The sequence below is a fragment of the Onychomys torridus genome, chromosome 6, assembly GCF_903995425.1.
Source record: "Onychomys torridus chromosome 6, mOncTor1.1, whole genome shotgun sequence".
NCBI classification, from domain to species: domain Eukaryota; kingdom Metazoa; phylum Chordata; class Mammalia; order Rodentia; family Cricetidae; genus Onychomys; species Onychomys torridus.
Window position 1 is genome coordinate 68,095,107 of NC_050448.1, and position 72,089 is coordinate 68,167,195.

The 72,089-nt window shown below is 40.9% G+C and overlaps 3 protein-coding genes across 4 annotated transcripts; all 3 read right to left on the bottom strand.

Moving 5' to 3' along the window:
* Positions 1 to 2,864: 2,864 nt before the first annotated feature.
* On the bottom strand, positions 2,865 to 3,194 carry Sprr1b (small proline rich protein 1B). 2 transcript variants are annotated; one of them, XM_036191458.1, is made up of 2 exons: positions 3,108 to 3,194; positions 2,865 to 3,050 (listed from the first exon to the last, which is right to left on the bottom strand). In XM_036191458.1, exons 1-2 carry the CDS (start codon positions 3,192 to 3,194, stop codon positions 2,865 to 2,867), a joined length of 273 nt encoding a protein of 90 aa, XP_036047351.1. The 2 variants fall into 2 exon arrangements, with proteins under 2 accessions (XP_036047351.1, XP_036047350.1); XM_036191457.1 differs by having other exon boundaries at positions 2,865 to 3,194.
* A 12,280-nt stretch (positions 3,195 to 15,474) lies between these two features.
* Positions 15,475 to 21,387, bottom strand: LOC118586324 (small proline-rich protein 3-like). Its single transcript, XM_036191456.1, has 4 exons — positions 21,198 to 21,387; positions 20,222 to 20,525; positions 16,453 to 16,466; positions 15,475 to 15,677 (listed from the first exon to the last, which is right to left on the bottom strand). The coding sequence occupies exons 1-4, from the start codon at positions 21,385 to 21,387 to the stop codon at positions 15,475 to 15,477; spliced, it is 711 nt and encodes a 236-aa protein (XP_036047349.1).
* A 36,242-nt stretch (positions 21,388 to 57,629) lies between these two features.
* LOC118586342 (cornifin alpha) lies at positions 57,630 to 59,400 on the bottom strand. Its single transcript, XM_036191488.1, has 2 exons — positions 59,357 to 59,400; positions 57,630 to 58,206 (listed from the first exon to the last, which is right to left on the bottom strand). The coding sequence occupies exon 2, from the start codon at positions 58,185 to 58,187 to the stop codon at positions 57,774 to 57,776; it is 414 nt and encodes a 137-aa protein (XP_036047381.1). The 5' UTR covers positions 58,188 to 58,206; positions 59,357 to 59,400; the 3' UTR covers positions 57,630 to 57,773.
* Between the last annotated feature and the right edge of the window lie 12,689 nt (positions 59,401 to 72,089).

The window sequence follows — 72,089 nt, forward strand, 5'->3', positions numbered from 1 at the left end:
TTGCTGCAGAATCTACAGTTAATCTAACTGAGATTTAACTATCTGAGCTTTCTCACAATACCCAACAGAGATACCATCGCCCCCTAAACAGCAGGAAGCAATTCTAAGAACACGACGCCCCTTATCCCTTAGGTTTCATATTTCTCAGGGTTATGGATAATGGTTCTAGGGTTGGGGGTGGAAGAAATGGTTAAACTCAGTACTCTCCTTAAGGAAAGACAATATGTCTCAAAAAAAAAAAAAGGGAAAAGAAGAAATGGAATGGATACATATAAGATATTATGGTAGACTATCATATACATTAGTAAACAAATTTAGTAATATAGCAGCCTTTGCACTGTTATGAATTCTTATATGTTGATACGAATATGAACTTTTTATATTCCTATTTAAGATAATTTGTATATTGATACAAATGCAGAACTATGTTTGTTATATTGTACACATATTTTTACTCTTATTTGAAATATTTGTATATTGATACAAATGTGAATTTATGTCTGTCATACTGTATGTATGTTCTACTTCTGTTTAAGATATTCTGTATACTGATATATATTTAGGATTATTATCATATTGCATATTGCACTATACATTCCTACCTCTGTTAAAGATATTTTGTGTATTGTCACAATTTGAAGTCATTGTCCTTTTACTGTACATTTGCTTACAGACTGTTTGCCTTATTTATAGGAAGCCTTAGTCCTTAGGTTGTTTAGGTAGATGAGACTTACAGAGTTATTGTCACCTATGCTTGTCATCTCTATAATTATGTTAGTTAGGTTATCCAGATTTATAAACACATAGGTCAGATGGACAGGTAATCTTCAAACACTTCATGGACCTAGAGAATATGGCATTTAAATAATTTAGAATTCTGTTGACGTGAGACACAATTGCTCCTGGCAGCGACAATTTGATCCCGAGAGAATGTTGGGCTTCTAAGACATTTCCATTTGGAAGTTTGTCTTCTTGGCACAAAATGGCCTACTGGGCAAAGAACTGCCCTTGCCTCAACTGTTGACAGTACAAATGCTGTCCTTTCTGGACAAGAGGAACACAAGGAAAGCGACCACCATACTTTGCCGAGACAGGGTAAGATGGTCTTTCAGAATTCCTGCTTCTGAAAATGGTCTGTCAGATACTCTAGGCCTATAGCCAATTTGAATGCACCAACGATACTGAGAAACATTAGGTGACTGTCCAGGCTGCTAGCTGTCTCTGTCTACTCTTGCAAGACTCCCGAAAGTTGCTTGCGTCCTTCTCCCATTTCTCAGGTATTATTTTATTCCTTCTCAGGTCTTTGATGAGGTTGGAGATTAACAGTTATAGTTACAACTTAGTATATATACATATATAATATCTTAGATAGAATATATTAAGTATTAGACTCAGGTTCTTTAGGATAGTACACCTTTTGGAATGATCCTTGTAACATGCCACCTACCCATGCCCTAGACTTCCCTGGATTTTATTATGTGTTTTTTTGCTTGATATTGTTTGCACTTATTGTAATTCCAACTTATCTAAGTCATTATCCCTCATTACTCCTGGACAATATTTGATAACCATCTCTTTGTATATAGTCTTGTATTAGGTTAGAACTTTCTTATTTAGACAAAAGGGGGAGATGTAGTGGATAGCCATCCCAGCATTGGCCTGGAAGTTCCAACCCCCATTGAGGCTTCAGTAATGATCACGCCCACAAGGCGGGGCAGAGGAGGGAGCAGAAGACCAAGGATCAAGAGGAGGTCACTCTCTTGGTTCGGGGACGCTGGACGCAGGAGGTAGACCGAGCAGAGTTCTCCAGAGAACACCGCTGGACTGTGCTATACCTTTGCCAGACCCTGCAACCTACCCCTTCATTTGTAAGTTACCCCACAAAATAAACCTCCCTTTTAACTACATGGAGTGGCCTTAATAATTTCACCAATATGTGTGTGTGTATGTGAGCATGTGTGAGTGTGTGTGTATGTGTGTATGTGAGTGTGTGTGTGTGTGTGTGTGTGTGTGTGTGTGTGTGTGTGTGATTGTGTTCTGGATGGTGGTGTGGAATGTGAAGCACATCCCTTTAGGAGGCTCCCTGACAAAAACAGAAGACTGGGATAACAATTGTGGTGGCTGTGAACTTTAGAGTTTGTTGGGGGGAATTTGAATTATGGATATATAAAAGAAATGAGTAAGAAGAGGCAGATTCACTTCTGTTGGAGGATTTCTTGAAGTGAATAGAAACAGCTGAGTATGTTAGAAACCAAGAAGCCTAATTTGGGGACAGCGTACTCAGGATTACATATGTCAGATTCAGCTTGGGCAGGTACTAATTAAACTCCGGAGTGACTCACTGACTTGTAAGAGGAGAATCCTCTTCTTGTCCCAGGTGTCCAACACAAAAACCTCTGGTGGCATTACATAACCTTTGTCTGGCACCCCAGGTATCCTCAGTGGGAAGAACCTCCTACCCACCAGTGCCAGGATTGGATGTTAGTGCCAGGATAGGTGTTAACTGGAGGAAGTCACTGCCCTCCTATGTCTGTGAACAGCTTTTGCTTCATGAAGAAAAGGAAGAAGTCACTGAGTCAGACACCAATATAGTCAGGAGTGGAAGGATTTAATGGGGACATAACACGACTGAATCACTTGTAACTTGGTCCCTCTTCAGAAGAACAATGAGTAGGCAAACTAGCTCAGGAACCAAGTCCTTAGTTGAATTCAGAGTAAATAAGTAAAAAAGCTTTGTAATACTTCATTTTAAGGTATAAATGAGAGGTGGGACTGTGCTGTAAGGGCATAGTATTTCCCCAGAATGGAAATTGGGGCTTGGCATTCATCTGGTGATCAGATCCTCAGGACAGTTTTCGACTATATTACTTTTGCTTTGTCTTCTGTTGGGCTAGTTCTGGAGTGACAGTTGAAGGGCAGGGCTCAGGAGCCTTGGGGTGGCAGGGCTCAGGAGCCTTGGGGTGGCAGGGCTCAGGAGCCTTGGGGTGGCAGGGCTCAGGAGCTTTGGGGTGGCAGGGCTCAGGAGCTTTGGGGTGGCAGGGCTCAGGAGCCTTGGGATGACTGGGCTCAGGAACTTTGATGTCACATGGCTCCTTGATTTGGGAGACACATGGCTCCTGAGGTGGTTGTTTCACTTGCTGCTCATGCAGCTGAGGAGGTCCTGTGCAGGGCTGCTTCTGCTGGTGGGAACTCATACTTCAAAGATGGCTGGGCCTAGAAATAGAATAGATGATTTATGGAGAGAATGACTTCACAAGAAACCACTGGCAATGCCACTTCCAATGTCCAAAGAAGTAGAGGTTCTCCTTTCTCTGTCTACCATAGAGGGTACTTTGCCATGGAGTTACTTAAAGGTCATCTGGTTCTAAACAAGCAGGATCTTTCTGGCTGTTCCCTCTTCCTACCTATTATAGCAACATAGCAAAGGGCTTTATCAGGAATATGAGATTGATGACATTGGCTCATATGGAAATGTGATGGCATGCAGAAATAAAAACAATAAAGTGCTCACAGCCTACTGCTCATCTGCAACAAATAAGATGTTGTCACCTGCAGAATGCCTGTGTCCACTCCAGAATGCCTCACTGTCACATGTGGCTCACACATTCTTTCATCTCAGGTGCTCCTCTCATGCCTGCTTGCTCAGATTTGCCCAACTGTCACAGATCACCTGCTATGCCAGTCTTAGGCATCTTTCTTAGAGTGAGCACTTCAGAAATTTTTCTCACCTTCCCAAACTGCCATAGCACTTGCCCTTGTCTCCTGGCACTGACTCCTCATAGTACTGCCTTTGGTTCGTAGTCTTCTAAATGAGGTGCAGTTTTACAGAGACAATCCTCCTTTGTTAAAATATCTTTTACAGTCTAAAACACCAGATACAGCAAACTCTTAACAAATGTTTTTATTAAAAGGATAAAATTGTCAGCATTAAAACAGTAGATAAAGAAATGACGTCACTAGGAGTGAGAAAGGCTTGAGTTCTTACCCAGACCCAGACCCAGCAAAGATCGATGGGGTACCCCAATTATGACTAAAGTTCCTTCAATTGGGATTACTTTTAAATGCAAGGTTCAAAGGTTGATAATTCAGATCATACATCTGCATTGCAACTATGACTAAATTTCAATAAGAAGACAAAAAAGACACCCTAAATGCAAACGAGGCTCCAGTAAAAAGTCACATAAATGCATAAAGTAAATGGTAAAGTATTCACATAGAGAAGCTTACCTGGTACGCAGAGAACGGGTAGTGTAGTCACTGGGATCTGATGTGGCATCCTCTTCACATTGGCCTTTTATAGAGGGAACAAGCCCTGCCTCAAGGGAATGGGAGCCTTTGGGGCCACTGAATCTTAGCTTACCTGTCAGGCATGATTCATCCTGGGTGCTTCACCCACTTATTGGTTCAGCTTAAGTGATGAAACTAGTAATGTGATTCTTTTCACATGCTGACAATAACGCCATCTGAGCACTAACCCTGAAGAATACTCCCTCCACCCCGCTTCTACGCCCTGGGCTTCAAGTGTGATGTTTGCAGGGAGGATGCTGTGGACTGAAAGAACAAAATTCTGGGAAATCAGGCATCAGAAATCCCATCTTATGGGTGTCATAAGTAGAGCTTCAATTTAGATGAGTTTATTGAGGTGATTAGGATCTATAATGGGTGACAGATAGCCAGTAGGTGTTTCCGGTTCTCCTGAGAGGCAATGGGTATAATGTCATTACTATTCAGGACAACTGAGGCCATAATTTTACTTATCCATTACTTAGTGGACTTAAGCTCCAAAAGGAGATTAAGAAAACATGCAAACAGACAAAACCTCTAAAATGATTTTCTTTTTCTTTTTTAATCTTGAGAGTCCCTTTTCCAAGAAGCGATACAAAAATAAAAGGCACAAGGCTGAGAATCTCTATTAGAGAAGGGGAACCCTGAGCCGGGTGAAGTGAGAAGGCCATAGGACTTCAGGTGCAAAGTGACTTGGTTCTTTTGTTCCAGCCACTTTTTCTATCTAGTGTGGTGAAGACTTGGGCAGATGGTTACAGGGGAGATGGAAACTGGGAAGAGTTCCGTATACTGGTGAGGAGTGGCGAGGTGGGCTTTCATGGTGGTAGACATTTGAAGAGCATGGTCACACACTCTAGGAAGGGCATGCATAGAGTTCAGTGGAGCCTGGCAAGCAGAGCGTCTTTCAAACTCAGCCATGCCTTACATGAAGAAAGGGCTGTGTAAACAGAGGGTTTGGTCTTCAGGAGGAGTTTCTCTCCTCAGCTAGGACAACACTTACCTAACCTGTGAAAACAGTTTCAGCTCACACAGTGTCCACCATTATGTCATAGGCTGCTTCACTTCACTTCCTGTTTCCTCACCGGAAGTCATGATCCACTAGAAAGCCTCTCTTCCTTGCCATACATTATTTGAATAAAATGTATCATTTCTTATGCAAGAAAATCCAAAATAAAAAGAGCTGAGTATAAAAATTAAGGAAAGCATACTAAAATCCTGAAATTTTCTATTGTTTACCATGGAGTTCAATGTAAGCAAACAATATTTGGTAATAAGAGAAAAGCTATTTGAGGCACACAACCAGATTTAGTTGACTCTTCTTTGAAATCTATGTGGAGGGATTCTTTCTTAGATAGAAACTGGGTGTTCTCTGTTCATTTTAGCCCCATCTGTTTGACTTTCTCCATGAAAACTTCAAAATAATGTAAATAGTGTAAAACAAAGTAAGAATATATTACATAATTCCCATGTTGTTTTTTGACTGCATTAAAGAAAATTCCGATTTTTTTAATGTCCATCTACTGTCATATTCCAAACACAGTCGAATTGCTCTCAAACCCCAATATCTCAGACTCAGTGCTGTGGGAGATTGCAACACCAAATGGTGACACATGGAATATCCCAAGACCAAACAGGATCAGGCAATTGTCAAGCCAAATGTGAGGCTTATGAAAGAGTGAGTTACGGAGCTCATTTCAGGTAATGACATGTCCTGGAACCTCCCTCCTGGGGTGTGTACTCCACATTAGTGATGCTCCTTGCAGTTATAGTGGGTTGTGGGAGACAACGAAAAATTTCCAGGGCTCTCTAGCTCTATAAAACACAAGTTCTCCAAGTTTATTCTCTCTAAGAAGTTTTGAGTATCTATAGGACATCAGTTAGTATTCTTGGTACTTGGATGTATAATTGAAAAACAACAAATATAATGAATCATTTGTACTACACATACTAGAGGAGAAGGCAGAAATATATTACAAATAATTTTAAAAAATGACGGACATGAGAACTTTATATTTATGCTATGGAGAAACAACAACAAACAACAACAACAACAACAACAACAAAAAACAAGAAAAAGAATGGCAATGTAAGCCATTAGGAGTGCCAAAGAGATAATAGTATTTGTGAATACTCTTCCAGGAGGTGGTGTTTGGACCGACCCAAGAGAACAGAAGCAATTAGAACATTTGAGGGCAGAATGTTCAAAGTAAGGCATGATCTGAAGCAAATCCTTAATAGGCAATCTAAAGCAAATGCTGGAGCTACCTGGCATGCTGCAGTGTCACAGGGGCTGAGACAGACGCCAGAGCCGAACCTGTCAGCCTACTGCCAGTCATTCTCAGAACACAATGACTCACCTTCCCACAGGTGAGTCTGCTTAAACAGTCCTTAGGAGAGTATGCTAAAGCAATGTCTCTTTAGGAGCCCAGATGTCACCCTCCTTGGACTTTTTGTTTTTGAGAGTGAGAGTTTCTACTTTGTAATGGAAGAGTTACATGTATGAGTGGATTAAACTCACATCTAAAATCATTTTAATACAGTGAGTTTACCTATTGAGGATTCTTTTAGCAACCTTTTAAAGTTTATTTATTCATGTGAAAATAGGACCAGTGAATTACTTAACTTGGAAAACATAGACTTGACCAGGAGTAGCAGGCCATCCTTCAGTGACAGGTTCCTGAGAGAGAGGACCAGGAGATCAGCGGATAAAGGGATAGGAAAGTTTAGAATTAAGAGGTTGGATCTTTGTGAGTTTGAGGCCAGCCTGGTCTACAGAGAGAGATCCATGAAAGGCGCAAAGCTACACAGAGAAAAACTATCTAGAAAAACCAAACCAACCCCCCCAAAAAAGAATTAAGAGGTCTTGCACAAGCTATGTGTTATGACAAGGTAGCTTATTAAGAAATACAACATCTTATACACTATTTCCAGGGCAGAAATAGGACAGTGCCAGCAGAAACTATCATACAATGAGATGAAGTCAGAAGGAAGAAAGTCAAGAAATGTTGCACAAGGGAACACAGGGTATCTCAAGAATACTATAGATGGAGCACATAGTGGCCTTGGGATTAGCAACCTTACCTCAGCATAGTGGAAAGAACTGTTTCTCAGTATCCAAAGTTGTGGCTCACTCAAGACCCTGACCCCAGGATATCACTGGTTCTGACAAGCATATTCCTATTTTAGAGGAGGAATTATGTTCCTTCTCCATACCTGGGGCCTTGGGAGAAACCTTGGATCAGCCCAACCCTCAACATAGAATTATGAATTTTGAATAAAAAACCCTTTCTTTTTAGTGAAGTTATGTTACATATTGTATTATAATTATATTAATGTGTGATGAAAATAGGGGTGCTGGTATGATAGCAACTGAATACTTGGAAACTGAGCAAATATAGCACTTATTAGTAGCTACCTGACACCTATTTTGTTTTCTTGGCTATCAGTTCAATAGAGTCTTCCAGGGTTTGCAATTCAATGTAGTATATAAATCTTAGCTAGAAATAAAAGACAAATGAAAAAGATCAAGAAGATTCATATTGTGAATAATGGCCATTTTACCAAAAGCAATCTAGAGATTCAATGCAATCCCCATCAAAAATCAATCACAATTCTTCATAGAAATCGAAAAACAATCTTCATATAGAAACAAACACACATATACATACACACAACATGATAGCTAAAACAATCTGGAATAATAAAATAACCGTTAGAGGTATCACCATCCCAGATTTTAAATTGTATTATAGAACTATAAAAATAAAAAAGCATGGAATTGGCATAAAAACAGAAACATTGATCAATGGAATAGAAATAAATACCAGACATAATTCAATACATCTACAGATATCTGATTTTTTGATAAAACAATCAAAAATATGCACTGAATGAAAGAAGGGTCATAAGCCCTACTCCCTGCTCCTGCTTGTGAGGAAAGATATGGTTCAGCAGTTAAGAGCACTGACTGACGATCCAGAGGACCTGAATTCAATTCTCAGGCCATCAGGTGTCTGATTACTCCAGGATATAAAAAAACAAAGACCCATGTGACCCTTCTTTAACCCCTTATAAGAAGTCATGTACATGGGCAGGAAGCACCTGCTTCCTTTGTGCCATTTAGCCCTAGGTCATGGGTGAAGCAAATACCAGTACAAAGTGTTCAATATCCTTAACAAAATGTTCACTATCCTTATGGAAATGCAAATTAAGAGTACTTTGAGATTTTAGCTTACCTCAGTCAGAATGGCCAAGATAAATAAAACAAATGACAGCACATGCTGATGGAGATGTAGGGGAAAGGGAACACTTCTTCATTGCTGGTGGAAGTGCAGACTAGCACAGCCACTATGGAAATCATTGTGGAGGTTCCTAAAAAAGTTGAAAATCAATCTATCTCAAGATCCAGCTATGCTACCGGTGGGCATATGCCAAGACTCTACATCTTACTAAAGAGATGCTCATCTATGAACGTTGGGGCTCTACTCATAGTAAACAGCCTAGATGTCCCTCAACTAATGAATAGATAAAGAAAGTGTGATACATTTACACAATGGAATATAATTCATCTGATTAGAAAATGAAATTATTAAATCTTCAGGTGAATGGATAGAACCAGAAACATCATCCTGAGTAAGGTAGTAACTCAGACCCCAAAAGTCAAATATTTTCTCTTTTACATGCATATTAGCTTTTAAGCTTTTGATATGTGTTTCAATCTGAATAATTTCAGAGGTTAGGTAGCTGTAAGGGACCAGGGGGAAAGGGGGGTGACCTTCAAGGAAGAGAAAATAGAATATAGTGTTATGGGGAGAAAAACAAACTAGAATAGGAGGATTAAATGGGGAGAGGGTTGGGAAAGAAAGGTAAGGGGGGGGGTATGGGGTGGGGCAACTAACACTAAAAGCCTTTTGAAAATCCATATGGAAACTTACTACTGTAGAAGCTCCCTAAAATATAGACATTTATGAAAAGAATTTAAACAAAGTCAGCATATAACAGGAGAGACAATGCCTCAAGTATGCATCTTATACTACCAAATAAAAGCTCTTTGTGCCAGGAATGAGTTATATATTTTTGAGTCACTGGCTAAGGGATCCCAGAGACTGGTGCCAATGCTATTGGTTACTCTCCACAGGCTGACTGAAAATAAGGCCCTATTGTTAAAGAAACAGCTTATTTATGTCATTTTACATGTTGTAATTGAGCTGGTGCACAACTAGAAGCTTCATCCCTACTGAGTAGTGTTTATTGTACCTGATCAGAAAAGCAATATTGACACCCAGCTACAAACCCAGGGACCAACAACAGCAATTGTCTGCAAGATACACCAGTTTAATATTGGCACGAATATTACATGAGTAATTGACCATACTTTAATTGGATTTAAGGTACACTCCGTGAAATGGATCCCACACCTGACACTGCTATATGTCATGGGTCTAGAGGAAAACCTAATACTATTATTCTGTTAAGTGAATATAGCAATAAAAAAAACTCTTAATGATACACTGCTGCATATGTAACCATAGATCAATGCATCACTCAGTCCTCACCAGAGAAGCTTCTTGTAATAGATGATAATTAGTAAGAAGACCCACAACTGGATAATGTGTGAAAAGTGAGAGACTTCAGAACACTTAGTCCTAAGTGGGATGTCTTCACCAGTCCCTTCACCTCAAGGCTCAGGGATCTATGTGAAAGAGGAGGCAGAAAGATTTTAATAGCCAGAGGTGGTGGTTGACTCTAAGAAAACAGGGTTTTCTAGATGCATCAGGACTGATGCACATATAAGGTCACAGAGACTATGGCAGCAAGCATGAGACCTGCACAGTTTCAAACTTCATATAATCCTATCACTGAGAAGGAGAAACGGACACAAATTCCCACTCTTAATCAAAGAAGCTATTTGCAATGGATACCTGCTGGGAAGGGGGAAATCAGTTTTCTTCTATGGAGTGTCACTGGTTGTATCCTAGGGCAGGCCTGATGACCAAGAATAGTTGGTCAACACAAAAGAGATTCTTCTTGTTTGTTTGTGACCTTTATGTTTCATTTTGTTTTGTTTTGGTACTTTTTAAAAAATCTTATTGGCATAATTGTTTTCTTTTATCTTTTTCTTTCTTTTTTGAGGGAAACACAGAATATGAAGTTGAGTGAGTAAAAAAAATCTAGCAGGAGTTAGGGAGGAAAAGAATATGATAATAATATGAAAAAATTAATAAAAAGAAAATTATGTCCTGGCCTGGAACTTACCATAATTCCTTTCTATTGTATTGCAGCCAATGTGATGATCCCCTTTTTCCTGCCCACGGCACTCAAGACTTTAAAATAATATATAGTGGCAATACTTTCTTTATGTTTATTTGAAATCAGGAGTTCCCTATATTATACCATCTCCACTTTTTGCTTTTGTTCCACTTTCCTCTAGTATGTCTCAAAATGTTTCCCTTCTAAAAACCTTAGTAATTTTCATCTGAATGTTATCCTTTGTTGTACAGAGCATTTAGTTTCATGCAGTCCCATTTGTCAATTATTATTCTTAATTCCTGTGAGACCAGAGTTCTAGTCAGGGAGCCCTTTCTTGTTGCCTTAAGTTGAAATGTATTCCCTTCTTGAATGGGTGTATTAGGTTTTATGTGAGGTCCTTGATGAACTTGAATTTGAGCTTTCTGTAAACCAAAAGATGAAGTTTTCATTTAGTATCATTTTGGAGTGCAATCTGGTGAAGCTACTGTAGAAATCCGAGTTGACCTGAATGATAACACCTCCTGCCTGCTAAGATTCAGAACACTCCAAATAGGAAGACTGACATCCATGTTGCTATTGTCTCTTTGCATTCAGTTTGAAATTTTCATCCCCCTGGTTTTGTTTTTTTCTATTTCCACATTATGTTCTGACAGTCTGTGTTTCTGTATGTTATTCAAACCTTGTAGGATGTTTATAAAAATACATTTCTCTCATATGCTTTTAAGGAGAAAGGAGAACATTACCTTATTACTGACAGGCAAAAGTTCAGGATCCCTGCTCAGCATTACTTGGCATGTGTGTGGGGCTTTATGCAGCTGCTGGGTGGCAGTAGAGTTACTTCCTGTTGCTCTCTACAGACATAGTATTCCCAGAAGGGCATGGTGAAAGCTCTAGGCCCCCTCTGCCATCACCTCAGTAGGACTGGAATTGAGTCAGTTTACTGTATAGAGGTCAAGTCAAGTTCCCCTTGTCATCCCTGATACAGGAGTTGAGAATTCCCTTATCACCTAGAGAGTATGATAGCCACGGCCTCTTTTAGTGGAGATGGCAGATGGTGAATGTGAATAAGATGGGTAGACATTCTGTTTGAAATATTAGTTTACAAAGTGTTAACATTGGAGTGAACTGGCAGGGTCTCTTTTATATCTGTGTGAGACTAATTATCTCAGTAAAAAAAAATTAATTAAAAGTCAGTAAGAGTAAAGGAAAAATTGATTCCATAGTCAAAACTCTAAAGTGAAGATTCATAGAAAGTCTTTCATAACATTGTCCTATCTTATAACACTTCCTATATGTAACCAATCTTATACAGTTCTATAGGTAACCATGCTAATGGCTTTTGGCATATCTTTCTGTTAGTTCTTTTGACAAGGTATTTTCTGCTTATTTTTATTTTATCCCTTTTATTCATGAAAAAGATATTATTTTAAAATATTACTCTGAACAATTTTTTCTTTAGTAGTTTTCTTTGAGAGCTCTCTGTATATAATGTATATATGTATGTGTATATATAGATGTGTGTATCTGTATATATATGTGTGTGTGTGTACATGTTACACACACACACACACACATCTATATATATATTTGACATCATGGTTTCATTCATAACAAATAATATTGAATGATGTTTTAGAAACATACAATGAAAACATAATAGATGCATTTGATATATATGTGATGATAAGTTAGCAGATATTTCTGTGGCAGACAACATAGTAAATACTTGATACTTGGTGAAAATCTGTAATACTACAGTACTTCAATTCTGTCTTTGTAAGACAAAAATAAAAATAGATATTACGCAAATGAGTGGGTACAGCTGGGTTCCAGTCAGATTTTTGTTATGGACAGTAAAATGTTAACTTTACATGATTTAAACAATAAGAATAATATTCTATTCTTCAACCATTTAAATATCTTTAGCTTGTAAGACACACAGCTTGCAGACCCCCTGTATTACAGAGTTTGTGATTCCCAGCACTGTTCACAGTTTAATGATGAGGTCAGGATGCATCTTATAGTGGTTCATTTGATGCTTCTAAGGATCCATGTCTGTTTCATCCCAGTCTCATCATGGGTGGTGGGGGAGGGCTGTCATCATTTCATGTTAGTGGTCTGCCCTGAATAAAAGTCTTTGTTTTGCTTTTCTAGGATTCTGCTAATCAGTCTAGGTTTTATTTTATTTTATTTTATTTTTTCCAAGTTCTTTCCTAGGGGTCAGCTGGGAAGCAGAATAGCTTGGAATAGATAAGATTTTGAGTCAGATTCCGTACACTGACCAAGTCACTTATTTTTTCCTCAGTCTCTATTTGTTCAGTTATAAAGTGAGTATAATATGACTAATGTTACTCCAGGTTCCTATACATGTATTGATGAAGTACTTTTCAAAACTGCCAGAAAAACAAGATTGAGGAGTAAATGCTGTCTTTTTTGTTTGTTTGTTTGCTTGTTTATTTATTTATTTGTTTGTTTTATCCTAACCAATGTTCCCCTCCATTCTCTCCTCCTAGACCCTCCCCCTCACCTCTATCCACTCCTCCTTTTCCTCTGTTTCTCTTCATAAAAGGGCATGCCTGATACAGATATCAGCTAGCTTTGGTTTATCAAGTTGTAGTGAAATTATGTGCCTTCTCTTCTGTTAAGGCTGGGTGAGGCAATCGGTAGAAGGAAAGGGTCCCAAAGGCAGGCAACAGAGTCAGAGACAACCCCTTCTCCCACTATTAGGAGTTCTATAAGAATACCAAGTTACATAGTTGTAACATATGTAGAGAGGGCCTTGGTCAGTCCCATGCAGGCTCCCTGGTTGTTGGTTCAGTCTCTATGAGCTTCTATGAACCCAGGTTAGTTGATTCTGTGGGTTTTCTTGTGGTGCCCTTGACCCCAGTGGCTCCTACAATCCTTCCTCTCCCTCTCCTGTAGGATTCCCCAAGATCTGTCTAATGTTTAGCTGTGGGTTTCTGCATCTGTTTTTATCAGTTGCTGGGTGAAGCCTCTCTGATGACAGTTGGGCGAGACACCCATCTATGAGTATAGCAGAATATCATTATGAATCGTTTTTCTTTTTGCCAATCATGTTTGGTTCTATCCTAGGTCTCTGGGCTATCCAATCTTTGGGTCCTGGTCCTCAGGAGTGAGCTCCCCTCTCATGGTATTGTCTCTAGCTGGGCCAGGCTTTGATTGGTCACTCCTGTAATTTTGTGCCATCTTTACCTCAGCACATCTTGCAGGCAGCACAAATTGTAGGTTGAAGGTTTGTGACTGGGTTGATGTCCCAATCCCTCCACTGGAAGTCTTGCTTGATTACATGAGATGGCCAGTTCAGGCTCCATATCCCTCATTGCTAGGAGTCTTAGCTAGAGTCACCCTTATAGATTGCTGGAAATTTCCAGTACACTAGGTTTCTAGCTCATCCAGAGATGCCCCCAGATTCCATTTGTCTCTCCCTCCATCTTCTCCCTACTTGATCCCTCCTGTTTTCATTTGCTGTGGAAAAATCCTTCTGTACGCTGTGTGAATATATGTCAGTATGATTGGTTTAATAAACAAGATGACTGGCCAAGAGCTGGACAGAATCAAGTTAGGTGGGAAAACCAAACTGAGAATGAAGGAATGAGGAAGAGCAGAGTTAATAGATACACCAGCCAGCCTCTGAGGAAGCAAGTCGTGTAAAAACCAACCAAACAAAAAACCAAAAAGATGATCAATGTATCAACCTCCATTGGTATTTATTTTGAATATTTTGAGACTGCAAGTGAACAGACCTGCAGGTGGAGTCTTCAATGTCAAAAGTTCCCTTTTCTATTCCTCAAAACCCTCAAGTCCTCCTGTGCCACTGCACACAATCTCTATTCCTCTGAAGGGACTTCTGTCCTTCATTGCTATGATTACAGGACAATCTGCTTATGCAGAGGTCAGTCTTCACTTTCTCCTATTGTCCTATTGCCTCTATAAATCCTTATCTAACAAGGATTTCAGAATGATTGTGACAAATGTTCTAGATATTGAACTTTCCTTTTTCCCTCCAAGGAGATTTCTGTTGAGGTTGTCTGACCTATGCTCTGCTATTTTAAATTGGATTGTGGCCAAGGTAAGAAGGATGAATCTTAGGAGAAAGCATGCTTTATTACTCCTTATGTGTTGGGTGTCTGGAGAAAGGGAGCATTGCCTGAGTTAATGAGGGTAGAATTTGTGTAGTTAATCATGAGGATGTATAGAGATGTGCAGGGAAAGAGCAGGTTGGGATGTATCAGGGCTAAATAAAAGGAAAAATGAGAGAACAAAGAAGAAAGCTGATATTGAAGTGTGTACAGTGAATCTTGACTTCAAGGTGCAGTACTGAGTGTGAGAGGTAGTGGCTTAGAGCAGAGAAAACGCTTAGGTATGGCTCAGTCAAGTGCAGAAGAAGGAAGGACCTTGTTCATAATAGTTTCCTGAAGTAACAGGTTTTGAGTCCCAGTAAACAATGCCCAAACACTCTTCCATGGGAGCCTCTTAGGTGTCCTCACAGCCTCTTGGGAGTACACTGTGACAGTTTATGCTAATGAGATGACATCTGTACCAATGTACCAAGGATATACCCTTATCAGCATGTAGGTCTTGACTCACAAAGGGAGGCAAAGGAGGGGGAAAGATTCAGCATGTATCACACAGAGGCAAGAGTGGCATTAAAAGCAATTTAATGGGTCAAAGCAGGAAACATGCATTTTTTCCCCCATAAAGAATCCCATAGATGAACAAAGACCATTCAAGGCACTGAGGCCTTCTGCTTAACTCAGAGGCTCTTGAGGGTGTGGGGAAAGACATAATGGCATGCATTTTTAGGGTACAATAGAGAATGTGACAAACTACTGTCTCTAGACAATAGGGAAAGAAACAGACAGGAAGGCGTTCAGCAGCAGGTGGTTGGCTCTTCAAGGGCCTGGCTGACTATGGACTGTGTTACTTCTTCTTAGTCTTCTGCTTAGCCAATTCTGGAGAGACATTGGTGGGGTACACCTCAGTAACCTTGGACTGGCAGGGCTCTGGTACCTTCGAATATCCCTGACCAGGTACCTTGGTATAGCCCTGATCAGGGACCTTGGTAGAGTTGGGCTCTGAGGCATTCACAGAGCCAGGTTCAGGGACATTGGTAGTTCTTCTTTCTTCTAGGTAGAGTACAGTGGATGAAATAAAAACTGACTTAGTCCTTGGCAAAAAAGAATCTCAAATGAGAAATTGCCTCTTTCAGACAGGTCTGTGAGATTATCTACAGTACATTTTCTTGTTTGTGAATTGATGTGGAGGGGCAGTCTACTGTGGGTGGTACCATTCTTAGGTACTTTGGCCTTGGCTGTGTAAGAAATGTGGTACTCCCATCTGGACCAGAGGTGAGTGCCTGGGGTTATAGCCAGAGAAGCAACTGCCCCTGGGTCCCACCAATGGACACAGCCCATCCCCAGAGGACCTTACCAACTTGGCCCCAGTTTCCGGCCAATTGGCGGGCCCTGCGGGAAGGCTCCCCTTTTCCAAGACTGCAGGCAGACACTGCAGTCTCCACACCCTGCCCCCCACACCCATTTGCCTGAGACCCCAGCCACTTCCTGAGACTCAGAGACCAATCCCCATCTCCTGTCCGTCCTGGAACTCCCATCTGGACCAGAGCTCCTGTCCACCCCGGAACTCCCATCTGGACCAGAGGAGACCCCAGCCACTTCCTGAGAATCAGAGACCAGCCCACAGCTTCCATCCTGCCCTGGAACTCCCATCTGGACCAGAGACCAGAAGAACTCCCATCTGGACAAGAGGAGCTCCCATCTGGAAAAAATAAGGAGACCCCAGGGACTTCCTGAGACTCACAGTCCAGTCCCCCAGTTCCTATCCAGCCAGCACTTTCATCTGGACCAGTGATCCCTTCTGGCCCAGAGCTTCCATCTGGACCAGAGAGAGGCTCCCTAAATCTGTCAACTCTTATATAGAAGAAATCAAAAATAAAATAGAGGCACAAACAAAAAATGGGAAGAATGCTATAAAAAACTAGAGGAAAGGACAATTAAAGCAGAAGAAAACAATAAGTCCCTGAAAGAAAATCATGAAAAAGCAAGGGAAACAGTCCAAGACCTGAAAAGGGAAATAGAAAAAATGAAGAAGACACTAGTAGAAGGAAGGCTGGAAATAGAAAATCTGAGTAAACAAACAGGAACTTCAGATGCAAGTATAACCAACAGAATGCAAGAGATGGAAGAGAGGATCTCTGGTGTTGAACACATCAAAACAGTTATCCACCATGATCAAGTAGGCTTCATCCCAGGGATGTAAGGGTGGTTCAACATACAAAAGTCTGTCAATGTAATACACCATATAAACAAATTCAAGGAAAAAAAAAAACACATGATCATCTCACTAGATGCAGAAAAGGCATTTGACAAAATAAAACACCCCTTCATGATAAAGGTCTTGGAGTGAACAGGAATACAGGGAACATACCTAAACATAGTAAAGGCAATCTACAGCAAGCCAACAGCCAACATCAAATTAAGTGGAGAGAAACTCAAAGCAATACCACTAAAATCAGGAACAAGGCAAGGCTGTTCTCCCCATACTTATTCAATATAGTACTTGAAGTTCTAGCCACAGCTATAAGACAACATAAGGTGATTAAGGGGATACAAATTGGAAAGGAAGAAGTCAAGCTTTCTCTATTTGCAGATGACATGATAGTATACATGAGTGACCCCAAAAATCCAACCAACGAACTGATACAGCAACATAGCAGGATACAAGATCAACTCAAAAAAATCAGTAGCCCTCCTATATACAATAGACAAACAGGCTGAGAAGGAAATCAGAGATCCATCACCCTTTACAATAGCCACAAATGATATAAAATACCTTGGGGTTACTCTAACTAAGCATGTGAAGGACCTATATGACAAGAACTTTAAGTCCCTGAAAAAAGAAATTAAAGAAGATGTCAGAAAATGGAAAGATCTCCCATGCTCATGGATAGGCAGGATTAACATAGTAAAAATGGCGATCTTACCAAAAGCAATCTACAGATTCAATCCAATCCCCATCAAATTACCAACACAATTCTTCACAGATCTGGAATGAATAATACTCAACTTCGTATGGAAAAACAAAAAACCAGGATAGCCAAAAGAATCCTGTACAATAAAACAACCTCTGGAGGTATCACAATCCCAGATTTCAAACTCTACTATAGAGCTACCATAATAAAAACAGTTTGGTACTGGCATAAAAACCAACATGTGGACCAAGGAATCAAATTGAAGACCCTGACATTAACCCACACACCTATGAACATATAATTTTTGACAAAGAAGCCAAAAATGTACAATGGGAAAAAGAAAGCATCTTCATCAAATGGTGCTGGCATCACTGGATGTCAATGTGTAGAAGGCTGCAAATAGATCTATATCTTTCACCAGGCACAAAACTTAAATCCAAGTGGATCAAAGACCTCAACATAAATCCAGTTACTCTGAACCTGATAGAAGAGAAAGTAGGAAGTACTCTTGAACACATTGGCACCAGAGATCACTTTCTAAATATAACACCAGTAGCACAGACACTGAGAGAAACAATAAATCAATGGGACCTGTTGAAAATGAGAAGCTTTTGTAGAGCAAAGGACATGGTGAACAAGACAAAGCGACAGCCTACAGAATGGGAAAATGTCTTCACCAACCCCACATCTGACAGAGGGCTGATATCCAGAATATATAAAGAACTCAAGAAATTAGACATCAAAATACCCAACAGTCCAATTAAGAAATAGGCTATAGTACTAAACAGAGAATTCTCAACAGAGGAAGTTCAAATGGCTGAAAGACATTTAAGGAATTGCTCAACATCCCTAATTATCCAGGAAATGCAAATCAAAATGACTCTGAGATACCACCTTACACCTGTCAGAATGGCTAAGATCAAAAGCATAGAAGACAGCTTATGCTGGAGAGGATGTGGAGCAAGGGGAACTCTCCTCCACTGCTGGTGGGAATGCAAGCTTGTACAGCCACTTTGGAAATCAATATGGTGCTTCCTTAGAAAATTGGGAATCCATCTCTCCCAAGACCCAGCTATAGCACTCTTGGGCATATACCCAAGGAATGCTCAATCATACCACAAGGGCATTTGCTCAGCTATGTTCATATCAGCATTGTTTGTAATAGCCAGAACCTGGAAATAACCTAGATGCCCTTCAACTGAAGAATGGATAAAGAAAATATGGTACATATGCACAATGGAGTACTACTCAGCAGAGAAAAACAAAGACATCATGAGGTTTGCAGGCAAATGGATGGATCTAGAAAAAATCATCCTGAGTGAGGTAACCCAGACTCAGAAGGACAAGCATGGTATGTACTCACTCATAGGAGGATACTAGATGTAAAACAAAGATTACTAGACTGCTACACAACTCCAGGGAGGCTACCTAGAAAACAGGACCCTAGGAAAGACACAGGGATCACCCAATGACAGAGAAATGGATGAGATCTCCATGAACAAACAACCTGGACAACAGTGGGAATAATGAAAGACAAGGTTTGAGGGAAAGAATGCTTAGGGGAGCTGGAGATCCCAGCTGGATCAAGAACAGAAAGGGAGAACAAGGAATAACAGACCATGATAAATGAAGACCACATGAGAACAGGAATAGGCAGAGTGCTAGAGAGGTCCCCTGAAATCCACAATGATACATCCTTTGTAGACTGCTGGCAATGGTCGAGAGAAAGCCTGATCTGACCTAGTCTGGTGATCAGATGGCCAAGCACCCTAACAGTCGAGCTGGAACTCTCATTCAATAACTGATGGAAGTGGATGCAGAGATCCTCAGCCAGGCCCCAGGTAGAGCTCCAGGTGTCCAATTGTTGAGAAAGAGGAGGTACTGTAAGAGCGTGAATTGTTGAGACCAAGATTGGAAAAAGCACATGGACAAATAACCAAATGAATGAAAGCACATGAATTATGAACCAAAGGCTGTGGAGCCCCCAGCTGGATCAGGCCCTCTGGATAAGTGAGACAATTGAATAGCTTGAACTATTTGGGAGGCACCCAGGCTGTGGGACTGGGACCTGTCCTTAGTGCATGAGCTGGCTGTTTAGAACCTTGGGCTTACACAAGGACACTTTGCTCAATCTGGAAGGAGGGGACTGGACCTGCCTAAATTGAATCCACCAGGCTTAAATGAATCCCGAGGGTAGACTTGGCCCTGGAGGAGATGGGAATGGAGGGGAGGCAATGAGGGGAAGGTGGGGATGGGGGCGGAAGGGGGGAGTACAGGGGAACCCATGGCTGATGTGTAAAGTTAAAACACAAATATAATAAAAATAATAAAAAAGAAAAAAGCTCTTTAATAATAGTATACAACTGGTTCTGGCTAATGAACAAAAGGGAACTGGCCTCAAACAGAATGTAGCTCAAATATATCTTATCTTTATGCATCCCACATATACTGTCAGCCTTAAGTCTCCTTCTGGTAGTGGTTTTAGGTTACATTTCAAATGATATAAACAGGGACAGGAGATTGAGAGTCTGGCTGCCAGGGTAGATGGGAGATTCACCCAACAAAGATATTGCCAGAATTAACTTAATTAAACCAGTGTTTGTCTTTTCTAAATGACTGTTACCCAGGGTCATCTTGTCAGAATTATGTTTTTCCTGATAAGAGCACAGAAATTTCTACGGGATGTTGGTAGTGTCTGGCCCAGGAATTGTGGTATAATCTGGCTCACGGATGTTGGTAGATCCTGGCCCAGGAATTGTGGTATAATCTGGCTCACGGATGTTGGTAGAGCCTGGCCCAGGAATTGTGGTATAATCCGGCTCAGGGATGTTGGTAGATCCTGGCCCAGGAATTGTGGTATAATCCGGCTCAGGGATGTTGGTAGAACCTGGCCCAGGAATTGTGGTATAATCTGGCTCACGGACGTTGGTAGAGCCTGGCCCAGGCATTGTGGTATAATCTGGCTCACGGACGTTGGTAGAACCTGGCCCAAGTATTGTGGTATAATCTGGCTCACGGATGTTGGTAGAGCCTGGCCCAGGAATTGTGGTAAAATCTGGCTCAGGGATGTTGGTAGAACCTGGCCCAAGGATTGTGGTATAATCTGGCTCACGGATGTTGGTAGAGCCTGGCCCAGGCATTGTGGTATAATCTGGCTCACGGATGTTGGTAGAACCTGGCCCAGGCATTGTGGTATAATCTGGCTCACGGATGTTGGTAGAGCCTGGCCCAGGCATTGTGGTATAATCTGGCTCACGGATGTTGGTAGAACCTGGCCCAAGTATTGTGGTATAATCTGGCTCACGGATGTTGGTAGAGCCTGGCCCAGGCATTGTGGTATAATCTGGCTCAGGGATGTTGGTAGAACCTGGCCCAGGCATTGTGGTAAAATCTGGCTCACGGATGTTGGTGGAACCTGGTCCAGGCATTGTGGTAAAATCTGGCTCACGGATGTTGGTGGAACCTGGCCCAGGCATTGTGGTAAAATCTGGCTCAGGGATGTTGGTAGAACCTGGCCCAAGTATTGTGGTATAATCTGGCTCACGGATGTTGGTAGACCCTGGCCCAGGAATTGTGGTATAATCTGGCGCACAGATGTTGGTAGAGCCTGGCCCAGGCATTGTGGTAAAATCTGGCTCACGGATGTTGGTGGAACCTGGTCCAGGCCCTTTGGTTTTGCATGGCTCCAGAATCTTGGTGTTTTCTGGTTGTGGAACATCTGTGCGGCATGGCTCCATGGAGGTTATGGGAACAACTTGTCCTTGTGGTTGACAAGCTTGCTTCACTTGATGCTGTTGAGGCTGAGGAGATGCGACAAAAGGCTGCTTCTGCTGGTAGGAACTCATGCTTCAAAGGATGCTGACCCTAGAAACAGGACAACTGATTGGGTAGTTTTCAGGGAATTGGTAGAATCCTAATTTTTCTTTGCTTTTCTCCTATAAATTAAAGACTCTTCTATTTTTCCTGAGCTGGATGGAAATAATAGCTTGCTTTTATAGCTGTTACTTATTTTTAAGGCAAAACATTAAGGTGATTTGATCATCTCAGCATAATAAATAAATGGTTATAGTCAATTTCATTTTGAAGCAGACTTCACATTCATCAGAGTTACAGATCTCAGAGAACATTCACTCCTCTGGCTGGCAGTTGGTAACTACTTGTCTGGAAGATAGATAGTTACAGGCAGTTTGCTTTGTAACTGAGCTCATAAGCAGGAAAGGGGGCAGCTTCCAGCTGCAAATTATTCATTAGGTAAGGCTCTATGTTCTAAACCAAAAGAATGGTGAATTTAGGAAGGGGGCAAGCCTTGACCTATGGGAAGAAAAGTCAGGAATTTCTTAAGATGTTGTCTTGTACTAGTCCAGCACTGTGGACACCTTGGTCTTCTCTCTCTGTTGGCATCCCTCTCTGCAGAATGGTACATTAAAAACTGCCTCCTCAAAAGGTCTTCACCAACCCCACAACTGACAGAGGGCTGATATCCAGAATATATAAAGATCTCAAGAAATTAGACATCAAAATACCCAACAGTCCAATTAAGAAATAGGCTATAGTACTAAACAGAGAATTCTCAACAGAGGAAGTTCAAGGCTGAAAGACATTTAAGGAATTGCTCAACACCCCTAATTATCCGGGAAATGCAAATCACAACGACTCTGAGATACCACCTTACACCTGTCAGAATGGCTAAGATCAAAAACACAGAAGACAGCTTATGCTGGAGAGGATGTGGAGCAAGGGGAACTCTCCTCCACTGCTGGTGGGAATGCAAGCTTGTACAGCCACTTTGGAAATCAATGTGGCACTTCCTTAGAAAATTGGGAATCCATCTCCCCCAAGACCCAGCTATAGCACTCTTGGGCATACACCCAAGGAGCGCTCAATCATACCACAAGGGCATTTGCTCAGCTATGTTCGTATCAGCTTTGTTTGTAATAGTCAGAACCTGGAAACAACCTAGATGCCCTTCAACTGAAGAATGGATAAAGAATATATGGTACATATACACAATGGAGTACTACTCAGCAGAGAAAAACAAAGACATCATGAGGTTTTCAGGCAAATGGATGGATCTAGAAAACATCATCCTGAGTGAGGTAACCCAGACTCAGAAGGACAAGCATGGTATGTACTCACTGATAGGAGGATACTAGATGTAAAACAAAGATGACTAGACTGCTATACAACTCCAGGGAGACTACCTAGAAAACGGGACCCTAGGAAGGACACAGGGATCACCCAATGACAGAGAAATGGATGAGATCTCCATGAACAACCTGGACGACAGTGGGAGTAATGAAGTTCAAGATTTGAAGAAGAAAAGAAAGCTTAGGGTAGCAGGATATCCCAGCTGGATCAAGAACAGAAAGGGAGAACAAGGAATAACAGACCATGATAAATGAAGACCACATGAGAACAGGAATAGGCAGAGTGCTCGAGAGGTCCCCAGAAATCCACAATGATATATCCTCTGTAGACTGCTGGCAATGGTTTAGAGAAAACCTGATCTGACCTAGTCTGATGATCAGATGACTAAATACCCTAACAGTGATCTTGGAACTCTCATCCAATAACTGATGGAAGTGGATGCAGAGATCCTCAGCCAGGCCCCAGGTGGAGCTCCAGGTGTCCAACTGTGGAGAAAGAGGAGGGACTACAAGAGTGTGAATTGTTGAGACCAAGATTGGAAAAGCACAGGGACAAATAGCCAATCAAATGGAAGCACATGAATTATGAACCAACGGCTGAGGAGCCCCCCAGCTAGATCAGGCCCTCTGGATAAGTGAGACAATTGATTAGCTTGATCTGTTTGGGAGGCACCCAGTCTGTGGGACCAGGACCTGTCCTTAGTGCATGAGCTGGCTGTTTGGAACCTTGGGCTTACACAGGGACACATGCTCAGTCTGGAAGGAGGGGACAGGACCTGCCTGTACTGAATCCACCAGGTTTAAATGAATCCCCAGGGGTGTCTTGGTCCTGGAGGAGATGGGAATGGAGGGGAGGGGCTGGGGGGTAGGTGGGGGTGGGGGCAGGAGGGGGAAGGACAGGGGAACCCATGGGTCATGTATAAAATTAAAACACATAATTATAAAGAAATAAATTTTTAAGAAAAACTGCTTCCTCTTCACTAGTCTCTTTAATTTGTTATTTTGTTTCTTTACATCTGTGTGAGCAGAACCCTTTTTTCAACTTTTTTTCTCCTTGGTGTGTTTTTTTTTTTAACCTGTGTACAGACCATGAACAGAATAGAAGGACTCAAACCATCAGTAAGCTCCTAGGGCTCCTGTGAACCTCTAGGTGTTCAAAAATTTCAGAGAATAGTAGCACAAAAACGTCTAGAGTGAAACTCTCATAGGAAGGCTCCTTGTGAACCTCCCCTCTTGCTTGAAAGGTTCACATTTGAGCCCCAATTCATACTTTCCTTCTACATTTGTTTATTATGAGTTCTCACTGCACTGCTGCTTGCTCATACAGGCTCCCCCATCATGGCTTCCCACCCCAGGTCTCTGCCAGCCTCCATGTCTTCTTCCTTCATTTGTCCTAGCAAGAATCTGACTCTTCCATTTCCAGTAAACCCTGTATTATATTCATGGTGGATTATAGGTTCATGGAGCAAAGAAGATTTTTAAGATTTGAGCATCCAAATGCATAGAGCAGTGCCTTTGATGATGAAAATTGTCAATAAGATTAGAAGACACTGAAGTGCCTGGCCATCTTTTCTTATCCATAACTTTCTGTTAGCCTAATGCTGCTCTTTACAGGCCCCCTTTCTGATCCTTATATTGCAACTGTAATTTGAAAGGTAAATGAAAACATTTGCAGTGAAAATAAAGTGGACAAATATTTATGTTGTCAAGCATTCTCAACCAAGGTCAGTATCACAGAGTGACTATTAGAAAGTTCAAAGTGGAGCGTCTTACCTCAGATGATGAAGCTGTCTGGGTTCTTGGATCTGTTGAGAGATCTCTAGACAGCTGTATTTTTATACAGAAAATAAGCCCTTCCTTAAGGAAGTGGATTTTTGGAGTTGCTCTGCCCTCATTCCAACTTTTGTGAATGAAAATCTGTGGCTTAACATTGTATTCATGCTTACTGTCTGATGGTGAGGTCACTGACTCCACTGTCCACCCTTATGGCGTGGCTGCTATGATGGGGATCAGGCTTCTTGGGAGGTGATGTATTAAGTCAAAAGGAAGTGCTAGATGCCTTGGGTCAGAAACAACCCTATCCACTAATCCAGTTCAACTTTTCAGAATTTGGAGTAGATGTAGAGGTATTTCTAGTTCTTCTGGAAGTTCATAGGGAAATGGCAATGAAGAACTATATATCAGTGAAGTCATACTGGTGATGGGAAATAGGAGGCTAAAGGTATGAGAGTTTTAGAAATTAGTTCTTTTCACTGTGGAGGGAGCCCTTCAAGCGACAGGCTGACTTTTAAAAATTTTAAATTGAAAACTTCTAATTACCCAATAATAATATGCATCTTCAAAACAAAGTGATGTTTTGCTTCATGCAAATTTTGCATAAAAATCAAACCAAGGTTATTAGTATATGGAGCACTTTAGACTTTTTATTTCTTCTTCAGGGCAAATACATTCAAAATCCTCTCAGCCATTTTGAAATATGCTATGCATTGAGGTTCACTTATTTACCCCATGGTATCATTAAACACACCCATCCCTACTACTCTTTCCAGCCTCTGATAACCATAATTCTACCTTCAGCTTCCATAAAACCATGCATTTTTAGATCCTGCATATGAGCGAGCAAGCTCATGTAATATTTGTCTTTCCCATTTTACTCACCACAGTGATCATCCATATTGTCACAAATGAAAGGATTCCATCCTTTGTTGTGGTCAAATATGATCCCATTGTGTATGTATTCCCCATTTCCATTATCTATTAATTGCAAATAGGGCTGCAATAAACTTTAGAGTTCAGGAGTTCCCTTAACATATTGATTAATTTCCTAGTGGTGGGATTGCAGGCTTGTAAAGTAATTTTCCTTCCAGCCTTTTCTGTTTCTATAAATAAAAAAGCTGTACTAACTTACATTCCTACCAATAGTGTGCTTTGCTTCCTCTGTATCCTGGCCAGAGTGTGTTGATTTTGCCTTGTTGATAATAGCCACTCTTACCAGGTGATGTACTATGTCCTTGCAGTTTTGATTTGAGTTTCTCTGATGGTTATGGATGCTGAACTTTTTCTTTTTAATGTATCTATTCATATCTTCATTTGAGAAATTCAGTACTTTATCCTATAGTTTTATTGGGTTATTAGGTCATTTCTTTCTATTGAGTGATTTTAGTTCCTTATATAGTATAGATATTACATCCTATCAGATATTCAGTTTAAAAGTATTTTTTCAATTCTGAAGTTATGACTTAGCACCGGTGCTTTTATCCCATAGAAGCTTTTGAGCTTCATTTAATCCCATTTGTCATCTGCGGCTTTTGTCGTCTATGTTCTGTGTGATATCCAAAATTGTTTGCCCAGGGCAATGTCTTGAAGAATTTCCCATGCTTTCTTCCAGTATTTATAACAGTTTTCACCATATATTTAAGTCCTTTAGTCCATTCACAGTTGACCTCTGTAACAGTGAGGGATAGACAGTCTGGTGTAATTCCTCAGCATATGTGACTGTCTACACAGCACCGTTCATCGTTTATTGAGGAGCCTGCCCCTGCAGTGTCATGCTCTGTGCTCCTGTGATCAGTGCAGTTGGTTGTAAATGCATGGGATTTATTTCTGAGCTTTCTACTGTTACATTGGTCAATGAGTATGGGTTTATGCCAGTATTGTGCTGTTTTAGTTTCTGCAGATTTGTAGTGTGTTTTCAAGTCAAATACTGTGATGCCTTCAGTTTAGTTTTCAAGATAGATTTGACTATTTGGGGGACTTCTGTGGTTTCTTACAAATTTCAGGATTTTTGGCTTTCCAATATTTTGATATTTTGGTAGGAATTGCATGTATGTTTTAACATGATAAATGCCTGCAACCCATGAGCATGGACTGTCTTTCCATGTGTTTGTAGCCTCTTAAAGTTCTTCTACAAGTGTTTCATAGTTTCCATTGTAGACATTTTAACCCCATTAAGTTTATTAATAGATATTTTATTATTGAAGGTATTATAAATGGGTTTGTCCTTGAAATTCGTTTTTTATGGAATGTGTGCTATACATATGTAGAAATGTTATGTTAGTTTTATTTTTTATACCATAACAGAATTTTCTATTAGCTTCAGCATTTTTTTGTGACCTCCATTTAGTTGTCTACATATTACCTGCTATGATGTTTTGTCCTTATGTTTCTTATGTCAGTGTAACTCATTTTAGGAGACAATCACATTTCTGGGCCTGCAGGTGTTTTTGAAACCAATAGAACCTCACTGTGCAGTCTACCCTAGATTCTGCTGAGACCAGCATACAATGCCCTGTCTAGGCACACTTTGCTATCAGGGTCTCCAGAAACATGAACTGCTGAACTCAGATGGAGCACTGGACTTTGTTCTGCTGTCTAGTAAAGACCACTGGTTGAGCACCGCAAGTAATTTTAGCTACTGGATAACTGAAATTGTCTCTTATCTGTTGGGCTACTATATTAGTTGCTATTCTCATCACTGAGGCAAAGAACTGAACAGAAACAAAGTAGGGCCGATTTATTTTAGAGGATCTTGCCTCTTAAACCTACCCATTGTAACACTGAAGACACAGAAGCTGGAGATTGTTCTGTTGTGGTGTGCTGTGTTAACATCTCATAGATCAGGATGCAGAGAGCCAAACCAGAAGAGGGGCACACACATGATACTCAGAGTGATCTATCTTTGTGGCCCTATATCTGCCAGCTAGACCCAATGTCCAAAAGGCTCTACAGTCTCTGAAGATAGCCACCTTTTCAGAACCCAGTGTTCAACAAATGAGCCTCTAGGGATATTTCACATTTAAGCCAGTAATAGCTGTGGAATGTGTTTCTTTACCAACAGATGCCACTATTGGAGTCTGGCAGTTAAAAGGAGTTATGGGGGGTGGAGTGGGGGTGGGGTTATGGTTCCATGGCTCAGGATGAATAAGTCAACTGCTATTCGATAAAAGGCGGGGGCAAGTGTTGACTCTTTGGTATAGCAAGAGTAACTCTTGAGTCTTGTTAATATTTAAAACTTAGATTGCTCTGTGTGTAACCTGAAGCTGGAAAAAACCTCTCAGGTAATGGCCTACTAGCTATTAAAATGTATCATGAGGGTCTTTTCCTTCCTTGGGTGGGCCACTGGTTATGGAGTGAGGCCACACCTGGAGACTGACTGGCTATAGAAGAATTCATTTACCACTCCAAGTGTTCTGGGGGTGACCAAATCAGCACTGCAGGTGTGACATGCTCTTAGCTGAAATCTCTTCCTTGGTGGTGTTGCTGAAGGAACGCTGTGCCACCACTAACATCTGCAACTTGTTTTTGTGACTTCTGCCTCCATACTTCATTTCTGCTTTGTACCATGTGTTCTAATCATTCTGTTTATTCCTGCTTTCTGCTTGAGGAGGGACCAGAGTGGGATTTCTATGAATCATCCCAGAATGGTAAGGACGCTGAGTATTTCACCCTAGTCTGAGGGCTCTGAATATTTTTCTCTGCTGAGTTCTTAGACAGAGAAGTGTGACATTCACTACATACCATGTTCACCATGGTTTATAGATGTCACCGAGAGTGGACAGTGAAGATTACCCAGATGACTCATAGGATTAAACAATACTGGAGGTCATCACTGTAATGGTGTCAGCCTTCTCTTATGTGACCCAGAAACAAGAAAGGCTCTGATTCTATGAGCTTATAGTCCACACATTTTCTCTGAACACAGTAGAATGAATCTTTGGTTTCGACTCCACAGTTGCCCTCTATACACAATCTCTTACTAGACACTGCCTTAAAAGCCTGTAGATCCACAAAACTCTATCTTCTCTACTATGTTACCTCCCATGAACCTGATTCTCCCAGCTCAGCCACCATCTGCAGCTCTTTCCATGCATCTTTCAAAGCCATATCTATTCTCACACTCTCTTGTCATGGTTGATGCTAGTCAGTGCACTGTTATTTTTATAAATCCATAGCTTTAGGGAGGAGAGAGGGGTGGGTGGGTGGAGAAATGGAAGGACAAGGAAGAGGAGAAAGGAAGGAAACAATGAAAAGACAACACTCACTACTTTAAGGTAGGCTGTTGGAAATGATTCGCTGTCTTATAAGATAGTTATGGGACGAGCTGAGAAGAAGTTGTATGGATGTTTCAACTGCCTTCTCCACCATCCCTTCTCTCTCTCCTAGTATCCAGCCAGCCATCTCCTTCTGGGCAGTGCCAGGACCACATTACCCACAAACTTCAGTCTTGGATATCAATTAGGTCTCATTGATGGTTCAGTTCAGGTTCTTTCCTCACAAACCACCTCTAAGGAACTTACTCACAGGGAGCTCCAGTCAGATGTGCTGCTCAAGTGGGGCTTTTGCCTCCTTTTCCTCTGTCCTCTATTTCATTTCCCATGAGTTTTCTGGGACCTGTTTGTGAATTGCACTGAGTTTCTTTATGTGCACTTCTCATCTGGTATTCCGTTTGGAAACTGTCTCCTGTGCACCTCATTCTGATTCACAGCTAGTCCTTTCCCATAGTATTTCCTGACTTCATTGTTTTAGAGTTATTTGATGGTGCATTCTGAGATCCTCATGGCTTTGGGAGGCATGTATGGAAACTTGAAGTACAGGGTAGTTAATTCTCAAAGGCCCCAGTTTGCCAGTGGAATTCTGGTTCTGATGGAAAGTATTTTCTGCTATTATCACCAGGGCAACCCCTGAAACACATTTCCTATACATTTTCAGAAGGCTGCTGATCTTCATGGTTCCATTTAATTAGTTTATTTTAATAAAATATTTATATTTTATTTTAGATTTTATACATGCATATGTGTGTACACCTGAGTACTGGTACCCATTGAGGCCAGAGGCATCATATCCTCCTGGGGCTGGAGTTACAGGAGGTCTTAAGAAACTTCACATGGGTGCCAAAAAATCAAGCTCTGGTCCTCTGTAAGAGCAATAAGATCTCTTAAGTTTGGAGCCATCTCTCTAGCCTGCTCTTAACTAATTTTATTCCATCTTATTCCTTCCCTCTCTTAATACATTTGAAACTAATCTATATATGCATAAAACTTGGTTTCAGATTAAGAGTAATCTAGGCTAAGGCTAAGAGTTCCTAAAGTACATTATTTTATTTGGAATGAAGGGGGTGAGCATACGTAAATTTCCAGTGATATAAATCAGTGTTTACTCTAGATTTAGACAAACGTTGCCTGATAGATCAGCATAAATTTTGGAGTTGATCTACAGGTTTCTCTGGAGGCTGTGAAACTAGAATTTCGAGTAGAGTAGAGCACTATGAGTTTCCAGTTGTTGAGTTTATTCATTTTCTGGTATATTTGTCATACACGACAACATTTATGGTGCATGACTGTGAAGAGACACAGATAAAAATCTGCAAAGGAAATGAGTGCAGAGGGTGGAATCCAGAATGATCCAAGTATGAGTTGCCACTTAATGTTCTCCATTGCAATTACATGGACAGCTCTTAATTCTCTTGGCCATAGTGAGTGAAAACTCGTACAGCGTGTTTCCAGGGAAGGTCACTAAGCTTTGGGGTACTTGGTTTCCTTTGAAACTGATTAGATACTCACTCTAAAGCCCTTCTAGAAACCAAATTGATACAACATTGTGGAGGCTTTCAAGTGAACAATAAAAGGCATTCAATACATATCATTAGCACAAACTATATGTGGTAGCCGAGATGCTAAATATGCCCAAAACACTGTTATTAGGCAAGATAGTTAAAATGAATTGAGTTCATCTCCTAGGACTCAGTAATCTCATTAGGATGAATATGTCTGAAATATGGCAGAATCAGTGAGGGCTAAGAATGATTTAAAGAAATAAATATTATACCTTACAGAGCCATAGCAGATGTTTCAAGATTTTCATGCTAATGATCATTTGTTCATGCTTTCCCTGTCTCTTTTTGGAGATAAACTGTTGATTGTCTAAAACTTTCCAATAATATAGCATCCTGAAGACCCTTTAACTAAATTTCCCAATATGTTTGATCATCAGTATTAGTGTTATAATATGCTTTATTTGCATAGGATATCTGACACTAACAATGTCAGTGTCATAATATTTTGTTGCTTGATAATAGAGAACAGTTTTTATCATAGAGCCAATGGAGAATTATACATTTCAACTTTGATTTTATGAATCCTTAATGCCCTTGGTAATATCTAGTGTTATCATATCCAGTTAACATCATGCTAAATGCTGTCAGTAGTTAAATTTAACAAAAGGGAAATAAATAAAAAACTAAAAGTAAAAGAAGAAAATTCACAATGACATGATCTTGAACATGAAATCATTGTAAGTTGGAAGCTTATCTTGGTGGACTTTTGTCCTGAGCTCACCTTTTCCACTGTTCAAGAGAAGTGCAGGCCATTCCTCAATGCCAGTAATTTCCTCTTTAAGCACAAGCCTTGGCTGTAATGTTTGCTTTCTAGTCCTCTTTTCCTCACCAAACTGTATAATTTTTTTCCTGGCCCACTAATACTTTTTCATTGCAGATCCTAGTAAGAGTTGTCAATAACCATTCCACAGGTTCAATGTTATGCTGTCTTAAAATTTCTTCCACCAAAGAAGTCATTCTATTAATTTTTAATTCAGCCTCTGGCAAGTACTTGGGACTCAAGCAGAGGCAGCCAGAATATTTGCCAAAAAAATTAGAAGTATGTTCTCTAGCCCAGTTCCTAAGAATGTCTCCATCTAAAACCTGATAAGTACCATATTTTAAAAACTCCATAACAACCTCAAACAATACCATGGATTTGAGAATAACATTCAAATATGTGAACCTGTAGGGGACATATCTCATGCAAACCACCAAGAATATACACAGTGACTTTTAATTATCCCCTGGTAAGTGACTGCATTAGCTTGGCCGAGTCTGTGATGTTGGACTCCCAATGAGGGAGAAAGAGTAATGATGGAAGAGAGCCTTTTAAATTTCTTGATAGCCACTTCAGCCAGATTGCATGTGACTTTTAATATACAACAATGTTGCCATGTTTTTGTTTATGCTACCATGAATAGAAACGGCCACCAGTGATCTCCAGCGCTCAGGATCCACCATGGAGCCTACAGACTGCCTTAAAGTTGCTCAAAAATCAAAGCTACCTCTCATGACACTGGATGTCATGGATGGATGGTTGTTGTAGTAAGAGCAGAAATAGACTAAAAATCATCAAAACTTAGTGTTTAAGCCTTTAGTGTAGAAGCAGCAGATGTAGACAGACTCCAGAACTGCAAACTACTTTATCACGCATAGTTTACCAATGTAACTGTACACTTTGAAGAGACAGGGCCCTTGTATGCCTCTGAGATCTCCCCCAAATAAGTGTATAGACAATTAGTAAAGCAAGTACTATTTTAAGAATCATTTGTAACTCCCCTTTTTGTTTTTTTTTCCTTTGTCTGTGATTTGAACACACAATTAAAGATATAATGGGAAAGGAGTGGGATGAAATTGTAAATAAATAGTTTTTGTAGGTTACTGAAGTTAAGATGGCGTGAGTCTAGAGTATAATTTCATGATGTTGTATGTAGACCCCATGTCAATTACAAAGGAAATACCTATAGCAGTAGAATACACACAGAAGGGAGTGAGGAAACTATGATGATCTAAGTAAGAACAAGTCAATTAACAAGACATGAATGCAGAAAATAAACTACAAATAGCAAAACCACATACAAAAGAAAAAGTGAGATGACAGAAGTTGGTTCTCTCCTGTGTGCAGTTACTCTGTGAACAGATTGACTTTCTCAACTAACAAAGTGTAAATAGATAAGCACGATGTAACTCTCTGTGTCTAGAGAAGATTCACTTTAGATCCAAAGATTCAAACAGGTTGAAAAGAATGGAAAACATTAACAAAGACTTTTGTGTGGTTCATACAAATAAATTTTAAACATAGACTTGTCAAACAAAATAAGGACAAAATGGGATATTACGTATAAACAACAAGATCTAACACAGGAACAATATGATTCAATGACAAGAATATTATATGCCTGATGCTGGGCCACCATGTATATAAGGCAAAGTCGACAGAATTAAAGAAAGAAATAGACAAGTATATAATAATAGGTGGATATGATGTCATATCTAACTCTCACTTCGGATAAAATTAAAAAGTAAGATAAGGAGACAGAGGACATGAACAAAACAATTAAGTTGATTTAACAGACACATACAGAGCAAATCTATATGATGACAGAATATTTATTGTTCTTAAGTGTATGTGAATGTTTCCTAGAACATAACATATTTTAGACCACAAATTAAATAGTATTTTGTATGTATGTATGTGTGGTGTGTCTATATAGATGTGTTTTCATGTGTGCAGGTATATGTGGAGACCAGATAAAGACTAGAAAACTACAGACATACTAATGAACATTAACATAAATATCCTCAGCAAAGTATGATTAGTAAACATGATTTGATAACATATTCTAAGGACTATATGCCATGACCAAGTAGGATTTGTTTCTAGAATGTAGGGATGAAAATTGATTAATGGAATACACTACATATATTAACAAAGAACAAAACCCAAATAAATTTCCTTTGCACACAAACAAATTGAAAAAAAATCAACATCTTTTCTGGATAAAAACACTTAACAAATTAGGACTAAAAGAAAATTATATCAACATTAATATATGATAATAAAAATATTTTAAGAATCCAGAGTCTTATATGAAAATGCCAGAGCTAGCATGCTACTCAGTAGTCAGTAGTGAAAGTTTGAAAAGGTTTCCTCTGAGATGAGACACAATGCCTGGTTTTGTCATTCCTGTTTAATATACCAGTAGAGATTGTAGTCAAAACATTTAGAGAAAGATATATCATTACCTAAACCAAAAAACAAGAGATAAAGTTAAGTACTAAATCAGAAAAATCAACTGCCCAAACTAAAAGGCCTTGGTCTGCCAGCTATAAGGGTTTGTCTGAAGTCCTTTAACAGAAGGCCGGGATTGGAAGGGGCACTGTGAGCATTCTTAGTAGGGACACATGGACTATACTATTGGACTATGTCTTCATCTGGATCTTTTCTGAACCTAAGAAAATTCTGGATGGATAGGAGATATGTTTCTTCCAGTCTAGCAACATCATCTTTGCTGGCCTCTGAATTTTTAATACTAAAATTAAGTAACTTTATGTAATGGGGGAAGCACAAAGCTATTAAAAATAAAGTAAATATTATCAGAGACAACTTTCATCTTGCTTTGTTTAGTGTCATAATTTTTTGTATAAGCCATATGTATGCACACATTGTTTACATGTTGATGTTTTTCATACATCTTTCTTAAAGCCTGCATTTTTATATGATCTAAGCATTTTCTATGTGATTAAAAATTCTTTCATAATGATCTTTTAAGTAAGTATGTAACATTCTTTTTTGGCAGGTGGTTCCTGTATGACATGTAACCAACCCAGATTCCATTGGCAATAACAGACCTGTATGGCAGCTGTCCCAAGAGATTTTCCAACAAAGTGATGGGTCATTGCCAAACTGGCATAGAGAATGACATCATCTGTTCTGTAGGGAGGTACGTGTTGAGGTAGGTCTGCATCATTGCTTAGTTCAGTGATGAAAGAGTCCAGAGCCCCAAGATGACTCCAGGATTTATCATAGTTAAGTAGTCTGGTTCAGTGTGAGGAAATAGTAAAGTGCAAAGCTATTAATATTATGAATATGGGTGACTCTAAACATCAAAAAGGAGATTTGTCTAGAGGTTATCTTTAATTCTCAATCCTGATATTTTACAGCTTAATTACTTACTGTTCACTGGATTCAAAGTTGATTTTCAGCCTGGGGTGTATCAAATATCCTTATTCTTAAAATCACTGCTAAAGATTTATCCCTGTTTCATTATTTAATTTTGTCTTTTAATAATATTTTTATTAATTCTTTGACAATTCATACATGTATATAATGCATTTTTATCATACTCACTGTGTTTCCCATTCCTCCAACTCCTATCAACTATCCAGAGCATTCCACACCCTTCCTCAACTTCATGTTCTATCTTCTTTCCTTCCATCTATCTATCTATCTATCTATCTATCTATCTATCTATCTATCTATCTATCTCTATCTCTCTATCTATCTATCTATCTATCTATCTATCTATCTATCTATCTATTCATCTTTCTTTTATAATCTACTAAGTCTAATTTGTACTGCTCATACACTCATGGGGTAGCTACAGCCACTGGATCTTGGTCCACCCACCAAAGGCCATACCCTTAAAGAAAACTTAATCTGCCTCCTCAAAAGCCATCAATTGGCCACAGGTCTTCAACTCCGGATGGTGTTTCTGAGCACCCTCCCTTCCATGCTGGAGTGTTTACTGGACTGATCTCCCGCAGGTCTTGGCAGGGACTGTATAATTGCTTTGAGTTCATGGGTGAAGTTGTCCTGAGAGTGTTTCAATCAGGTCTTCAGACAATATTTTTTCCCCATCCTCATGATTTCCCTAAGCCTTGGTGGTGTGACATAGCTGTCCTATTTGTGTCTGAGCATAACACAGACACTCATTCTCTGGGCTTCAGACAGTTATGTTCTGGGTTTATTTCAGCTTACAACTCTAAGGTCACACTCCATTCCTGAAGGAAGTCAAGTCAAGAACTCAAGGTAGGAACTAAAGCAGAAGACTATGGAGGAATGCCGATTTCTGGCTGCTTTTCCTAGCTTGCTCAGCCTGCTTTCTTACACAATTCAAGACCACCTGCCTAGGGGCAACACCTCCCACAGTGGGCTAGGCCTTTTCACACCAACCATTAATCAAGAACATGTCCCGCAGGCTTGGCTATAGGCCAGTCTTGTGTAGACATTTTCTCAACTAAGAGTCCCTCTTCCTAGACATGTCTACATTTGCATCAAGGTGACAAAGACCAGCACATCAACAATATATCCCTTTGTGAATGTGTGTGGGTCTGTATGTTTTGGAGTATCTGAAAGTTAAAATGAAAGAAGGAAAGCAGACTATAATGACTATGAAACTGTATTTCATTTGTTTTTACATACACAAGAACTTGTAGACGGGATACTGGAACACTAGTGACTTGAAGCAGGAATGATGGAGCAGAACAAGAGGAGAGTTGTGTTTTAACATGCCTGTTGAGGTGACAGGCTCAGAATTCCATTGTACAATCATCTTTCTGATATCCAGGGAACCTCCTCTCAACGTGCATCCATGGAAACTCATGGTTACTATTGAGATGACACCTATACCAACCCTAATCAGTCACAAAGGGAGGCAAAGAAATGAGTAAGATTCAGCAAATGTCACCCAGTGATAAGAGTGGAGTTAAAAGTAATTTCAAGGACAAAATAGAAAACATACATTTCTTCCTTTAGAGAATCACTCTTCACATGAACTTTGAGTAATTGAAGAGTGCCCAAGGTCCAAGATCTCCTGCCTAATTCAGAGGGTGTAGGGAAGGGTATCATAAGACATATTTTTAGGATACAAATCAATAGTGTGGTTCAGTGTCACAACAGTTGGGTACATGGTCTCCATACAAAAGAGACACAGAAACAGATAGGAAGAGAGTGTTCAGCAGCTGGTGGTTGGCTTGCTGGGAGTCTGCATTTAGATTGCATTATGTTTACTCAGTTATCCACTGCAGTGGACCTGAATTGTCTGTTGTAAGTGATACCTCAGGAAGCCTGGTATATATCTTATTGTGGGCATCAATATATCCTGGCTCAGGGACATTGGCAGAGCATGGTCCAGGGACTATGGTACAGCCTAGCTCAAGGATATCGATAGAACATGGACCATGGAGTATGGTCCAGCCTGGCTCAGTAACCACAGCATAAGCCTGGCTCAGGAACCTTGGTGTAGGTGGGCTCTGAGACATCCATGTAGCCAGGTTCATGGATATCAGTAGAGCATGGCTCAGGAACCATGGTATAACCTGGGTCAGGGATATTGGTAGAGCATGACTAGGAACTACAGTATAGGCTAGCGTATGGCCCCCTAACATTTTACACAGAAAATCATTTCTAAGAAAGTGAGATTTTCATTTTGACAGCTCCTACTTTAACAATGAAAATCTCTGGCTTAACTTTTTCTTTGTTTCTTTGTTTCTTTCTCTCTGTTTCTTCCTCTCTTTGTTTCTTTCTCTCTTTCTTTCTCTCTCTCTCTCTTCCTTCCTTCCTTCCTTTCTTCCTTCCTTTCCTCTTTCTATCTATCTTTCTTTCTTTTTTTGTGTACTTACTCTCTGACTGTGATATCACCTGGGTGTATTCTCTGTCAACTCCTTGTGAGGTGTTTGTTACTGACAATGGATTTCTTGGGGAGGATGGGGGCAATGGATTAAAACAGGAGGAAGTTTTTTTGGTTTCTGGGACCAGAAAGTCAGCTTCTTGGCCAGGTCCCTAATCTTTAGCTCAGAATAATCCAACTGGGCCTCTTGAAAATTGGTGTGAAATGGGGGGTGGGGTGGGTCTGGTTCTTTCAGAGGACACAGGAAATGGAGAATGAGTGATTCATCTGAGTTCCTCCTGCTCAGAGGATCTGGGCCTGGGGAACCAGCTAAAGTGAAAATTTCCCCCTTAGCCAGTGGTCAATATTATCTGAATAGATTTGTAGATCTGTGAAAGTGGGGCGTGCAAGATATTGGGAAACAATGAAGGGAGGAGAGAAGAAGGGAGTAGGAAAAGAAAGAAAGAGGAAGAATAAGGAATAGGAAGAGGATGAGGAGAGAGGGAGGATGCCAAATCAATGAGAGCCATAGGGATACATTTGGGAATGAGTAATTCTGTGATACACCTTATGGTATGAGCTAGGAAGAAGGTGAAGTTTCATCAGGAGCACATGCTTCCATTGCCTTCCCTTGGCATGTACTTCTCTTTCTGCTGGCATTTGACTAGTTGTTTCCCTCTGGGGTAATACCAGGGCCACACCACACCTAAGTTTATGGTATTACATTAGCTCTGCTTTAGAGTTGGGTCACGGTTCCTTTCTCGTCATACACCTCTCAGGAACATAGTTATGGAAGCTCTGGCCAGATCTCTGCTCCTCTAGAGATTCTGCTTTATGCTCACCTGTCCTCCACTGACCCATTTGTGAATGGTATTGGCTCCCTCAGTGGCTCTGATGACCTGATACTCATCTTGGAAGTATGTCTTTTTCATGTCCCCCTTAGATGATAGATATTTGTTCTAGAAGAAGCTCCTTTTCACATTTCTTTCCCTTAGATAGCCTCCTCACTCTGTTCTCTGAGTGATTCTTTCTTTCCCCAGCCAAAGCCTTTTTGCCATAAACAGTTTGAGTTAATTTTACCCCAACCCTGTTGCTTATGTTTGTTTGTTTGTCAATAAGTGTCTAAGGCAGTTTTTACTGATCTGAGAAACTCCCTTTCTTCCTTGGCAATGTTGACTATGCCCAGGGATCTGGCCTCAGTTGCAGAGAAGATAATTCTGACAGCTTTTGAGAGCACATCCCACATCCTCAGCCATTCTAGTTTTTCCTATTGGTTCTTTTCTCAGAAGATGGGAAATACTTTTCTTCCAACTTCATTGTCCCAGGACTTTCTTGAGACCTGTTTTTGGAACCTTTTCATCACTCTCTAAATGTCCTGGATCCTGCTCTCACACCTATCATTGATGGAGAGACCATTTCTACCCATTTCTCAGGACTTTTTTTTTCCTGACTCAGGTTCTCTGATATCATGGTATTATCCGTCTGTGAAAAATCTATAACACATTTTGATGTGAAAGCATTTTTGATGATCCAGTGGTCTCAGTTAGTTTATGGAGGGCATGGAATTATAAACAAGGCTCCTCTCTTCATCTCGAGAGATCATATTTCTAAAACATAATTTTTTTGCTCTCTCAGAAAATCCTGAGACTCAAGTTCTAGCTGTCCGTGGAGGCTGACTGCTTAGTAACGTTCTTTTTAAATCCTCAATTTGGGATGCTTGGTTAAATTCACCTTTGTCTAATATTCTTTCTTTCTATGCTTTTGTTCCCAGAGAGACTAACTTGCTCATAAGACTAATCACTGGTCATAAGAATCTTTGTTTATAGCATGCTATGAAACACACACTCCATCTGAGATGCAGAGACAAAAAGATGTTGCTAAGGATGGGCATCAATGCCCAGGTGTAAGGGAGACAGCAGCAGCAAGAGGGAGACCAGAGATTCCAGTGAGAGCAGGGGGCAATGACATTGACATTTGAGTAAAATGAAGATACACTCTGCTTGAAAGGCATAAAATGCAGAAAAAAAGCCATGGTCATGAGTTTGTGTGGACCTATTTGAACCCCACAAAATGACAGTACAACCCAGAGAAGTTAAACATAGCTTACAGGCTGTGGTCCAAAGATAGTCCAACAAGAAAGCTTCCTACATATATCCATTGGGACTGGGCTCCACAACCCTGTATTTGGGTTATGATTTTTTCTGTAATAGTCTTCATCAGTTGCAAAGACAAGTTTCATTGATGAGGGGATTTTGTATAATAATTAAGGGTTCAGCCTTAAATGTATACAATTCCAGGGGTCCAGGAGAGACAGTACCATGAACACAGGAATGAATCCAGTTGCTTGGAGCTCTTTTGTATAATTCATTTATTCATCTGCCACCATCGTTCAGTCACCAGTTCAACTCTCAGATCTCCTTTCCTTGGTTCCTTTTTTCTTCCCTCCCTTCTCCCAGGACTCTACATACTATCCCAAGCAGTAACACCTTATGTTTTATATACAGTACAAGACTATAGAGGTCCCTGCTAGAGCTTCCTGGCAATTTTATTTGCATCCCAAAGTGGGAGAGATAAGAGTGGAGTCAGTTAGTAGATGAAATAAATCAGAAAAGGAATTCATGTGTTAGAAATAGATCCTTACCGTGGTTAGGTGAAGGCATTATGAGTCTGCCATAAATGTGTTCAACTGTAAACTTACAGGTGATAGCGTAGGGAAGGACTGTAGGTCACTAAAAGCTAAAACTGTCACTTTTTTTCCTCTGCCTTCAGTTTCCTGACAGCGCAGGGAAGAGTACTGATAGCTAGTCAATCTGCATCACAGCTTGAAACGCCTGGTAAGAGGAAAGCCCTTTTTGATCTAAGAGGTTCTCTGGGGAGTGAGAGAGAGGGGGAGGCCTTGATTTGCACAAGAAACAAAGCTTGTTCATCAGGTTGGTAGGCTTTTGGCTGTGAGACTAGTCTCAGAAAGGATGTTTTATCTTAGTTGGGGGAGTTTTCAGGTGTCTAACAGATGGCCTGGTAGCTATCTGTTCCTTGCTTGTCTTTTAAGGCTTTGTTTGGGGTTGACTCTATCGTTGCTCAAGGAGGGTATTTGCAAATGGCAGATACCCAAAAGAAATGCTAAAGAGGGGGCCTGGAGCTCAGAGGTGAAAGGTTCTGTCTATGTAACTATCCAGGTGCTTTGAAATAGAGATTCACACACAAACACACTTTAGGAGAATTATGAGCACAAGGAATTCCTAGCAAGGCACAACTGAATATTAAGCTGTGTAATAATCCTTGCTGATTGGCTTCCCACTTGACTGACCCTTGGTCTTGTCAAAGTATAGCTTATAATATACAGCTAGACTTCTATTTCATATTCCCATGGCTCACCACAAGGGCGAGGACTATGCTTAATTTAGGTATAAGAATACATATTTATCTTTTGATAATGCTTAATGAAGATACTATTTTAGAAACAGAAGAGTATTAAATATTGTTCAGAATATCCCAACTAACTAACTCAAGGAAAACAACATCAGATTATAATAACTAAATTACTCTTGAACTGTCTGAACAGTTCTGCTGAAAGAATAAGGGCAAATAAACCTTACAAAAATAAAATGCAACCCATGACCTAACTTCAGATGAACAAGTCCCAGTGCAAAATCACAAGTGAAAAAAAATATTATGTTACTCTAACCTCTCCAAAATTGCTAATTCTTAGAAATGGTCTCCAATGTGGGTGAAGTAAATAAAATCCCAGGCAAAAAACTCAAAGGAGCAACCACAAAATGTTCAAAGAATCAGAAAGAAACTAAATTCCTGAACAAATCATGAGGAAATACAAATAGGCAATTAATGCAAGATATAAAAGTAGGAAGTTAATGCAAGATATAAAAGGGGAATCTGATGGCTAGAGACATGGCTCAGTGGTTAAGAACACTTGCTGTTCTTCTAGTGAACACAAGTTTGTTTCCCAGAACTCACGTCAGGTGGCTCATAACCACCTGTAACTCCACTTCCAGGGAATCCCACACCCTCTTCTGGCTTCTCAGGGCGCCCTGTGCATGTACACACACACATACACACACACATTTGCACATGCACATGTAAGTAATGAAATAAATCTAAATAAATTAAAAAAATAATCTGATAAAGAGATGGAAATACTGAAGAAAGTGGATGAGAATAAAGTGATGAAGTGGCTGCCATAAAAACATGAGGACCTGAGTTCAGATCCCCCACCTTCACATACAAGCTGGGGATGGTGCTGCACATCTATTATAATCCAAGCATGGGTAAAGGGAACAGGAGGGTGACCCGATCTCATTTGTTAGCTTGCCTAGCTGATAGAGCTCTGAGTTCAGTGAGAGACCTTTCAAAAAATAAAGTGGAGAGTGCTATAGTTAGATGCTTAACATTTGGCTTCCACATACATGTGAAGATATGTGCATGAAAACTTATATGCACACATTCATATACCACACATGCATACATACATACAAAATAATAAATAAATAAATATGTTAACAAAAATACTTATGAAAAATCAAACTGAAATACTGGAAATGAAAACCACAACAGGTAAAATAAAAATCTCTGTCGAAACCTTCATCAATAGAAAGGATTAATGAACTTCTTTATAAAAAAAAATATAATGGATCAAGGAAAAGACATAATATTTAATATTAAAGATAAGGTGGAAGAATTAGAGTATTTAAACGAAGTCAAACATAAATTAATAGGAAGTGATGGAGGGACTTTCAAGATGTTTGGGAAACTATGAAATGACTAAGAATATAAAATCTAAGAATCATGGAATAGAAGGAGAATAATTTCATTCTGAAAGCATAGAAAACATTTCCAGCAAAACCTTAGCAGAAAATACCCAAAATGTGATGAAAAGATGGCAGTCCAGATACAGGAAACATACAGACTACCAAACAAACAACATCAAAAATAACTTCCCTGATAAGATTATAATTCAACTACTAAATAGTCAGAACAAAGGAAGTATATTAAAGCAACAAGAGAACGACTAAGTCCCATACAAAGGCAGGCCCATCAGGATACTAGCAGTTTTCTCATCAGAAACTTGAAAGGCCATGGGGACTTGGAATGATGTGTTTCAAGTTCGGAAAGACAACAACTGTCAACTCAGACTACCATGCATAGAACATGTCTGTCATCATCAGAAGAAATAGAAATCTTCCCTTGATTAAAAACAGACTAAAGGAATTCATGCTCAGTCAGCCAGATTTACAGTAGAAAACTGAAGCAAACCCTCAGACTGAAGAGGAACAAAAGCACCCATGAAGCCACAGAATAAAATAAATCACAGTTGTATAATAGTTAATCAAAAGAGGGATGAGAAAACCCCAAATACTATACCACCAGCAAAATGACAGGAATCGCTGCATTATTTTCAGTAATAACTGAATATCAATGGTCTAAATTTTTTGATCAGATGAAAAAAATAGAACTGATAAAAAAAAAAGCTGCTAAGTAATACACCTCATCATAAAACATAGACATTATCTTGGGTCAAAAGGATGAAAAAAGGTATTCTTGGGCTGGAAAGATTGTGCCATAGGTAGAATCACATACCGCTTCTGCAGAGGATCTGAGTTTGGTTCCCAGCACTTATGTTGGGTAGTTCATAACCTCCTGTAACTCCAGCTCTAAAAGATCCCTCTGGTCCTCCTGGGCACCTGCACACATGCACATGTATATGGCAAGCACACACACACACACACAGACACAGAAGTTGTTGCAAGTAAAGATTTAAATTATTAAAACTGGGGTTGAAAGGGGAGTCATTACAATAGATAACAGATACAGAGGAAAATCATTAGTATATAGCTTAAAACATAGTTTTTACTAAATTGAAAAAAACCTCAAAGACATAGATGAATTTATAGATGCATAGGACCACCAAAATTAAAGAAATATGAGTCAAATAATTTAAGCAAATCTGTAATAAGAACTGAGATCGAAGCAGTAATTAAAAAAAAAAAATCTTGTAACAATGATGAAAAACCAGGTACAGATGGATTCACTCAATTCGATTAGATCTTTGAAGAACAACAAACAGAAGAGGTCTTCTCTCTTCTGTTAAATAGAAATGGAAGGAGTACTAACAAACTTATGAAGCCAACTTAGCCTGATGCACAAACCAGCTAAACACAGATCAAATAAAGGAAAACTGTAGACCAGTTTCCCCAAGGAACATACATGCAAAAGGTCTCAAGAGAACATTCACAAACCAAATTTTCTTAAATTTACATTAAAAAGAAAAAAATCCACTACTTTGAGACTGCATTCTTACCCCATTCAGAATAGCTATTATAGAGAAAACAAAATGGGAACAAATATTGTCAAGTATGCGTGGGGGAAAGATCCTCATACACTGTTGGTGAGAGTGTAAATAAACTTGTATATCCCATATGAAAATCAGTATGAAGGTTCTTATAAAAAAAAAAAAAAAAGAACAACTAAAAACACCATACGACCCAGCTATTCCACTCCTGGGCATATACCCACAGGACTATAATCTACTAAAGAGATGCTTATACTGCTATTTTCATTCCAGATCTATTTATTCTGAACAGCAAGGAAATGGAACCAGCTTGTATGTCTATCAATGATACATGCATAATGAAAATGTGGTACACATACACAGTGGAATTTTACTTAGCTATAAAGAAATTTAAATTATGAAATTTGCATAAAAATTAATGGGACTGGAAAACACTGTATGATGTGGGGATAATCCAGACTCAGAAAGTTAAACATCACAGGTTCTGTCTTGTACGTGGGTCCAAGTATGTCATATATATATATGCATTTATGTGGGAGTGGGTGTGTTTAGAAGCCGGAAAACTAAAAAGGAAATGAGAAAAAAGAGGCTCGAGTTAGAGCAATAGAACATAGGTGGTATGGATGTAGGAGGGGAGGCATCACCTGGGAAGGTTTAAGTGGAGATCACGGGGGAGAGGCAGAGAAATGGGAGAGGCAAGGGTGTGCCAGAACTATATGTGAAAATTTCATAAGGAAACGTACAACTCTGAAAGCTATTTTTAAAGAGAAAAATGAAGAAATCAGTGCCCGTCTAAGGTGATAGGACTTACCTGGCGTGAGCTTGAAAAACTTGAGACTACAAGGGCTGTATTTGAAGACTCTGTACCAAACATTAGCCTCTAGCCCTTAGTCATATGTGAAAATAGTAAGTCAGACAGAAGGACAAGCTGTAGGGAATTTTCTCTCAGTCGTGTGACTGCTGTGGAAAAATAAGGTATGTGGTTATCAGATGATAATGGGGGTGGCAAGTCAAATATACTGTCAAGTTTGACCTCATTGTGAAGCCGGCCTTTCAGCAGAGAAAGAGATGATGGAGTTGTGATATAGCTATCTGGAATCAAACAAGGACAGACTTTAAATACAACTTGAAGATGAAAGCATGCCCAACTTGTACAGAGGCCAGAGTGTGGTGAGCAAGGGGTGAGGGGTGAACTGGTGAAAGGTGAGCTGTAAGGGTGAGGATTCCCAGACTTGAGGCTGCAGTTGCGTTGGCACCTATAATAGACAGGAGATGTCAAACTTCTATGAGCCCAATTTGAACTATCCAAACTGCAGAAGCAGCAGTCCAGAGTAGAGTACACCCAAGGATGTCTTCAGCCTCTAAATGGTATGGTCTTCAGATGTTTCTGTTTTTAGGAGCTACAACAGTTCTTATATTCTTAGTTGATGAAATGCAGCAATAGTAACCCTAGCTAAGACACATTGGCAGACATCAGTTCTTATAGTTTCAGCTGATGAAAGAGCTCATTCCTTTGGCAATTTGATAAATGTTGAATTGATCTATATTAAAAGAATTTATAATTTGGGTACCCATGATACCACTTCAAGGTAAGTTTTACATAATGCCAGTCTGACTTTTTTGTGAATTATTAGTTCTGATAAAAAAAAAATTGCTAAGTAAATGTGAGGTCCAAGTACAATCAATATTCAATGCAAAACTTAAGATGCTGAAGTTTGAGAGACACAACTCACATGATGTGTGCTGTAAGACCCACAACAGAGTTGTGTCCTTGCCTCCATAAGACTCTCAGTTAGGTCATCATGGAACTCTTCCTGGCCTAGCAAGGGCTGGAGAAAGGGCTTAACGGTTAAGATCTGTGGCTGGTCCTCTATAGGACCTGGGTTTGATTTCTAGCACCCACACAATCATGTGTAACTCCAGTTCCAGGGATCCATCAACCTCTTCTGGGCTTTCCAGGCACCAGGTATGCAGGAGGTGCACAGATATTCATGCAGACAGAATGTCCATACATGCAAACTAGTTCAAAAACATTATGATATGTAGAGAGTAATCTTTGTTCATAGCCCCAATCTATGATGCAAGTGTGGAACAGAATGAGAAACCTTTAGAAATGACTTGCAGGTTTTTGTTGAAGCACTTCCTGCCAAGGCCTATCATAAGACCCTCAAGTATTTAGAAGCATGAGTGTAGAAATTAATGGTCACAGAAGAAGCTTGAGACACCAGCACAGAGAACAGAGGACCAGGGAAAGCCACTCAGGGAACAGAGTCAAAGGCAAGGTGCGCTCATGTCAATTGGAAGGTGGAGTTTCTCATTCCCATTCCTCAACGGTCCACATAGATGTTATTGACGTTTTCCTTTCTTGTTTTGCCATGCCACGCTGCATTGGCAATGAGGAAGAGACAATTTGTATTTTTTTAATGCTATAATGTTTTTTTGATTTATGAAGACCTGATTCATGAGGAGCTGATGCCAATGACTGTATATCTCCCCAAACAGTGAGGTTGAGGATGAAAAGTTGACTTCCTGCCATGACTTCTTTGGCAGGAGGTATGTCATGTGAATGACAAGGGGTGGGGCTAGCATAATATACAATTGACAAATAAAGGTTTTGAAATATTCTTGATGTCTGTTTTCTTCCTCTCCCAAGCATAGGCATGGTTTATATTCCTGATTCAATACATTTCCAAAATACTATAGAAATGAATTCTTCCCAGTGAACTGTAGGCACAGGGATGGAGATCACCTCTGGGCCCCAGGAGCAAGTTTTGCTGCCCTTAACCAGGCATTTTCAAGTTCATACAGCAGTGTGAAGCAGAGAGACCCGGAAGGTGCTCAAACTACACAGGGCAAGGAGCCCAAGTCACGTGGATGACTGAGTTGAACAAAACCTTCTTAACAATCCACAAGGCAAATGCTGCTGTCAAATCATTAAAAGGATGAACTCTCAATGCCCCAGAAGACATTCAATGACTTGGATAGCTTGGTGGATCAAGCTGAAACCAGGGGAAACAGAGAAGATTCCTGCCTCCATTGGAAGTCAGATCTGAGTCCAAGTAGATTGTGTGACATGAGAATTACAGGACAGTTTGGCATGGGCTTTGCACATCGAGAGCTGAACCTATTAATACACTAATACCAGAGGAAGCCTAATAAGAGAAAAAAGTCCAGACTGGCCACTTGACTCTGGGGGAGTGTGTGTGGTAGACAAGTGTTGAATATAAACCAGAAACTGGACAGAGAACAAAGGAAGAACAGGAAGGGAAATGGGGAGCCAAGTAGAGGTGGAGGAAGCAGCCTGTGAAGGAAATTGCCTGTGGAGGAAGCTGCCTGTGGAGGAAGCTGATTAGGAAGGTAGTTGGCACAGCTAAACAGGGAAAAGACACCTGAATGGGAGCAGTCTAGTGTGAACTCCCACTTAAAAAGTTCTTGTTAGCTGTGCAGTGGTGGTGCATGCCTTTAATCCCAGCACTCAGGAGGCAGAGGCAGGGAGATCTCTGTGAGTTTGAGGCCAGCCTGGTCTACAGAGTGAGTTCCAGGACAGGCCCCAAAGCTACACAGAGAAATCCTGTCTCAAAACAAAACAAAACAAAACAAAACAAAACAAAACAAAACAAAACAAAACCAAAAAAACCCCCAAAACAAAAACAAACAAACAAAAACCCAAAGAACAAAAAACAACAACAAAGAAAGTTCTTGTGGATGTCTGTGATCTGTCTTGCAGCCTGAAGCCCTGTTGATGTCCATGAGCTGTGCTGCTGTAGAGGGCCATGTTGACATGCATGGCTTGTGTTGCTAACTGAGGCCATGTTGATGTCCTTGGCCTGTGCTGTCACCAAAGGCTACAAAGGTGTCGGTGGCCCATGCAGTGGCAGAGGGCAGTGTTGATGTCTGTGGTCTGTACCACAACTGGAGACCGAGTTGAGATCTGTGGCATCGTGCTGATGCTGGAGACCACATGGATATCTCAGGTCCATGCTGTCACAAGAAACTATGTGTATGTTCATGATCTGTGTTTCCGCTGACTGTAAAGGGCAAGGAAGCTACTTTTGCCATGGAACTGATGACTGCAGACTCACAGTTGAGAGAGAGGGACATAGAAGGCTTCTGTGACAACCCCTACTTCCACTCCACACCCCTTAAAAATAACAGCCTAGACAGAAAGCCATGGAAGAGAACTCTGTAAAACTGTGATAAGGATGCTAAAGTGTCACTCTGCAGAACTGATGGCTTCTGGTGGGGATGCAGATGGGGAAGAACTGTTTTCTTTGAAGGGCTGGCCACGGAGAGTTGGATTGTGATCCAGTGAGTATATGGGCACCACAAATTGTATTTATTTTCTTTTTCTTCTTTTTTTTTTGGGAGGAAGTGTCACAAGGGTTAGTGGTTAACAGCACTTATCACACTTGCAGAGGATCTGGGTTTGGTTCCCAGTACTCACATGGTGTCTCAAAACCATCTGAAACTCCATTTCCAAGAGATCTGACAGTCTTTCAGCCTTCTGAAAGTGGTATTACATACATGCATGTAGTTAAACACTCATACAATATAATACAATGAATAAACCTAAAAAGTATTCTTGAAAGACCTAAATTAATAGTGGAAAATAGAAAAAGATTTATTCAATATGGCCACATTAGAAAGGGAGACAAAGACATCCAACACACTCTCTCCCCCAAGTCTGTTTGCCAAGACCTTGAATGAGGTTAAAGTTTAAACAGCTGGCCAAGAATATGCCACCTATGAAGTCCTGGTGAAAGTGTGGTCCCTCCACTTCCTGACCTTCACTGTCTGAGCAATATCCTCATCTTGTAAAGTGGTCTGTCAAGTTGTTAGAACTGTGAGAAATATCCTGCTGGGGAGTCAAGTCACCCCTTTGGCTAGGGCCTTTCTTTTCTCTCAGAATGAGACTCCTGGAGAAATTCCCATATCTTTGGGCTGCATTGTTTCAGTAGTCTGGTAGATTGAGAGACACAAATGTACCTTTACAACAGCATTTTGTTTCTGTCAGGCTTGTCACATGGGGACTTAGGGTCCTGCTAGCAGCAGTATCAGGACAAATGAGGAATCCAGGACAAAAGAAGACACCAAGCACTCATAGCTGTATCTACATAAGGTGCTGTTCACAATCCACACACATAGTGAACCTGTAGTTTAACCTTTCTGCGTGTCTTCATAAAAAGATAGCAACTGCCCTCTACTGTTGACTCAGCAAATGACAGCCTCTCACTGTAGGACTTGAGCTGTGGTGAAGTTCTGTCTCTGCCCAGTGCCCTGTAATCTTGCCATTGTAGTGTCAAAGACAGGGCATGAGATTAGAGTCTTTGTGAACTGGATAGAGTGTTATTGGTTATCTATCACACCCAAGCATGCTCCTGAGCTATGAGTGCCCACACTAATACACACACACACACACACACACACACACACACACACACCCCAAATCAACAGACTTAAGACCATGGAGTATATTATTTTCACCCTTGGGTTGATGTTCTGGAAACTGCTTTGGAGCTTAGAAAGACTGCTGAGAGACTGCTTTGCTCAAACCCCATCTGGACCAGAGGTGAGTGCCTGGGGTTATAGCCAGAGAGGCAACTGCCCCTGGGTCCCACTGAACACAGGACATCCCAGGAGGACCTGACCAACTTGGCCCCAGTTTCCAGCAATCGGCGGGCCCTGCAGGAAGGCACCCCTTTTCCAAGACTGCAGGCAGACACAGCAGTCTCCACACCCTGCCCTCCCACCCATTTGCCCGAGACCCCAGCCACTTCCTGAGACTCAGAGACCAAACCCCAGCTCCCCTCCGCCCCTGAACTCCCTTCTGGACCAGAGACTGCAGGTAGAACCTGCAGTCACCACACAGTGCCCCCACACACTCATAGAGACACCAGCCACTTCCTGAGAATCAGAGACCAACCCCCAGCTTCCATCCTGCCCTGGAACTCCCATCTGGAGCAGAGACCTGAGGAATTCCCATCTGGACAAGAGGAGCTCCCATCTGGACAAAATAAGGAGACCCCAGGGACTTCCTGAGACTCAGAATCCAGCCTCCCAGCTCCTATCCGGCCAGCACTCTCATCTGGATCAGCACTCCCATCTGGCCCAGAGCTTCCTTCTGGACCAGAGAGAGGCTCCCTAAATCTGTCAGCTCTCTCTGGACCAAGTAAACTGATAAGACCAAGAACCAACCCAAGAGGAGATGGGCAGAAGTCAAGGCAAAAGTACATACAACAAAATAAAGAGCAATACAGCATCACCAGAACCTAGCCCTTCTCCAACATCTAGACCTGAACATCACAGAATGGAAGAAGAAGAAGAAGAAGAAGAAGAAGAAGAAGAAGAAGAAGAAGAAGAAGAAGAAGAAGAAAACAACCTTATAAGTAACATCATGAAGAGGCTAGAGCCTTATATAGAAGAAATCAAAAATAAAGTAGAGGAAAAGACAAACAAAAAATGGGAAGAACACTACAAAAAACTAGAGGAAAGGACAATTAAAGCAGAAGAAAACAATAAGTCCTTGAAAGAAAATCATGAAAAAGCAAGGGAGACAATCTAAGACCTGAAGAGGGAAATAGAAAAAATGAAGAAGACACTAGCAGAAGGAATGCTGGAAATAGAAAATCTGAGTAAACAGGAACTTCAGATGCAAGTATAACCAACAGAATGCAAGAGATGGAAGAAAGGATCTCTAGTGTTGAAGATACGGTAGAAGAAATAGATTCACCAGTCAAAGAAAACACTAAAACCAACAAAGTCATGACCCAAAATGTCCAAGAAATTTGGGACACCATGAAAAGACCAAACCTATGAATAATAGGGATAGAGGAAGGAGAAGAATACCAACTCACAGGCACAGAAAATATATTTAACAAGATCATAGAAGAAAACTTTCCCAACTTAAAGAAGGAAATGCCTATGAAGATAGAAGAAGCCTACAGAACACCAAACAGACTAGACCCCCCAAAAAAGTCCCCTCGGCACATAATACTTAAACAACAAAATATACAGAATAAAGAAAGAATATTAAGGGCAGCAAAGGAAAAAGGCCAAGTGACTTATAAAGGCAAATCCATCAGAATAACACCCCATTTCTCGATGGAGACTTTGAAAGCCAGAAGGACCTGGACAGATATAATGTAGACACTAAGAGACTGTGGATGCCAGCCTAGACTAATATACCCAGCAAAATTTTCAATCATCATAGATGGATGAACAAGACCTTCCAAGACAAAACCAGATTTAAACAATACTTATCCACAAACCCAGCCCTACACAAAGCACTAGAAGGAAAATTCCAACCTAAGGAAGGCAGATACCCCCATGAAAACACAGGCAATAGATTACACCACAGCAGTAAACCCCAAAGAAGAGAAGTACACAACACCACCACCAAAAAATAAAAATAACAACAGGATCGAACAATCACTGGTCATTAATATCCCTTAATATCAGTAGACTTAATTCACCTATAAAAAGACACAGACTAACAGAATGGATAAGAAAACAGGACCCATCTTTCTGCTGCATACAAGAAACACACCTCAAATTCAAAGACAGACACTTCCTAAGAATAAAAGGTTGGGAAGACTTTCCAATCAAATGGTCTTAATAAGCAATCTGGTGTAGCCATCCTAATATCCAGCAAAATAGACTTCAAAATAAAATCAATCAAAAGAGATGATGAAGGACATTACATACTCATTGCAGGAAAGATCCACCAAGATGAAGTCTCAATTCTGAACATTTATGCCCCAAACACAAGGGCACCCACATATGTAAAAGAAACATTACTAAAGCCTAAATCACATATAAAACCCCACACATTAATAGTGGGAGACTTCAACAACCCACTTTCACCTCTGGACAGATCAGCCAAATTGAAACTTAACAGAGACATAATGGACTTAACTGATGTTATGGCTCAAATGGACTTAATCGATATCTACAGAACATTCCATCCAAACAAAAAAGAATATACCTTCTTCTCAGCACTCCATGGAACCTTCTCTAAAATCGACCACATACTTGGCCACAAAGCAAATCTCAACAGATACAAAACAATTGGAATAACCTCCTGTGTTCTATCAGACCACCATGGTTTAAAGTTAGATTTCAACAACAGAAAAAACTATAGAAATCCTACATTCTCATGGAAACTGAATAATGCTCAACTGAATCACCAATGGGTTAAGGAAGAAATAAAGAAAGAAATTAAAGACTTCCAAGAAATCAATGAAAATGAATACACCACATACCCAAACTTATGGGATACTACGAAAGCAGTGCCAAGGGGGAAATTCATAGCACTGAATGCCACATAAAGAAGCTGGAGAAATCTCACGCTAGAGACTTGACAGCAAACCTGAAAGCCTAGGAACAGGAAGAAGCAAAGTCTCCCAGGAGGAACACATGCCAGGAAATTATCAAATTGAGAGCTGAAATTAATAAAATAGAAATAAAGAGAACAATACAAAGGATTAATGAAACAAAGAGTTGGTTCTTTGAGAGGATCAACAAGATAGACAAGCCCTTATCCAAACTAACCAAAAGACAGAGAGAGAGCATCCAAATTAACAAAACCAGAAATGAAAAGGGGGACACAACAACAGACAATGAGGAAATCCAGAGAATCATCAGGTCATACTTCAAAAACCTCTACTCCACAAAACTGGAAAATCTAAAAGAAATGGATAATTTTCTGGATAGGTACCACATACCTAAGTTTAATCAAGATGAGATAAACCATTTAAATAGTCCAATAACCCCTAAGGAAATACAATCAGTCATTAAAAGTCTCCCAACAAAAAAAAGCCCTGGACCAGATGGTTTCACTGCAGAATTCTACCAGATCTTCAAAGAAGACTTAATACCAATACTCTTTAAATTGTTCCACACAATAGAAGCAGAAAGTATATTACCAAACCCCTTCTATGAGGCTACAATTACCCTGATTCCTAAACCAAACAAAGATGCAACAAAGAAAGAGAACTACAGACCAATCTCCCTCATGAACATTGATGCAAAAATACACAATAAAATTCTCACAAACAGACTCCAAGAACACATCAAAACAATTATCCACCATGATCAAGTAGGCTTCATCCCAGGGATGCAAGGGTGGTTCAACATACGAAAGTCCATCAATCTAATACACCATATAAACAAACTCAAAGGAAAAACCCACATGATCATCTCACTAGATGCAGAAAAGGCATTTGACAAAATCCAACACCCCTTCATGATAAAGGTCTTGGAGCGATCAGGAATACAAGGAACATACCTAAACATAATAAAGGCATCTACAGCAAGCCAACAGCCAACATCAAATTAAATGGATTGAAACTCAAAGCAATATCACTAAAATCAGGCACAAGGCAAGGCTGTCCTCTCTCCCCCTACTTATTCAATATAGTACTTGAAGTTCTAGCCAGAGTTATACGACAACATAAGGAGATTAAGGGGATACAAATTGGAAAGGAAGAAGTCAAGCTCTCCCTATTTGCAGATGACATGATAGTATATATGAGTGACCCCAAAAATTCAACCAAGGAACTGACACAGCTAATAAAAACCTTCAGCAACATAGCAGGATACAAGATCAACTCCAAAAAATCAGTAGCGCTCCTGTATACAATAGACAAAGAGGCTGAGAAGGAAATCAGAGATACATCACCCTTTACAATACCCACAAATGATATAAAATACCTTGAGGTTACTCTAACTAAGTATGTGAAGGACCTATATGACAAGAACTTTAAGTCCCTGAAAAAAGAAATTGAAGAAGATGTCAGAAAATGGAAAGATCTCCCATGCTCATGGATAGGCAGGATTAACATAGTAAAAATGGCGATCTTACCAAAAGCAATCTACAGATTCAATCCAATCCCCATCAAATTACCAACACAATTCTTCACAGATCTGGAAAGAATAATACTCAACTTCATATGGAAAAACAAAAAACCCAGGATAGCCAAAAGAATCTTGTACAATAAAACAATCTCTGGAGGCATCAAGATCCCTGACCTCAAGCTCTACTATAGAGCTACTGTAATAAAAACAGCTTGGTACTGGCATAAAAACCGACATGTGGACCAATGGAATCAAATTGAAGACCATGTCATTAACCCGCACACCTATGAATATATAATTTTTGACAAAGAAGCCAAAAATGAACAATGGAAAAAAGAAAGCATCTTCAGCAAATGGTGTTGGCATCACTGGATGTCAATGGGCAGAAGGCTGTAAATACATCCATATCTGTCACCGTGAACAAAACTTAAATCCAAGTGGATCAAAGACCTCAACATAAATCCAGTTACTCTGAACCTGATAGAAGGGAAAATAGGAAGTACTCTTGAATGCATTGGCAGTGGAGATCACTTTCTAAATATAACACCAGTAGCACAGACACTGAGAGAAACAATCAATCAATGGGACCTGTTGAAACTGAGAAGCTTTTGTAGAGCAAAGGACATGGTCAACAAGACAAAGCAATAGCCTACAGAATGGAAAAAGTTCTTTACCAACCCCACATCTGACAGAGGGCTGATATCCAGACTATATAAAGAACTCAAGAAATTAGACATCAAAATGCCCAACACTCCAATTAAGAAATGGGTTATAGAACTAAACAGAGAATTCGCAACAGAGGAAGTTCAAATGGCTGAAAGAGATTTAAGGAATTGCTCAACATCCCTAATTATCCAGGAAATGCAAATCAAAACGACTCTTAGATACCTGTCAGAATGGCTAAGATCAAAAACACAGAAGACAGTTTATGCTGGAGAGGATGTGGAGCAAGGGGAACTCTCCTCCCCTGCTGGTGGGAATGCAAGCTTATACAGCCACTTTGGAAATCAATATGGCGCTTCCTTAGAAAATTGGGAATCCATCTCCCCCAAGACCCAGCTGTAGCACTCTTGGGCATATACCCAAGGAATGCTCAATCATACCACAAGGGCATTTGCTCAGCTATGTTCATATCAGCATTGTTTGTAATAGCCAGAACCTGGAAACAACCTAGATGCCCTTCAACTGAAAAATGGATAAAGAAAATATGGCACATATACACAATGGAATACTACTCAGCAGAGAAAAACTATGACATCATGAGATTTGCAGGCAAATGGATGGATCTAGAAAAAATCATCCTGAGTGAGGTAACCCAGACTCAGAAGGATAAACATGGTATGTACTCACTCATAGGAGGATATTAGATGTAAAACAAATATGACCAGACTGCTACACAACTCCAGGGAGGCTACCTAGATAACGGGACCCTAGGAAGGACCCATGGATCACCTAATGACAGAGAAATGGATGAGATCTACATGAACAACCTAGATGACAGTGGGAGTAATGAAGGACAAGGTTTGAGGGAAAGAAAGCTTAGGGGAGCTGGAGATCCCAGCTTGATCAAGAACAGAAAGGGAGAACAAGGAATAACAGACCATGATAAATGAAGACCACATGAGAACAGGAATAGGCAGAGTGCTCGAGAGGTCCCCAGAAATCCACAATGATATATCCTCTGTGGACTGCTGGCAATGGTTTAGAGAAAACCTGATCTGACCTAGTCTGGTGATCAGATGACTAAACACCCTAACAGTCGTCTTGGAACCTTCATCCAATAACTGATAAAAGTGGATGTGGAGATCCTCAGCCAGGCCCCAGGTGGAGCTCCAGGTGTCCAACTGTGGAGAAAGAGGAGGGACTGCAAGAGCGTGAATTGTTGAGACCAAGATTGGAAAAAGTACAGGGACAAATAGCCAATCGAAAGAAAGCACATGAATTATGAACCAACGGCTGTGGAGCCCCCAGCTGGATCAGGCCCTCTGGATAAGTGAGACAATTGAATAGCTTGATCTGTTTGGGAGGCACCCAGTCTGTGGGACCAGGACCTGTCCTTAATGCATGAGCTGGCTGTTTGGAACCTTGGGCTTACACAGGGACACATGCTCAGCCTGGAAGGAGGGGATAGGACCTGCCTGTACTGAAACCACCAGGTTTAAATGAATCCCCAGGGGTGTCTTGGTCCTGGAGGACATGGGAATGGAGGGAATGGGCTGGGAAGAAGGTGGGGGTGGGCCGGGAGGGGGAAGGACAGGGGAACCCATGGGTCATGTATAAAATTAAAAGACATAATTATATATATATATATAAACTGCTTTCGTGCTTAAAAATAGAACAGTCCACACTTTTTACTTAGCAACCAAACAGACACTGTATATATCTTGTTTTATTTGCTGCCAGCTTTTTATTTTTGTTTTGTATACAGATGTGATTATGTGTGTTACATGTCATGTCATTTTATATGACCTTGATATTGTGTAGAATTTTTCCATATGATTATTCTTATTTAATCATAGTATGATCACACATTCAGATAAGAATATGAAGCTTTATCTGTTAGGGATGATGTGTCAGCTTCATCCTTTCATGTTGAATGTAATGCTGAAATCTGTACAGAAATGACTGGTTTCCTGTAGAGTGCAGAAGATGTGCAGTGTGTATATTTTTGTGTGTGTTTCAGGGTAGTGTTTCATGCTAGTCACATGGCAGACCACTAAACTATACCTCCAAATGTATTTTTCACTTAATTTGAGGCCAGCATGAATGAATTTATAATCCTAGATGAATTTATAATCCTTTGTAATCCTTCTGCCTCAGCCTCCCAAAGTTTGAAGAATTTGATTGATTTTGCTTAACTTTCAGTTTCTTTGACTTATACCTCTGAAAGCTAGTGTTCTGGCTAGTGTATAACTCAAGGTCATATATCAAAATCATAACTCAGAGACAATATCAAGATCATAAAAAACACCATGGTATGTAACACACGTAATTACAGCTCTGTACAAAACAAAAATAAAAACCTTCCCCTTTAACGATGACTGTTCTTAGGAACATTAATGTCCTTTTCCGTCATGGCAATAAGTCATAATTGGAAGTCGCCTCACATGTGTGCACACCTTGTGCATCCAAGTGATGTTATTCTCTCTGCCAGTTTCCCAGATGCCCAACTTGCAAATCCTTGGCAATCAGTTTTTGTCTTTTGCTTCCCAAGTATCCCTGAGCACTTTCCAAATGTGGAACACATATATACCACATGTTCTACACATCTCCTGTTACAGACCTCCCTGCAGCCCCTCTGAAAATTCCCCTTGCCTTCTGTAGTCAGTTTCATGACCCCAGATCTTCTGATCATCAGGGAACTCTGGAAGAGGGGCAGTAGAGTAAACCATGGACAAAAGCCATAGATCTGGGTTCAGCAATTCAGAGACGTGATTTGTTGGTGACCCTTAGTAACCACCATCATCCCATGCCAGGTATCTGGAATGTGAACTAGATACTCGTCAGCACTCCCTTCCTTCAATTTTATGTTTTTTTCTTATCTGCACTAATCGGTTTATACTTTTCCTTCACCCTCTTTTCTTTTGATGCATTTTCTCTTAAGTTTATTAAGGGAAGTAAAACATACAATGATAATGTGTATAAATGTGAGAAAGAGAGTGAAGAGTGTGGGGGATGGAGAAAGGCAGGGAACAGGGGAGAGGATGTTTGCCTTGGAAGGGCATGAGGACCACTTTCCTTAGGTTCTTCTTAGGGCAGGCACCATCCTCAGGGAGCACACAGTGGAACTCAAAGAGGCCTGACTGAAGTGATGCAGTCAGAGTGTGTGTTGCATGATTTTGGAGATCTAACCATGTGGAAATGTGTCTCAATGTCTGCGTGAAGGATTTTTCCCCATGTGTATATTTGGTAGATATGTTCTTGAGGTTGGAATGTTTTTCCATGTTTGGCAGTATGTGTTGTGGATGTCAGAGAAGGAAGGAAAATAATTAACAAATAAGCAGGTTGAAATACACATGCTCTGTTTCTTTGAAACAGTTTTAAGAGAATCAACTCAAACAGAATAAGGACAATTTGGGGGCAAAGACTTCAGAGTCGGTGATGAACCCTTGGATGTGACCCACTCAGTGAAAGAAGATAACCCTGCCATAGCTGTGGCCTCCCAAAGTAATAGACACAGAGTGGCCTTGGATACTATTGTACCAATGTATCCTGTATGTATAACAGTTACACACACACACACACACACACACACACACACACACACACACTCCCACCCCCACCCACACTCACAAAAATTGGGCATATTTTAGCTACCAACCTCCTGACCAGCTTTTGCTGTTCTAGTCTAGTTCCTGGTTCACAGTGAGAAGGTAATGACAGTTCAATAGCCATTGATACACACACAGCCAGGTATGGAGTTAAAAGGCATTTAATTATAGAAGAACATTGAGAATTCATTTGTCTCACTCCCTATCCCCCTTAAGACGAATCCTGAGTCATGGGATTCATTCACTCAGTGAGACTTTGGGTCCTGTTGAGAGGTTCAGGGACCTTCGAGAATGAGTGTGGGAGACATCATTTTAGGTGGTGGAAGGAGGGAGGGATTAAGACCTATGGTCACAGCATGTGAAGCACAGAGCAAAGGTACTCATAAGCAGAATGGAAAGTGGCCTTGGCTTCCAGTGATCAGGTCTTCAAGGCATGGCTGTGGACGACATTACTTCTGTTTTGTCTTCTGCTGACATGGTTCTGGAGTGACGGTTGATGGGCATGGCTCAGGAACAACTGGGTGGCAGGGCTCAGGAGCCTTGGGCTGGCAGGGCTCAGGCACCTTAGGCTGGCAAGGCTCAGGCACCTTAGGCTGGCAGGGCTCAGGCACCTTAGGCTGGCAGGGCTCAGGCACCTTAGGCTGGCAGGGCTCAGGCACCTTAGGCTGGCAGGGCTCAGGCACCTTAGGCTGGCAGGGCTCTGGAACCTTGGGGTTGCAGGGCTCAGGAACCTTAGGGTTGCAGGGCTCCTTGGTTTTGGGGACACAAGGTTCCTGGGGTGGTGGTTGGCAAGGCTGTTTCACCTGATGCTGTTGCAGCTGAGGTGGGGCAGTGCAGGGCTGCTTCTGCTGATGGGAACTCATGTTTGAATAGCACTTGGTCCTGGAAACAGAAAAGCTGATTTAGTGATTCACCGCAAGAGAAGGTAACTTCAACATCAAGTAAATTTCATTTCAGGCATCTTTAGACGAAAGAGCCTCTCTCCACACTGACTTCTACATTTGAAAGTAAAACTTGATGTCATAATTTCTGGACCTTTCCAGGAGAATGAGCCAAAGGGTGGTTTACTCTGGTCCATCTCAGTGGGTCCTTCCTTACTTTCATTCTCCCTGGTCATACTATATATCTAATTGAAGATGTTCCAGGACAGGGGTGAAAAGAGTGAAGTAGAACACCACATGCATATGACAATTTCATGCTAAATCCTATGCCTTTGTGCTAACCAAAAGCATGAATAATAAAAGAAAAAGCAATAAAATGTCTCGAAAAAGCTGGCTTCTGAGAAGATTGTGAATCCACACACACCAGGACATCTGGAGTGGTGCTGCCCAAAGGCAGCAACATACCAACAACCTCTTTGTGAACTTAAAGCACACTATGACTTGCAGAACTGCTGTACCTGTATAATTTTGCCTTTTGTAGTCTATGCTCTCACAGTTTCCTATATTTCTCCATTTCCATCTCTGCTCACCAAATACTCTTGCATCATAGTTCATGGTGCATGCCACCACTCAGGGGCTGTCTTTGAGCCACGCATCCTCCTTACATCCCCTTTCCACAATTACTTCTTGTGTTAGCACTGTCTCTGCATGGCATCTCAATTTCACATGTGTTACCTTCTCTGCCAGACTTCTAGTTTGGTAAGCTCTATATTGGCCTGAAAAAATAATGCTTGGCAGATCCATGTAATGAATTAAATTTCTATATTGAGGTTCCTACCGGAAAGAGCTGTAGTAACTCTGCAAGCTCTCTGGCCCTAAGCCTTAGCCTGTGTCCTACTGTGAACACTGCTGAACATCCAAGTGGATCCTTCCCCAACCCTGAGCTCTGATTCCACGGCTGTCTACCAGCGTGGCTGACTGAAACATTCCCCTTCAGATCCAAACTGTGCTATAGTTTAAACAAGCAATTCTAGTCTTCTCTAACTCTAGGTAGCACCCCACATCAACTCTGTCACAGACATTGGCTCCGTCCAGTTTCCCATAGTGAAAAATAGGGAAGCATTTCAAATCTGTTCTAAGCAGAGACTTACCTAATATGCAGAGAAGAGCAGGCTCTCTGTTAGCGTGATCCTGTGTGAAGGCAATGGCCAGCTGGGCTTTTATAAGAAGGGACATCTCCAGGAAACAGACTTGGCCCAGCTGCTTTGTTTTCATTTCTTACCAGTTGCCCATGACTCACCCTCCTCCCCTACCTAGTTCATCCCCTCTGACTCAGCTTTTGTGATGGAAACCCGCCCAGCAGATGTAATGACACTGACGGTCTGACGATGATGTCACCTAGGTTCCCTGTCACCCTCCTCCTCAGGCCCAGGTGTCATGCTTGTGTTGGGAGAGGGTTAATGAGCTGGCCTGGAGGAGGTCTGAAGTGGTCCTGACACCTGGTGTCGTTTTTTTTTTTTTTTTAGGATGGCCGATCGATCCTTGTGTTCTGTGTGGCAGAATACTGTGTGCATGTCAGCTAGTAAATACAGGAGGAAAGCAGGAGCAAGGTGGGTGTTTGCTGTCTCGTAGTGAAGGGTGGGTGTTGGAAATACAGAAGTAATCGATTATAGGCTGTGGATGGTTTAGAACTTTATGTATATTTCTTCCATCTTCTCCCACCTCCATGGAACTGTACACATTAAAAATTACTTGCTTATCACCCCCCAGCCCCACCCCTTTCTTGCTGGTCCCTAACCTGGGAAAACCTGCTTTGCTTCCTCACCACACCTTCCCCCCTCTCCCCATAGACTGTTTCTGAAATTTTCAACTGCTAAACCAGATCAGTTTTCCAGGGTAACCTTTCTTCCCACTCCTCCCAGTCAGCTGTCTGTGGCTGCTTCCTCTTTCCTAGCCCAGTTCTTCCCCATACCTGAACTCCTGGAAGCCTTTTGTAATCACCTTTGTCTTAGGGCCAACAATGGAGGTTTGAATGGCTCTGTGAGGAGCCAGAAAGAGGTCTGCCTTGTGGGGAGCCCTCAGCTGTTACCAAGATGAAACTATGAAGTAAGAATAAGGTTGCTAGATATTTGCAAGGCTCTGGGGATAAACCATAGATATTTCTAGATCTGCCAAAGGTAGAGGACCATGAATTAGAATAGGGAGAAATAAGATAGTCAAAAGTCTCAGAGACTCTCTTATGTCAGCAATCCCAGTGGTTAAAAGTGATGTAGTGTCTCCCTCAGAGGGGTTTCACATTTACCACGGAAAGTGGCTTCACCTGCAGAGAGCTCCTGGGACAGAAATGCCTGACGGAAAAGACACTCTGTTAGTACTTGTTAATGAAGAAAAAGCACATACCACCAAGAGAACAATATTAGTTTGAACAGGCATGGAACTGGTCCTCAAGAGCCCTCAGAGGTACTGGTTCACAGAAGGTAGGAAAATACCATAGTTCATGAAGCCTCCAGCCAGTCAGAGTCTGAGAGAGAAAGGAAAGGGACATTATGCTAAAATGGCAGTTCCAGGTTTATTTATTTAATCTGTATGAGTGTGTTGCCTGCATGTATGTATGTGCATGAAATGTAGACAGGGAACATGGAAGTGAGGAAAAGGTGGCAGAGTCCATGGAACTTGACTTAGGGATGGTTGTGAGTGGTCATGTGGTTGCTGGGAACTGAATCCGGGTCTTCTGGAAGAACAGCCAGTGTTCCTAATCATTGAGTCATCTCTCCAGCCCCTAAAAAGACTATTTTCAATTCAGTAGATTTTACTCTGCAGGAGGTTTTAAGATAGCACAGTGGCATGGGTGAGACACATCTAAACACATGCCATGGAGTGTGTTTCCTTCACGTTGGTCATTTTTTGGGCATCTCCCAGTCAAGAGACCTGTGTGTTCTGAGGGCATATGAAGAAGCATTCCCTCAGCCCTGGCACCAGCAGTTTTTTACGATCAACATAACATGAGACTGATGTCATTGATTTAGAACCACATTCCAAACACTATCTGTTAAAGGGCGTGGCCTTTGGAACATCTAAATTATCTTAAAACTCGTGTGTAGACGTTGCCTCTTCTTCATCCCACACACAAACACACACCTACATGTTTTTGGAGCACTTGCTAGCTGCACAGCTAGATCACCTCTTGTGAACTTGAGTCAAGATTATCCTTCTACTCTGTCCCAATAGCCACTGGCTCTCATTCTTGGAAACATGCTGCCTGGTGTATCTTATCTGCTCAGTAGTTGGCAATTGTAGAATTGAAGCATGGATGGATGAAGGAAGGAAAGAAATAAAGGATGGAAGGAAGGAAGGAAGGAAGGAAGGAAGGAAGGAAGGACTTTTTTTCTAAAGAGAGTTTAAAGACTTCCTTAAATTCTTTTTTTTCAGTTTTCTTTATCTTATTTTATGTGTATGACTGTTTTGCCAGGATGCAGCTATATGCTCCATGTGTGTGCCTAATGCTCACAGAAGTCAGAAGAGTACGTTAGATCCCTTGGAATTTGAGTGAGGTTGTGAGCCACCATGTAGGTGCTGGGAACCAAACCTGGGTCCTCTGCAAAAGTAGTGAGTGGGTGCCCTTCACCCTTGAGCCACTGCTCCAGCTCCGAGTCTTCTTTAACAGTGACTAGGAGGTCCCTTACAAAAGAGCATCCCCTTTGTGATGGCTCTTTCAGGAGATCTGAGGTTATGGGGACTCAGAAAAGCACATGTGATGTTTCTGCTGCCTTCTCCTTCCCTCTACTCCATTGTTACCTAGTGTAATTACCCACCTTTCTGTGGGCTGGTGGCCGCGCCACCACCGCACCTGAAGCCCAAGCCTCTTGCTTCACTTCAGTCTGCTCTAGTTTGGCTTGGATCTGTTTCTCTCCAAGTTCCGTCTTCTAGTGCCCCAATTGCAGGGACTCCGAAAAGAAATTGAGGCAGAATTCCTAGCTCCAGAGGGACCTACTTCCATCTTCTCTATCCCCTGATGCCACATAGGTGGAACGTTTCTCTGACCTCCGTGGATACAAAGACGCCTTTCTCACTGGGTGCCTTTCTCACATACGGGGTACCTGTCCTTAGGCAGACTCTTCTGCCCCCTCATCCTGTGCTGCGTTCACCCCAAGGCAGGTTCTAGTTTCTGGCATTAGAGCTTGCTCTCGACACTCGCACTGACCATTCTGTTTCTATGTCTGAACTCTATTTAGTTGCTGAGGAAGTTTTATCCCTCTCAGTGTTCTTAGTTTCTCCCCCACCAGGACCAACTTGAGTACAACCTCATAAACTGCTGCACAAAGAGATAGGAAACTGGCCAGCTGTGAAAGACGACAACACCACTCAAGATTTCCAGTCTTGCCCAGGATCTCCCACTGGCCCCAGAGGGCTGCTGTTCTCTCCAGGATGGGAGCTGATCCCTTTCATCCCAGCTGCTTGATTGGCCTCTGAACAGTGTGGGAACTCTGCCTCCAGGCCACCCCTCATTCATGAAGCAATGCAGATTGACTACATGGTGGTCAGGCCTTCCTCCAGGTTCCAGGTCCAGTTACTCCCTCCACTTCACCTCCACTGGGGGGCGGTGGGGGTCCCTGATTGTCTGAAGAAGATCATGTGCAATTGCTATTCCCATTGGGAATCTGCTCACTTAATGTGCATTCACACTGAGAATCAAAGAGTCTTAAAGAGTATACCTTTGCCTGTTTCCTGATTGCCAGGAAGAACAAAGAAAACCAGAGTGCTGACTGCTCAGTTCAGGCTGTCAAGATTTTTCTAAAAAGAGTTTCTATGACTCTTGAGTCTTCCTTTGAAATAAAGCAACAGAAGAAAGAAACACCAGATCCTTCAAGTGTTGGATTCTCCTGGCACTTGACCTAGACAGGCAGGAGAAGATAGGGCTGTGATTCTGGGGCAGGAGAGGAGGGAGCAAGCATATGAACTCAACACCAGGGAAGTTTCTACACAAACCATAACTTTTGGCAGGAGAAGAGCCAGGTGTGAGAGGGACATACTTCAGAATCCACAGCCACAGCTTGTTTCTTAGCCAGCTTGGCCAGAACCTAGGATTCCTGATTTTTCTCTCCCCTCTACTGTTTCCTTTGGGACAGACCAATCTCAAATTCTCCCTTTCTCTTTCCATCCCTGAAGAGCTGAATAAAAATCTCAACCTCGTTTTTTCTTGCTTGAAGGTGGTGGAAGAGAAAGGCAGACTTAGTTAACCTCTGGTCCAGTGTTTTCTGCCTTTATCAGTTGGGTTACCCTGGACAAGTTATCTCAACTTTTTAGTCTTTAATGTCCTCATATTTAAATGAAATTTACTCTACTCATGGAATTGTTACAAAGATGAAGTGAAACGACACTTGAAATACTTTGAACATCTCCTTCTGTTGACAAAGCGCCTTCTGACATTCTGGACCTATGTGACTGTGTTAGCTCCCTTACTTATTTTTACCCAACTTTCAGGTTTACCTTTTTTTCAACTTTATCTCAAGTTATTAGGTACTGACAATGGCTATATATAATCTTTGTTTTATAAGAAGAGGCTAAACTCAGTGTTAATCATCCCCTGACCTGAGCATGCCCTGGTTAAAGAAACAGACTGGGAAATCATCAACATAAAGATGAGCTGTGCTGTGTTACAGTCCATTGACAGCTATGTGCAGTGCTATGGAAAGTCACTCTCAGAAGATGCTATGACCAGGTCGTGACCTGGTCACACATCTCCACTGATCAGAGATGGGTTCCCCATGTGTATGGATGATCAAAAGATACAGTGAACTACACAGAACATTGGAAGCTGAGATGGTTCAGACAGATGTACTCTCCCCCGGGGCCTTCATTACCCCGTGGGCTGAACAGAAGGCTAAACAATTTCTATAGATTGTACCTGTCATTCAGTAGCCATCTTAGGCCCGATCCCCACAACAGCAGTGTAAGAAACAGACATGGAAGCTGAAGCACAGAGTCTCTTGAGAAGTTGCGAGCAATCAGGTGACAGACAAGATGCAAACCCAACACTGTGAGGCCGAGGCCCCTGAGATTTGGTTTACCTTACCTGTGTCTTAGGAATGATAATATTTGCCTTCACAACTGTTATTACATGAGATTACATATGCAAAGCAACTCTCTGGTGACTAGCACACAGCAATGGACGGTAGATAGCGAGTGCATTTTTCTTTAGGGTTTGAACCACAGCTATTATTAGAAACTCATTTCTAGTGACTCAGAAAATTCTTTCATTTTCTTCATTTTCAAAGCAGTCACTCATCCATTGAACACATAGTTGCCGAATGACAGTCAAACGGCAAGCGTGAGATCCCAGCTTTGGGAAATCTGGTGGAGAAAGAGGCAACATTTTCTGTGCACTTCTGGGATCTAAATCACATAACAGAAAGGGAATTTCCCAAAGTGGCCTAAGAGTAACAATCTCTTAGAAAGTTACTAAGAATGAAATTTTATTTTTACATTAATGTTTTCTAACTTGGAATTAATATTAGTCCTAGTGAGAGAATATTAGGAATTAATATTAATTTTAATGAGAGGAATAGCTAAGAGAAAGGCCCATGTACTTGCATTTCTAAGATTAGCCTTGGATGATTTTTAGGGTCAGACAATTTAGGCAACCCCAGAGTGTAAGTGCAGTGCATTTTGCTTCTTGATTATAATTGACATCATCTGGTGTCTTTAAACTTTACATATCTGAGCTTTATTGTCATTTTCTCTAGTCGTGAAAAATCACTACTGTAAAAGAAGTATCAGCTTTTAGTATTTGAATCCAGTAGGAGAATCTCGGTCCTGTGAAGTAATCCAAGTGGAAAGAGGTTCAGGTGGGTTCTAGGGTACCTGGGAAGATGTGGATGTTGATGAGTCTAGGTGCTTTTGAGTATGGGTATTTGACCTAAGGACACTGGGAGCCTTGTGACACAATTAAGTTCCATCTAAAGAAGGCTAAGTACTTCCACACACCCATGTTCCTCACTCTCCCTCCAGGGAATCATCAAAGGGCAGGCTCAGGCTGGTTTAGCAGGTCTGGGCCTACCTGGATCCAGTAGCCTAGGGCCAGGAGATGATCCCATGTCACCTTTCAAGACACTATCATGTCTATGGTATAGCGACTCTCTGTTGTACTAAATGACCATTTGCCATTTGGCAGTCTCCAAGGATCTTCTGGCTAGGCCAAATTAAAACCTCTGAGGACCAAAGTAATAACAAAATACAGTTTTCTGCTATTTGAAAAGAAAAACATGTCCCTCTATCTCTTAGATTCAATGATAGGCACCTGAAAATTTAACTGACAAAAGACAAATCAACAGGAGAAAGACACACATTTTTTACTGATGTCAATATTTATACATTCACTAGAGCTCCATAAAAAGAAAGTGAGTACTCAAGGAACTGATTAGATTCAAGATATAATCCCAAAGTTCATATGTAACTATGAAAAGCCACAAACAACCAAAGTGTTCTTGAGAGAGAGAAAAAAACTAGATAGATAAACACTACCTGACTTCAAAGTGTACTACAAAGTTATAGTCACCAAAACAGTGTGCTGCTGATATCCATAGGCCAATGAGAGCTCAGAAATAAGTACACACATTTATAGCTAAGTGGTTTTGACAAAAGTGTGGAGATTGTACACTGGTGGAAGAACACCAGGGAAATGATAGGCTTTTCAATGAACAGTGTTGGGAAAACAGGATAACCACATATAGAAGAACAAAATCATCTCAAAACCAATGAAAGAATTAAACATAGGGCCCAAACTCATTAAGACACCAGAAGAAAGTACAGAGGAAAGCTTGTGACATTGGTCCTGGCAATCATTTAATATTTCTTTTACTATTATCTCAAAAACATAGGTCACAATAACAGATAAATGGAATTATACAAAAACTCAAAAAATATCTGCCAAGCAAAGGAAGTTGGGACCATCTAGAGAATATAAGGAAATATTTCCTAACTAGTAATCAATATTAACTTACATTAAAATTTGTAAGGAATTCAACTATACAGCAAGAAAACACCGCAATGAGAAACAGTTGAGAGAACTGAATAGACACTTCTCAAAAGAGTGCATCTAAGCGGACAACAGACAGATGAAAAGTACACCAGTACTCAAGAAAGTGCAAGTCAAGTCCACAATGAAGTAGCACCATGTACCTGTTGGAATGGTTATTATCTGAAAAGCAAATGGAAGCGCTGATTAGGAGGTAGAGATAAGAGAACTTTAACATACTCTTGGTGAGAAAGTCAGCAAAACCTCCATGGGAAGCAGTGTATGGTTCAGTTATCATGCTATGGGACATCTTCACAAAAATCAAATCCAATCAGTGTGCAGAAGATATCCTTATACTCCTGTCCATAGTTTAGTTCTCTTCACAATTGTTAGATGGTGCTGAGTAACCCAACTGTTCACCAGTTAGCTTAAAGGATGGATAGAGAAAATACGTGGACACAATATAACACTACTCAGTTAATGAATAAATAAGAGTTAGATTCCATGATCTGTGACAATTATGGAAAACATTGTGTGGGTGAACCAGGCATAGAAAAGCACCACATTGCCTCATGTGGAACCTGACAGGGCTGAGTTCAGGAACAGGGAATATAACCACGATCACCTTGGAGATCTGTATGGTTACTGGGGAGGGAGGGCTGGGAGACACTGAGGAATGTGGTTAAACAGGAGAGTATTTTTAAATTGTGCAAATAATAGGTCAATATGAAGGGATGGGAGGTGGATAATTGGTTGGGGTTAGGGACAAGGAGACATGCGATGGGGGAGGAAAATGAGCAGTGATTGTGTGGGGTCATGTTTATATGATGAAATATTCTAAAACATTGGGGTGATGGCTGCACAGCTCTGGATACACTTATATATACATTATACTCTAAATGGGTAAATTATATGAGTCATATTCAATATAGCTGTTTTAAATAGAAGCAGAGCCAAAATGGAAGCAAAATCTTTTGATAGCTGGTTGAATCTAAAGGGCTAACATGGTGGAAAGGGGAGGGCAGCATATGTGATCTTGCCTCTCCGTACCTAACAATAAGGGTGGCCGTCAGGGCCCTTGCCAGAAGAGGATTTTGTGCTGCCTCACAAAGGACATTTTATGAACTGCTTTTAAATCAATAAGGGGAAGGCAGAGAACTCTTTCTGTGTCTATTGACTCTTCTGGAGCAGCCGACCTCACCTTCACAGCCTTCCCCACTCTCCTTGCCTATGTAATTTAGAGGTTTCTCTTTAAGCCTCCTAAAGCTCAGTCCAAAATTCCTCATGAAATCTGAGCTTCATCCACACTCACATCTACTTATCATTTCTGTGCTTCGCTTTTGCCTCGAACACTGTTCGCTATTTATTAGGAAATTACCAGCTACACCTCAGTGGGGTGGAGAGGGTTGAGGAAAGGACAGGATCCACAAAAGTGCAAAAGCCCCAAAGAATTCAAGGGTCCGCCTCAGTTTCAGAAGCATACAACCCAACCTCTCATTCTACAGTTTTATGCACTGAAGTTGAGGATGCTGCTCAGAGTCACAGATGTGGTTCAGAGCAGAGCCAGAGCCAGAGTCAGAATCCAAGATCTCCTGCGGCACAGTCTAGAGCTCCCTCCAGTCTCAGAGACAGACAGCCAAAGGGTTTCTGTCCAAAAGAGGAGGTGGCAGGGGATCTGAGAATGTCAGGTTTATGGCAGATGGGTAAGGGAGGGCTTTGTTTTGGTTCTGGGGTGGAGTAGATTTTCTGGGCATGTGGAATGGCAAGGAGGGACAATAGAAGAGTACCATGGCCTGCACTGTCACGGCATCACTCAGAGGAACAGAAATGCTAGTTTTACTGCTGTGTGGATGGGGTTTGCAGGTGTGATGGATGTGGGAACCGGTGAACTCTGCACAGGAATAATGAGAGAAAGGTTTAAATGGCTTACAGACGCTTCCTTGATAACTCTGAATTGTATGTAATTTTTGAAAACTCCAATAGTATATAGAGAAATGTACACAGACAATTACTTTTCACAAGATGATATGTGTTTAGCTCTCAGACAAAATGGTATCAGCTCCTTCTGAAATGCTTTTTCCAATCGTTTGGCTTTGCAGTCCTAGAATGTGTGCTTTCAATATCTACTTCCTGTCAAGATGGTTAGATTCACCCTCACTGTGTAATTTTTCTAATCTCACAGCGTTGTGGTGTACATTATGGAATTATATTATGATGAATTTGGCCACATCTTTGCCAATGGAAATTTGGAGGATTTTCAGATGAGGTTATTAGCAGCCATGTATGCCCACTTCTACTGTGTCTAAAGAGTAAAGTTGCTGGGATGTGGATATATAAGCCCAGGTTTCAGAATTTTTTGTTTATTAGAGTACCTAGTTACATACATACAACTTCACCAACATCTGGTGACACCTGCCTTTTGAAAATCAGTCTGTCAAACAGTGTGGTTCTAACACCATTTCACTCTAATTTTCATAGCTTAGTCAATTTAAGGGTAATTGAGACATGCTACAAAATGAACTCTTCCAGAGTGCAGCCACGACACATCTCTTCATTTCTTAGCTATATTTTAACTATGAATATCATGCATCTTTCATACCACTTACTAAACTCATTGATAATATTTAATGGTACATTTATTTGTGTTAAACAAGTGAATACGAAACTAACCAAACTTAAGTACAGTTTCTTTTCTTTTCTTTTTTTTTAATGGATGCTTGCATTCACATAACCTCTATCTACAGGACTGATGAATTTTCTAGGATTGCAAGAAGTTCTGTCACATCAGTGGGGATTCTCCCCAGCAATAACGACCATTTGGTTGCTAGCAGATTGTATCTTCTCCTGACTGTTTATTTTTGTAACTCTGTCCGGTAACGTCCCCAGTCCTTCTCCCCCTCCCACCTCCACACAAGTTTGCAGCTTCCTTCCTTCTGTCATCATCCACTCTTCTGCAGAGACTTTCTGTTTAGGTATTTTTGTATCCAGATACCGCTGTCAAAAGTCATTCAATTTGTTGATGAAGACCCCTGCAAAGCACCCAAAACACTCTTTTTGTTCCTTTGTCCCCAGCCAGAGTCCTCCACAGTGGAAGTCCAGAGCTTTCCTTCTGTTTCCTGCCATGGTAAAAAGTATTCTGCCTCACCTTCCTGTGGTTCCCTCTCACAGGGCTCTTCAAGGCCCAGATGAGTGTAGATAATTAAAATTCAGTCCAGATGTGCATTCCCCACATCCAGCTCCCTGGTTTGACGTAAGCTATTCTGTTGCACTCAAGAGAAGCTCTCTACTTTTGAATGGCCAATCATTTTACATTTGGTGACAGTGAGGTCAATAGGACTCTTGTGCTTCATGGGCTCATAATTTAATAGGGTAATCAAGTATATGGAAGTAAATTTAAAGAAAGTAATGGTGTGCTTAATTACTGAATTATTTGGGACTGGAGTGAAGGCTCAGCAGTTAAGAGCACTGGTGTCTCTACCAGAAGACCCGGGTTTGGTTCCCAGAACCCACATAGCAGCTCAAAACCATCTGTAACTCCAGTTTCAGAGGATTTGAGGCCCTCTTTGGGCCTCTGCAGACATTGTACATAAGTGGTACATAGGCATACATGTAGCAGGAATCTAAAAAGTTCTTATTAATAAAAGCAAACCTGGAGCCAGGTATTGGGGTGAATGCTGGAAGATCAGAGAAGCAGAACAGGTCACAGCTACCTCACCTTGCCAATTCCTCAGATGATCCTGTTTCCTCAGACTGGAAACCTCTGGGTCCTCATCCAAATGAATCTCAGCTGAACTGTGCTGCTCATAGCCTAAAAGCTTAACCTCTCCTGGTTCATGGTTTCCATGCCTTATATACCTATCTACTTTCTGACATTACTTCCTGGGATTAAAGGTGTGAGTCACCACGCCTGGTTGTTTCCAGTGTGGCCTTGAACTCACAGAGATCCAAGTGGATCTCTGCCTCTGGAATGCTAAGATTAAAGGCATGTGTGCCACTACTTTCTGGCCTCTATATCTTGTGGCTGTTCTGTTCTCTGACCCCAGACAAGTTTATTAGGGTGCACAATATTTTGGGGAACACAATACCACCACACATGCATGCAGGCAGAATACCCATACACATAAAATAAAAATAATAAAAATAATTAAATAATTATATTTTCATTGAAAAATGTACATTAAAGTATTTTGAACGTTTATGAAATTAAGTGTTAAGTGGGTTCCATGAAAATATTTCAACTAACAGGCCTCTTTAACAGAAGAGTGCTGACTGGTAGTATTCAGAAAGAAGAGATAGCATGAGCCAAGAAACTAACTCAAAAACAACAAAATTGCTGAGACATCAAAACTGAATTGTATGCTTCTCACACAGATTCAGCTGGGAAGCTCTTTCCTCAGCATCCACTCAGGCAGTCCCAGACTGCTGGTACCATGGTCCTAGGGCCACACTCACTGTTCAAGTTGTTAGCAAGTATTACCATTGTTAACATGGTGATAGCTCTGCAGACATGAGCTGATGGGTTGTGGAAGCTTACCTAGATTTCAAATTAGAGCCTAGCAACCCAGCTGCAGGACCAAATTTCTTGCAAATAACCCTTGACAGAATGAAGTGTGTAACTGTGTGGGCAAAATCAGGGCTGTAAGGCAGTCCAAGGGAATTAGTATTATGAAGAACATGAAATATTTATCAAGAAAAGCCACAGATAGTAAGCATAGCCAGCCTGGAGAGAAAATGTGTGGGTGGCAACCTCCAGATCTTAGGTGCTAGTGTTGTGTTAGCAGCACAGATGCTGGGCATGGAGCTGTAGGATGCAATGCTTGCCTTCTGTGGTTCTACCCTGGTTGATCTGTTCCTCCCTTTTGCTGTGTGACATTTACCCCCTGTAGTTGCTTGCTGAAAACACAGAACTTGGTTTTGATTTTCCAAGAGCTTATAGCCAATTTTTCTTTGAGTCTCAACAGAGGTTTTTTATTTGAAAATGTGAAAAATTCTATAAATATTGAGACTTGGTGACTCTTAGAGGGAGGAGATATACTGAGTATGTTTTGCATTATAAGATGAACACAAGCTTTTTGGGAAGCAGGGGCAGAATGGATATTAAATGTCCTCTAAGACACTCATGTCTTAAAGGCTTAGTCCCTGGCCAATGAATTACAACCATTGAGAAATGACTGGATCCTGAAAGCTGTCACCTAATTAACTAATTAACAAATTAATTAATTCAAATTAATAAATTTAAGGGTATTATTGGGAGATGATAGGTATTTTCAGAAGTAGGATCTATTTGCAGGAGAAGGTCATGGGCTCACTATTCTCTTGATCCAATGATGCTTCATGTCTCCTTATGTGCTGCATTCTCTTCCATGAAACAGATCAATATGCTCTGTGCACCTTGGAAAGGTGGAATTAAAAAAAAACCCATTTTATTATGAAGGAATTGGATCCTCATATATTGCTAGATAGATGAGACTTTTTCCTTGGGCATTGGTGTGTGTGTGGGGAGGGGCATCTATCTTTTCCTTCTCCCACTAAACTGAGTCACAGATAAGAGAATTTCAATTGTTCTGTCTGTCAAATGGTTGAAGATATTGCGAATCTGTCACCCCCAGAACCCCACAGTCTGTGGAAGGGCTTGCCAGAACCTATCTATGAGACACAGATAGTACATTAAAGACCAGTTTCCTGTGGCTGCCCATGACAGCAAGCCACCAAGTTCTGTTAAGAAAGACCGGTCTTTGTACTCCTTAGGGGTATTATGTTTAGAGTGCGGGGGATGCAAAGCTTGAACTTCAGAAATTCTATCCAAGATTTCTTAGGCTTGTGAGTACTCACTGTGTTTTTGCAGTACTTTTAGGTTCCTGGTTAATGTT

What these genes read in the sequence shown, in the direction of transcription:
- LOC118586324 (XM_036191456.1), bottom strand. Translation starts at nt 21,387, where the DNA reads ATGAGTTCCTACCAGCAGAAGCAGCCTTTTGTCGCATCTCCTCAGCCT. An exon ending in AACCAAAGGGCCTGGACCAG is followed by an intron (nt 20,526 to 21,197) that starts GTTCCACCAACA and finishes TACTTGGGCCAG; the next exon opens with GTTCTACCAACGTCCGTGAG.
- LOC118586342 (XM_036191488.1), bottom strand. Translation starts at nt 58,187, where the DNA reads ATGAGTTCCCATCAGCAGAAGCAGCCCTGCACTGCCCCACCTCAGCTG.
- Sprr1b (XM_036191457.1), bottom strand. Translation starts at nt 3,194, where the DNA reads ATGAGTTCCCACCAGCAGAAGCAGCCCTGCACAGGACCTCCTCAGCTG.